At 52.1% G+C, this 67,163-nt stretch overlaps 4 protein-coding genes across 11 annotated transcripts; all 4 read left to right on the forward strand.

Moving 5' to 3' along the window:
* Positions 1-313: 313 nt before the first annotated feature.
* Positions 314-16,601, forward strand: RAB44 (RAB44, member RAS oncogene family). Of its 3 annotated transcripts, none has more exons than XM_032133383.1 (17): positions 314-606; positions 1,905-2,192; positions 2,288-2,402; positions 2,643-2,814; positions 3,087-3,230; positions 3,572-3,662; positions 3,778-3,873; positions 4,189-4,376; positions 4,744-4,792; positions 5,121-5,215; positions 5,684-6,813; positions 11,716-12,264; positions 12,747-12,828; positions 13,163-13,277; positions 13,952-14,053; positions 14,887-14,963; positions 15,410-16,601. In XM_032133383.1, exons 2-17 carry the CDS (start codon positions 1,983-1,985, stop codon positions 15,495-15,497), a joined length of 3,303 nt encoding a protein of 1,100 aa, XP_031989274.1. In that variant the 5' UTR covers positions 314-606; positions 1,905-1,982; the 3' UTR covers positions 15,498-16,601. The 3 variants fall into 3 exon arrangements, with proteins under 3 accessions (XP_031989274.1, XP_031989276.1, XP_031989273.1); XM_032133385.1 differs by having other exon boundaries at positions 316-606; positions 5,684-6,078; XM_032133382.1 differs by lacking the exons at positions 314-606; positions 1,905-2,192; positions 2,288-2,402; ... (6 more) ...; positions 5,121-5,215; positions 5,684-6,813 and having other exon boundaries at positions 9,159-12,264.
* Positions 16,602-19,989: 3,388 nt separating this feature from the next.
* Positions 19,990-44,929, forward strand: C24H6orf89 (chromosome 24 C6orf89 homolog). 3 transcript variants are annotated; one of them, XM_032133124.1, is made up of 8 exons: positions 19,990-20,037; positions 23,437-23,644; positions 25,009-25,174; positions 37,559-37,713; positions 38,030-38,151; positions 39,215-39,341; positions 40,057-40,180; positions 40,562-44,929. In XM_032133124.1, exons 2-8 carry the CDS (start codon positions 23,456-23,458, stop codon positions 40,645-40,647), a joined length of 969 nt encoding a protein of 322 aa, XP_031989015.1. In that variant the 5' UTR covers positions 19,990-20,037; positions 23,437-23,455; the 3' UTR covers positions 40,648-44,929. The 3 variants fall into 3 exon arrangements, with proteins under 3 accessions (XP_031989015.1, XP_031989017.1, XP_031989016.1); XM_032133126.1 differs by lacking the exon at positions 19,990-20,037 and adding an exon at positions 20,287-20,307; XM_032133125.1 differs by lacking the exon at positions 19,990-20,037 and adding an exon at positions 22,965-23,092.
* A 4,372-nt stretch (positions 44,930-49,301) lies between these two features.
* LOC116455427 (peptidase inhibitor 16-like) lies at positions 49,302-56,976 on the forward strand. 2 transcript variants are annotated; one of them, XR_004244383.1, is made up of 6 exons: positions 49,302-49,492; positions 50,746-50,958; positions 51,552-51,661; positions 51,936-52,024; positions 53,013-53,459; positions 56,965-56,976. XR_004244383.1 is itself a non-coding variant. In XM_032133319.1 (5 exons), exons 1-5 carry the CDS (start codon positions 49,340-49,342, stop codon positions 53,141-53,143), a joined length of 696 nt encoding a protein of 231 aa, XP_031989210.1. In that variant the 5' UTR covers positions 49,302-49,339; the 3' UTR covers positions 53,144-53,533. The 2 variants fall into 2 exon arrangements, 1 of the variants encoding a protein (XP_031989210.1); XM_032133319.1 differs by lacking the exon at positions 56,965-56,976 and having other exon boundaries at positions 53,013-53,533.
* A 1,249-nt stretch (positions 56,977-58,225) lies between these two features.
* Positions 58,226-66,293, forward strand: LOC116455426 (peptidase inhibitor 16-like). Of its 3 annotated transcripts, none has more exons than XM_032133316.1 (6): positions 58,226-58,464; positions 60,912-61,130; positions 61,393-61,502; positions 62,291-62,379; positions 62,773-64,575; positions 64,925-66,293. In XM_032133316.1, exons 1-6 carry the CDS (start codon positions 58,312-58,314, stop codon positions 65,062-65,064), a joined length of 2,514 nt encoding a protein of 837 aa, XP_031989207.1. In that variant the 5' UTR covers positions 58,226-58,311; the 3' UTR covers positions 65,065-66,293. The 3 variants fall into 3 exon arrangements, with proteins under 3 accessions (XP_031989207.1, XP_031989206.1, XP_031989209.1); XM_032133315.1 differs by having other exon boundaries at positions 58,231-58,464; positions 64,922-66,293; XM_032133318.1 differs by lacking the exon at positions 62,773-64,575 and having other exon boundaries at positions 58,236-58,464; positions 64,922-66,293.
* Positions 66,294-67,163: the final 870 nt, after the last annotated feature.

Below are 67,163 nucleotides of genomic sequence, written 5' to 3' on the forward strand. Positions count from 1 at the left end.
CCAGTGGGTTTGGTGCTGGGTTTAAAGCCAAGTTTATAATTCAGGCAGGAGCCTTAAAAAAAATCAGAGAGGAGCACAGGGGGACATCTCCAGATTCTGGGGCCAAAGAGCCTCCGCAGGGGGGATTTTCAGGTTGTTCTGTCTTTGGTAGGATGTTATAATCTGGGGTTATAAATAGTCTTGTGGTTTGGGTTATTTGGAGTCTCAAAACAACATTTGCTGTTTGTCTGCTGTTTTTCCCCCACCCCAAACACCCCCCAGCCCTGAACCATTGCAAACGAGGAAAGGACGGGGCCTCTGCTGCACTTCCCGATGGCACTGGCAGTGCCTTTGCAGAGCTGCCCTGGGATCTGGGGAGTTTGTGGGGACGGTGACCCTCTGGCTGGGTCCTTCCCACAGCCCACTTGCAACGCAGCAAACAGGAAATGTGTGAGCACCGGCAGTTGAGTGTCACCGAGAACGGAAAGCGCCTTGGGTAAGAGAGATGAGAGCCGGGGCACGGGGCCGCTCCAGCGCCCTCGGCGTGGGACCAGCGTCGCTCTGACCTGGGGAGCCCCTCGGCCTCGAGTGCCCCAACCCTGAGCATCCCTCTCGGCCGTGGGAAGGGTGAGTCCTGCTGCTCTGGGGACAGCTTGGGCATTACCTTAAGAAATAGAAAAGTGAGGGAAATGAGGGGTTTTTCTTGCTGTTGATGATCCAAGGGGGTTTTTCCTTGGGGGGGACTGTGGCTGGAAGCCCCTGTCTGATGGCTGGGAGCAGTGCAGGGTGTTGTGGAGGGAGGCAGGACTCTGGCAGCTGGTGATGCCATGGGGGCCCTGCTTTGCTGGGGGGCACAATTCCCATCCCATCCCATCCCATCCCATCCCATCCCATCCCATCCCCCCTACTTGTTCAGTGCCTCCCTCGTGCTGTGGGCTCAGCTCACCTGCCCTGAGGCTGGGACAGGTAACCAGGGGGTTCCCCATGCCTTAAACAACCTCCCTGCCCCCCAGAGCTCCCACTTGTGCTGTCTTAGAGGCTGGGACCACCAGACGGGTGTTTCTGGTCTTGTGGGACTCCAGCAACTCCACAAAACCCTCTTGCTTTAAGGAATTTGGGCTGGTTTTGGGGCCTGTTCCCACATTTCTGATGCACACTGGGATTTAGCAGGATCTGTTTCCCATGGCAAAAGGAAGGGGGCAGAGGGCTGGAGAAGCCAGGTCTCCCCGGGCTGGGAGGGGAGAGCTGGGCTCAGCCAGATCGAGCACAGCCCTGGCTCTGCGTCACCACTCCCCACGGCTGTGGTTTCCTTCCCTTGGAGTTTCAGCTTTGCCACGCAAAGAACAGCCCCTCTTGGGGATGGCACAGTGGCTGTGGGTGTCACGACCACCCAGCCAGGCCCCAGGTCAGGCCCCACAAGCCTGGGCGAGCAGCAGCGTGGTGGAAACCTCCTGAGGCCTCATGTCCTCTGCCCGGAGCTGACTCACAGCTGTGAAAACTGGGGGAGGAATTTTAAAAGCTGCTGCTGAGCTGTGAGAAGGGAGGTGGAAACCAGCACGTCTTTCTCAGACCTCCAGCACCGCCTTGGCTGGTCCTTTGCTGGTGTCACCTCCTGCTGTGTCACCTCCAGGGTGGCCCTTGCTGGTGCTGGTGCCCTGTGCATCCTCCACAGCCTGGGGAGAACATGGGGAGATTTGGGATGGGCTCTTGGCTGGTGGCAGCTGGGTGGCAGCTGGGCTGGGAGCCCCTGGGATGGCCAGGGGAGCAGCCTTTGCCGCTGCAGATCCAGGCTCCGTTCGCACCGTGCAATCGGAGATAAGGGTTGCCCTTCCTGTTGCCAAACCCTCCTCAGCAATCGGGTTTTAGGCCCTTGACAGCAGCAAAATGAATTTCCAACTTGGTCCCTCTCTGCTGTGTCCCACCAGGCCAGAGCAAAGGTCTCCAGTGAGGAGAGGGCCGAGGCTCAGCACCCACCGGTTCCCTGCCAGGCCGGAGCCGGGGCCATGTCCGAGCGCCGGGCAGCCACCAAGGGCCGGCGCTTGGGCTCCAGCCGGCGCAAGCAGCTGCGTGAGGGCTCTGGGGAGGCCCCAGCACCAGCACCTGGCCCAAGTGAGGAGCCACCGTGGGCATCTGAAATCGTGCAGAGGGTGCAGCAATTCCTCAGTGACAGGGACACGGAGCAGGCAGGAGTCATCACCCGCTCGGATGTGCAGGTGAGGATGGGGCTGTCACCTGGGGTCCAGCACTGCCTGGGTGACTGAACATGGTGTGATGGGTGGGTTTTTACCCTGGCTTGCTTTGGTTTTAGAAATTGCAGGAGGAAGGTTTCCCGTGCAGCAGGGAGGAGCTGGAGCTTGTGTTCGATGGGCTGGATGCCGCTGGCACCGGGCGCTTGGGCACAGAGGAGTTCCTGGCCGGGCTCCGTAAGTGCAGCCCGGGCTCATCCTGGGCACAGTCCTGGTGCTCTCCTGGGGGGTGTGAAATGCTGCCCTTGCTGTGTGGCACAGGATGAATCGTCCCCACGCCCAGGTCTCACCCTACGGCTCACCTGGTGCAGGGTCCTGTTGTGCCGCTTTGTTGAAGCCGTGGAGGGGGAAGTGTTGGGGTTTGAGCTTTGCTGTTGCCCCGGCTGGGCACTGAGGATTTGGGATATCTGTCAGCAGGGCAGTTCCTGAGCTCCCACAAAGCTGCCAGGGAGCACCGGCGGCGGAAGACAGCGTCCCGGAGGGTCCGGCTGGTCCTCCCCACCCCGGCACTGGAAGCGGGGGACAGCGAGGAGCGCAGACACTTCGCTGCCTTTATGGAGCAGCTGGGCACTGACAACGTCTCTGAAGAGTAAGTGCCCTGCTTGGCACCCATGGGTGTCCTGCAGGATGGGTAGAGGGGAAAAGGCTTGGGGCAGGAGATCCCCACACAGGCAGGGAGCCCAGAAATGCCTTGGTGGTGCCCTTGGCCCAAGCACAGGAGCAGGGAACAAGGTCACAGCGACCCCAATGCTCATCCGTCCCCACACACCTCAGAAAGTGTGAGTTGAATGACTCAGCTGGCCTGGATTTGGGGGTTCGGGGGGGGGGGGTGCTCACCCCAAAACTCCCCTCTCCCTGCAGACAGGAGATCTGGCAGCTCTGGGTGAAGCTCCGGCAGGATGAGCCCCAGCTCCTGGACAACCTGGAGGACTTCCTGGCCAAGATGAGGCACCGCATCCAAGAAGCCAGGAGCGAGAAGGAGGCTTTGGAGCTGACTCTGAACAAGTGAGTCACCCCAGGATAGTGCATAGAGATAGGACAGGAGGCATGGGGACAGGGATGGGCCCTGAAGGGCCACCCCAGCCGTGCAGAGGAACCTGGCTGCTTTCACCATATCCACCAGCGGCCGGAGCAGCGGTTTTGCTGATGTTTGGGGTCGGGCTCCCTCTACAGTCATGGATGGGATGGCAAAAGAGCCGGACTCGGACTGCCGGACACATCCGTGCTGGGTGCGGTGTGGCACACCCAGCCGCAGCCTGAGGCTCCCGCGGGCACTGCGGGGTCCCAGGGACCTGCACTCCCTGCAGCGGGGTCTCACCCCCGCCCCGGCCCTGCTGTCACCACAGGCGTGTGGCCGAGCACGACAAGGACGTGCAGCAGCTCTGCGAGGTCCTGGAGCAGCAGATCCAGCAGGAACAGCTGCGGCTGCAGCAGCAGGTGGGTCACTGCTGCTCCTCTCCCCTCGCTGTCCCTGCCGGGGGGACCCAGCACCCCAAACCCCCTCGGCAGCTTCTGATGGATGAGTGGGTGCCAATGTCTTGTGCCGTCCCAGAGCATGGCCCGGAGCCACCAGCACGGTGAGGAGCTGCGGCGAGTGCTGGATGCCAGCGAGAGGGAGGTGCAGCGCTTGGTCACGGCGCAGATGGAGGTGGGCTGGCCCCAACCCCCCCTTTGTGTGTTAGGGGTCTCTGGGCTGTGCTGTAACAACCCCACGGTGATGCACAGCTGATCCCGGTGTGTCCCTGCCAGCCCTGGCTGCAGGTTGTCACACAGGAGCCTCCACACCGCATTTGCCACCTCCATCCCACACTCCCCTCCATCCCCAGAGGACACGAGTTGAGTTTCCCACCCACCATCCTCGGGGGGGGGGGGCATAATTCAGCCCCGGGTCTAGAGGAGATGGTTTTTAATTAATTAATGGGGATTTGGGCGGGCTGTGAGCATCCTGGTTGCCATCCCACAGCTGGAGCGGCGCTGCCGCAGCCTCCACAGCTCCCAGCAAGCCACCAGCACGGAAAACCGGCAGCTGGAGGAGAGCAACCGGGCACTGGAGCATCACCTGCAGCACCTGCACCAGCAGCTGCAGCAGACCCAGGACCACCTGAGGACAATGAGGGCTACAGTGGTTTGGGAGCACACAGGGCAGCCCGGGTGAGTAGCTCAGTCACCATGTGTCGCTCACGTATCCCCATATTTGTCATTTCCTCCTGGATACGGAACGAGTCGGATGGGCCTCAGCCCCACGGTGCTTCAGTGCTATCCACAGTCCAGGTTCATCACGGTTTGGTGTGCAAAGCATCAGAGAAGAAGGCAGGACTATCAGCACCACGCACTGAATGTGTTCCTGGAGGGCAGTGCCAGAGAAATGGGGGTGTCCTTCACCCAGGAGGGCTCAATAGGACTGATCCAAGGGTTGTGGGTTTTGCTGACTATCACTACCCTGACAACCCTGGTGCAGGGGTGGATGTGGTGAAGAGGATGGAGTTCCTGTTCCGACCCTTGTGCTCTGTGTTTGCAGGGACAGAGTGGTGGCAGAGTTACCCATCGAGGTGCCAATGTCCCCACAGGTACTCCAGCAGGGTGTGTGGGGACAGGACAGGGGGGCAGTGTTCCAGGGCCTTGTGCTGTTCTGTTTGGAACTGCTGGGGAGCCCAAGGGCACAGGGTGCTCCTGCAGCACTGCCTCCCCTAAAAGCTTTCTCAAACGGGGTTGGTGCAGATATTTGGGAAGGGAGGGGGTTGCAGCACCTTACTTCTGGTACCCCCAAGATTTTGGGTGGGTACAGCTGGATTCCTCCAGCATTTCAGGGAATTTCAGAGAACTCCACAGCGTTTCGGGTGGATATTCTCCCTCACTGAGTGTTTCTCTCTCCTCTTCCCACCCTGTTTCCTGCAGCTGAGTCCTGGGAAGAGCGAGAAGTTCCGCTCCGAGATGCGGATCAGGCTGGGATCCCAGAGCGACGAAAGCAAAGCCAAGAGCACCCACAAAGTGTAAGGGGTCCTGCTGCTCCCGTGTGTGCCCTTGGTGTCTGTGAGCTGGGGCTGAGCCCCAGGCCCTCCCTCCACCCTCCCCAGGCAAACAATCATATTTCATCCTTTTAAGACTCCTCTCCCACCCACTCATCTCTCACCCTGGAGATCACATCTCTTATCCCAGCGCATCGCTCCCTTGGCTCAGGAACTTGCTGTACCTGGATGAGAGTTGTCTTTTCCTGTCTGATAATGCCAGTATGGGTACTGGGAAGAGGCCAGGATACGGCCCCGGGTCTGGCTGCCTGCGTGTGCATCCCCCTTTCCTGTGTGAACTCCAAGCGCACCCAGAGGGGAAATAAAATCCAGTTTGGAGAGGGGTGGGGTGAGGCTGTAGATCAGACACCCTCTGGGGCTGACTGGGGATGGGAGGGAGCTGGAGCCTCACCTGGGAGCTGGTTCATTGATCCCATTTTCTGCCCTTTCCAGGGTTTGGGAAATGCTGCCAGCAGAAATAAACCTTTCAGGAGCCCCAGGGAAAGCAAGTTCTGCAGAAGAGGACCCCTTCCCAGAATCTCTGAAAGAGGAAGCTTTCTCTGACCAAAGCTCTTTGCTAAGAGAGATGAATGATGCAATAGCAGCTCTGAGCAAACATCTGAAGGCACAGGCACCGGGTGCACCCCCTGCCCTGGCAGACGCTCCCTGTCACCCCTGGGACAACATTGAGCCCCAAACGGGGCCAGAGGCAGCCACAGCCCATGAAACAACCCCTGGGGTCCTGCAGGAGACCCTCCCTGGCCACAGCCATCACGAGCTGCTTGAAGGAGACCTGCAAGAGGGACCAGCCACAGCTGAGCTTCGTGCTCCGGATGTGACACAGGCTGGTGCGTCCACAGGAGCCGGGCACTGCATGGCTCAGGAGCCAGGGGCAGAGCAGGGAGAGAACCCAGAGGAGGCACAGAAGATGTTATTCCTGCAAGGAAAGGGTGCTGGTGTGGAGATGGTGCTAAATGTGGCTGAGCATCTGGGAGAGAGCACGAAGGCAGGAGAGCAGGTGCCGATGGAGGTGGAGGGAGCAGGGTGGCTGCAGGAAAAAACAGGTGGGAAAAAACCACAGCTCCTGGGAGAAGCTGAGGAAGTAGAGATAAGCCAAAGAGAAAATTTGGAGGCAGGTCTGGGGCCACCTGAGGCTGGGCAGGAAGGTGTGGCAGTGGGACAGTGCCTTGCCGTGGATGAGCTCCAGCCAGGCAGGACTCTGGGTCAATGTGTGCAGGCCCCAAGCATGGCGCTGCAGCAATGGGCTGACCCGGCATCAGGGCTCCCTGAGAAACTGGAAACTGAGCTGGGAGAGCACCTGGAGCCAGAGCCACCATCCTGGAGTGAGGCACAAGTGGAGGCAGCTCATGGGGATGGTGTCCCTGAGGTGGCAGTGGCTCCTGGCCTGGCAGCGCTGGATGAGGAGCGTGCCAGTCTGGAGGTGCAGCCCCAGGGAGAGACTGCGGATTCTGAAGTGCTGGAAGTGCTGCCAGCCCGAGCTGAGCATGCAGGGAGCAGCAGAGCTGGGAGCGAGGAAGAGGAGGTGGAGGAAGCAGGGCCCAGGGAGGCAGAGCAGCTGCAGGGTGAGTGTGCCAGGGGAGGTGCAGGGCAGGGAGGGAGTGTGGGCGCTCAGGAGCCACTGGCAGCGGCTGTGCTACCCACGCACAGCCAGGAAGGAGGAGTGGGAACAGATGTGAAACTGATGGAGGCCCAGAGCAGCACCAGCATGGAGCTGCTGGCAGAGGTGGAGGCAGATCTGCAGGTCTCGAATGAGGCTGGATCCCCAGGGGTACAGCAGGGAGCAGGTGTGGATCCAGGTGTGCCACTGGAGGACAAACCAGAGTTAGGGCTGGGAGAAGAAATGGGGGCTGCTGCAGTGCACAGGGAGGGTCCTTCCCCAGAACAAACACCTGTGGGCAGCCCAGACTTGTGTGGGCTGTTCCCAGTTAAGTCTCAGGCACTGGAACTGGTGGAGGCAGAGCTGCAGCTCTGCGGGGGTCTCAGCCCAAAAACCCCCCAGGGAGGGGAGGGTGGAAGAGCTACTGATCTCCAAGAGAATGAGGCACAAGAGGATGGGGCACAAGAGCAAGGTGAGCATGGGCTGCCACACGAGCCAGAGCCTCAACCCAGTGGGGTGACCTTGGGTCAGGGAGAGGGGGCTGGTGCAGGTCTACAACCAGGGGAAGAGGCTGAAAGCCTGGGCAGTGTTGAGCACCAGAGCAGTGGTGCCAATGTGCAGCTGGTTGCAGAGGGGGATGAGCTCAGACTGACCCTGGGAGGGAGCACAGAGGCAGATCTGCAGCTCCTGGGTGAGACTGAATCCTCAGGGACAGAGCAGGGAGGGAGATTGGATCCAGATGAGCAGCCCCTGGATCAGGAGGATAAAGCAGAGTTAGTGGAAGTGGAGGCAGAGGATGCCCAGGCAGATCTGCATCTGTCAGAGGGTCTCAGCTCAGGGGTCCCACAGGGAAGAGAAATTGGAACAGATGTTCGGATCGAGGAGGAGGAGGATGGGGCACAAGGACAGGGTGAGCATGGGCTACTACACGAGCCTGTGCTTGATCTGCAGGGATCAGGAGTTGAGCACAGTGAAGGAGCTGATGAAAACATGCAAGCACAGGAAGAGGCTGAAAGCGTGGACACTACTGAGGACCCGAGCCATGGTGCCAATGTGCAGCTGGTTGCAGAGAGGGATGAGCTCAGACTGACCCTGGGAGGGAGCACAGAGGCAGATCTGCAGCTCCTGGGTGAGGTTGGATCCCCAGGGACAGAGCAGGGAGGGAGACTGGATCCAGATGAGCAGCCCCTGGATCAGGAGGATAAAGCAGAGTTAGTGGAAGTGGAGGCAGAGGATGCCCAGGCAGATCTGCAGCTGTGGGGGGGACCCAGCTCAGGGGCTCCATGGGGAGGGGAGGGTGGAAGAGCTGTTCAGATTGAGGAGGATGAAGAAGAGGACGTGGCACAAGAGCAAGGTGAGCATGGGCTGCCACACGAGCCAGAGCCTCATCCCAGTGGGGTGACCTTGGGTCAGGGAGAGGGGGCTGGTGCAGGTCTACAACCAGGGGAAGAGGCTGAAAGCCTGGGCAGTGTTGAGCACCAGAGCAGTGGTGCCAATGTGCAGCTGGTTGCAGAGGGGGATGAGCTCAGACTGACCCTGGGAGGGAGCACAGAGGCAGATCTGCAGCTCCTGGGTGAGGCTGGATCCCCAGGGACAGAGCAGGGAGGGAGATTGGATCCAGATGAGCAGCCCCTGGATCAGGAGGATAAAGCAGGGTTAGTGGAAGTGGAAGCAGAGGATGCCCAGGCAGATCTGCATCTGTCAGAGGGTCTCAGCTCAGGAGTCCCACAGGGAGGAGAAATTGGAACAAATGTTTGGATCGAGGAGGAGGAGGATGGGGCACAAGGAAAGGGTGAGGGTGAGCTGCCACACGAGCCTGTGCTTGATCTGCAGGGATCAGGAGCTGAGCATAGTGAAGGAGCTGATGAAAACATGCAAGCACAGGAAGAGGCTGAAAGCCTGGACACTACTGAGGATCAGAGCCGTGGTGCCAATGTGCAGCTGATTGCAGAGGGGGATGAACTCAAATCAGCCTCAGGAGAAAGCACAGAGGCACAGTGGCAGGCCTTAAAGCAGACTGACTCCCTGGGAACAGAGCAGGGAGGGAGTGTGGATCCAGATGTGCAGCCCCTGGATCAGGCTGATAGAGAAGATGTTTTGGAAACGGAAGTAGAGGATGCCCAGTCAGATCTGCAGCTGTGTGGGGGACTCAGCTCAGGAGTTCCACGGGGAGGGGAGAGTAGAACAGCTGTTCAGATTGAGGAGGAGGAGGAGGAGGATGGGGCACAAGGACAGGGTGAGCATGGGCTGCCTCATGAGCCTGTGCTTGATCTGCAGGGATCAGGGGTCAGGCAGGGAGAGGGGGCTGATGAAAACATGCAAGCACAGGAAGAGGCTGAAAGCCTGGACACTACTGAGGACCAGAGCCGTGGTGCCAATGTGCAGCTGATTGCAGAGGGGGATGAACTCAAATCAGCCTCAGGAGAAAGCACAGAGGCACAGTGGCAGGCCTTAAAGCAGACTGACTCCCTGGGAACAGAGCAGGGAGGGAGTGTGGATCCAGATGTGCAGCCCCTGGATCAGGTGGATAAAGCAGAGTTAGTGGAAGTGGAGGCAGAGGACTCCTGCACAGACACTCAGCTGTGTGGGGGTCTCAGCCCAGAAAGCCCCCAGGGAGAGGGGGACCGTGCAGCTGTGCAGCTCAGGGATGGGGCTGCAGACTGGGGACAGGTACAGAGTGGGCGTGAGCTGGTGCAGGAGCTTGTGCCTCACCCCTCTGGAGTGACCATGAGACAGAGAAGGGGGACAGATGCAGGTGTGCAGCCAGTGGAGGAGGTGGTAATCCTGCCCACAGTGGGAGATCAGAGCAGTGGTGCCAATGTGCAGCTGGTTGCAGAGGGGGATGAGCTCAGACTGACCCTGGGAGGGAGCACAGAGGCAGATCTGCAGCTCCTGGGTGAGGTTGGATCCCCAGGAACAGAGCAGGGAGGGAGACTGGATCCAGATGAGCAGCCCCTGGATCAGGAGGATAAAGCAGAGTTAGTGGAAGTGGAGGCAGAGGATGCCCAGGCAGATCTGCAGCTGTGTGGGGGACTCAGCTCAGGAGTTCCACAGGGAGGAGAAATTGGAACAAATGTTCGGATCGAGGAGGAGGAGGATGGGGCACAAGGAAAGGGTGAGGATGGGCTGCCACACGAGCCTGTGCTTGATCTGCAGAGATCAGGAGTTGAGCACAGTGAAGGAGCTGATGAAAACATGCAAGCACAGGAAGAGGCTGAAAGCGTGGACACTACTGAGGATCAGAGCCGTGGTGCCAATGTGCAGCTGGTTGCAGAGGGGGATGAACTCAAATCAGCCTCAGGAGAAAGCACAGAGGCACAGTGGCAGGCCTTAAAGCAGACTGACTCCCTGGGAACAGAGCAGGGAGGGAGTGTGGATCCAGATGTGCAGCCCCTGGATCAGGTGGATAAAGCAGAGTTAGTGGAAGTGGAGGCAGAGGACCCCTGCACAGACACTCAGCTGTGTGGGGGTCTCAGCCCAGAAAGCCCCCAGGGAGAGGGGGACCGTGCAGCTGTGCAGCTCAGGGATGGGGCTGCAGACTGGGGACAGGTACAGAGTGGGCGTGAGCTGGTGCAGGAGCTTGTGCCTCACCCCTCTGGAGTGACCATGAGACAGAGAAGGGGGACAGATGCAGGTGTGCAGCCAGTGGAGGAGGTGGTAATCCTGCCCACAGTGGGAGATCAGAGCAGTGGTGCCAATGTGCAGCTGGTTGCAGAGGGGGATGAGCTCAGACTGACCCTGGGAGGGAGCACAGAGGCAGATCTGCAGCTCCTGGGTGAGGCTGAATCCCCAGGGACAGAGCAGGGAGGGAGACTGGATCCAGATGAGCAGCCCCTGGATCAGGAGGATAAAGCAGAGTTAGTGGAAGTGGAGGCAGAGGATGCCCAGGCAGATCTGCAGCTGTGTGGGGGACCCAGCTCAGGGGCTCCATGGGGAGGGGAGGGTGGAGGAGCTGTTCAGATTGAGGAGGATGAAGAAGAGGACGTGGCACAAGAGCAAGGTGAGCATGGGCTGCCACACGAGCCAGAGCCTCATCCCAGTGGGGTGACCTTGGGTCAGGGAGAGGGGGCTGGTGCAGGTCTACAACCAGGGGAAGAGGCTGAAAGCCTGGGCAGTGTTGAGCACCAGAGCAGTGGTGCCAATGTGCAGCTGGTTGCAGAAGCACAAGTGCAAAGAGAGCACGGTCTGCCACAGGAGTCTGCGCTTGATCCAGCAGGAGAACGAGGCAAACAGGGACGGGGGGCTGGTGCAGGAGTACAACCACAGGAGGCGGCTGAAAGCCTGGACACACTGGAGGCCCAGAGCACTGGTGCTGATGTGCAGCTGTTCACAGAACAGCACGAGTCCAAAGCAGGCTCAGGAGGGAGCACAGAGGCAGATCTGACACCTCTGAGTGTAGCTGGGATGTGGGAAGGGGAGCAGAGCTGGACTCCAGGTTTGGAGGCAGGTCTGGGTGCATCTCCCACTGCAAACCTGCAGGAAGGAGCTGCTGCTGCATATGTGCCCCCTCCAACTGAGCCTGCTTTGTGTCCTGAGCCTGTCACTGCTGCAGAGGGCCCTGCTCTCCAAGCAAAACCGGGAACATATGTTGGTCCTGAGGGGCAGATTCTGGAGTCACAGGAATTATTGCAGGGAGAGAGGGCTCCTGCAGAGGAGAAGCCTCTGGATGGAGCTCATGGTCTGGAAGTGGCACAGGGAGAGAGGCTGGAGGCAGGGGCGAGGAATGTAGTGAAAACTCAGGGTCTAGGACTAAACCAGGGCCACGATGACGCTGTGCCAGCATTGGCCTCCCTGTTCTCTGAGGTGCCGTTACAAATCAACACCCTAAAGCTGGAAACGATGATGCAGGAGGATGTTCTCATTCCAGATGTGTGGCGGCTTTGTGCTCCGGGACAGGCAACCCCAAGGGAGCTTCAGGAGCAGGTTTCAGCACAGGGACATGAGGGGAGGCTTCACACGGTGGCCCCGCGGCCGGAGGGGGAGACAGAACCCGCGATGGAACCGGAGCACAGAGCTGCCAGACCTGCCGAGCCTCCAAAGCAAGAGGTGTCACCAGCATCAACCCTGCACGTGACAGTGCCACCAGAAGATGCTGGGAGTGATCAGCTGGGGATGGTCCTCAGAGATAACTCACTGGGGCAAGGGCAGCTCTTAGGAGAACAGAGCAAAGACCTCAGTGTTGACCAACAAGAGGAGATGCAAGAGTTTGGTCAGAAAGTGAGCCAGGAAGGTGAGCCCAGCCTAGGGGCTGTGACTGCAGGTGGGGCAGGAGGCCCAAGGAGTTGTCCTAAAGCTCCCCTGGATCCAGACCACCTCTACAATGTGCTGTTCGTTGGGGACTCCCACGTGGGCAAAACATCGTTCCTGTACCGTTTGCACGCCGACACCTTCAACCCCCACCTCGCCGCCACAGTGGGTAGGTCTCCTCCAGCCCTTCTCCAAGCACTCGCTTGGATCACCACTGCAATTCCCTTTCCTCCACCTCACAAGCTGCTGGTGACTATCACATGCCTGTTACAGCTCATGCCAAGTGTGTTGTACAACCTCTCCCCAGGGGCCAACCAGAACCACCAACTCCCCACGCCTGGATGCTCATGGGCAGGAAATGCTGCTCCTCCTCGTCCTTCCTAGAGCACCAATGACAGCGGCCCAGTGCTTTCCCCTCTGCTTTGCCTTTCAGCTCCATTCTCCTCTCTTCACCAACCTGGTTTTATTCATCATGAGATGAGAGACCTTCCCAAAATCCAGCCATTGAACATCTAAAAGCTAGAGGTTCCCTTGGGACCAACCCCTGGAGCTGCTGCCTCAGACCACCCTGCCCCATGTGTCTTCTCCATCCATCTTCTGTCACAGGGCAGAACTCTACAGTATCAAAATATCCTCTTTTGTGTCTTCCAGGACTGGATTATCAGATCAAAAACCTCGTTGTGGATAACAAGCGCTTTGCTCTCCGCCTGTGGGACTCAGCTGGTCAGGAAAGGTGAGGTGCTGTGCTGCTTAAGGACATGACCTGGGGTTTTCTTTTTCCTGGTAGTTTAGGGGCAATGAATATTCTTGGCTTTGCTAAGCAAAGGTGGGGTTGCTCAAGGAGGGACTCTGTACAGTATGTGATCTGATAAAACATAATAAAGGAAGTAATTAAGATAAAACTGGCACTCAGGCTGTTCCTATGGTCCCTGCCATCAGGACAAGAGCCAAATCCGGGGTTTGCCTGTTTTGTAGACCCACATTCCCACCTTTTCCACTAGGATTTCACATCACTCCTAGGCAGAACCTCCTTAGACCATAGTAGTGACCATCTGAAATGCCCACAGGTACCACAGCATGACCAAGCAGTTCTTCCGGAAGGCGGACGGGGTGGTGCTGATGTACGACATCACCTCCGAGTACTCCTTCTCCGACGTGCGCTACTGGCTCAGCTGCATCCAGGTGGGTGAGGTCCCGAGCTCTTGGGATGATAGGAGTGGCCAAGCCCTTTGGAAAGGGTATTCCGCATTGCTTTGGTTATAAAATAATTTTTCTTGGAGGATTTAAGTCAGATACAGACAATTTTCACAAGTCTGCAGCGTTTCCCAGGGTAATTTGTTGGTAGCACTGGTCAGCTCTTAAACAATTAAAAACTAGTGAAGAGGAATGGAAAATGTTGGAAGTGATGGTGCTTTTACATCAAGAATAGTCCACTTTGAGTCCTGGGAAATGGGAGGTGATTCAAGGCTTATTAAAAACTTCTTGTCAGAGATTTCCAATTGACACAAAGTCAGTGTTTAAAAATGCTGAAGCAAAATAGCATCTTGCCTTTCTCAGTGCCTTTAAATCCCAGCCAGAGCATCTTCAGAGGGCTGCTGAAGTTGAGCACAAAGTGAATTCATTACAAGGGTAACTCATCCAGTTTTCTGCCCTGCTAATAGACATGGACAGATGATTTAAGAGGAAAAAAATAATTTCTTAAATGCTGTTGAACTTATTTAAGAATTTAAAGTTCTGTTATTAGTCCAAATCAATGGGTCAGTCGTGGCATTCCAGGATATGTGTAGACAGTATGGCCAGCTGGGATTCAAGGAAGATTTTGAAGCTGTCCTGTTCTTCCCCTCTTTATCACTCAGGAAGCAGCAGAGGATGGAGTTGCTGTTCTGCTTCTCGGGAACAAAACCGACTGTGCTGCCCAGAGACAGGTCCCTACGAAGGAGGGTGAATGCCTGGCCAAGGTAGGTGGTGAAGCACAGCCACCCATGCAAGGCAGGGACAGCTAAAGATGAACACCACCAGCCTGAGGAGCTGGAGAAAGGGGAAAGCCCTTAATTTACCCCTCATGCATAGGCAGCCAGCAAAGCGCTCTCTGAACCCACCTCTCACCCTTCCCTGCCTTGCTTTCCCTTTGCCACTTTAATTCTGCCCCAGCACCATCCCAGTAAATTGGTTTATGGAACTGGATTTGTAAATTAAAACATTTTCAGCTCTGCTTATCTTTGCTGTGAAGTGTTCAGTATGTTCCCAGCACCATCAAAACAATAAAACCACTGAGCACTATCCTGGTTTAAAGATACTGAAATGATCAAAGTTTAATTAATCTCTTCAAATATAGATGGCTAATAAAAGTTAGGTGAGGAGAATGAGAAGAATCTCACCTTTAATGACTTAATTTTAGACTTATGGGATTTGGGCCAGAATCCATGGGCCAGTTTTACAAATGGAGATGATGGATAGATGCTTATTATCCCAAACTGGTCACTGTCAGGCACAAAAGAGTTGGGAACATCTAGGTATGTCTCTCTCTGTGTTCACTCCCATAACCAGAGGGCATCACAAATTCTTCTGTCTGCAGTGTCAGCCTTTTCCTTGGTATTAAAAGTTAGTGTCGTAGCAACCAGAAAAACTGGATTTCACCCTCATGTTCCAGTAAATAAGTTATTGAGGTATTTGTTTCCTTGATTCCCTCCTGTTTTCCCTTGGCTGTGACTGTCCCATGGCTGTTTATTCCCACATTAAGCTATTCCAGTGCAAGAACATTACATTTCTATTCGGGGTCTGTGTCTTCCAGGAGCATCAGCTCATGTTTTACGAGTGCAGCGCTGCCTCAGGCCACAACGTCTTCGAGTCCATGGTCAGCTTCGTCAGGTGAGGCGTGTACTTGGATTTTCCAGCTGTCCTCAGTTTAATGGGCTCCCTCCCTGCTTTTTTAACTCCAAATACTGGGATGTCACTGTCACCAGAGACTCCATGCCCAAATGCCAGGGAAAACTCAGGGCAGCATGTGCGGGGATGAGCACTCAGCACTGGCCTAACTTGTCTCCTGAACAACCAGCATTGCAAGGAGATGAATGAAACCCTTTTTGGGATGCTGCTGATTTCTCCCTGGCTTGACTGAAACAAGTTCTGTCTGTGATTTGATTTAGGTCAGCATTTTTAGCAGCGTCCACAGCTCTTGGATCACGCGGAACTGGAAGGATCCTGACTCCTTTCAGCCGTGCTGAGCCTCTTGTACCAAGGCTTGTCAAGACACACAGCACAACAATACAAAATATGGGGGAAATACCCAGCTAATTTGCTTCCTTTTCTCCCAGGTTGCTCAAAGCTCGTGAAGATGAATTGAAAAATAAGGCAGAAGAAGTACCAAAGGCACCCCAGAAGAAAAAAGGCTGCTGCTGGTGATGGACAGACCCCCCACACTGATCTGAAACTGCAGCAACAGCCAGAAAAACATAAAAATAGCCCTTGGACACCTTCTCTCTCCCCGTGTGTCGTCCTTGCCTGATCTTCCTTGGATGCTGAGAGCAAAAGCTGCTGTGGGGAACTCCCTGCCATTCCCCCAGAGCACACCAGCCCTCCAAAATACTTCTTGGGGAACTTCACCCCTTTCTTTTGGAGACCAAAAACAGGCCAAGGAAAGAGTAGAAAAGGAACCCAGATGAGTCTGAGATGCTGGAAGGATATGGGAAGCAGCAGGGACTAAACCCAAGCCTTGGGATAGAAGAAATGAAAACCTGGAGCCATCCAAGTGTATAAAACAAGGGGGTTTAGTGCTGTTGGTGCTCTGGGCTGCGGGGACTTCTGCTCTGGCTTTGCAATCTGATTGGATTTGATCAGGAACAATGAGATATTCAGTGTATCCTAAATGCACTTAAGTCTCTCCAATTAGACAAGGTAAAGCTAATTTTTCCCTTCCCAGGTTTATCCTGCCAGTGAGCTGTGATGGGGCTTGACAGAAACTACTGAATATTTTTCTCAAAATAAATTCAAAAGCCCCAAGAGCACGTCCAGGATAATAAGAAGATAAATGCTTGCAAGAGGTTTTTTCATTGTGTTGTCCCCAAAGCAGAGTTCTTGACTATTGCAGCAAATCTGAGGCTGGGCAGAGAAGAACAAGCTGCTGCATCCTGCCCTTCTGCTCTTTGTGAAGTAACTGAATTGGTTTTAAATCCAGCCTGAAAATCTGAATAAGCACATGTCCCAATTTCAAGGGTTTTTAAAAAAATCTTTTTACAACTTGATTGAATCATACTTTTGCAGGAAAAAAAGGACATACAGACTAAATAAATCAGAATACAAGCGCTATATTTTAGTATTTTATATGTTCCATGTAAATTCCCAGCAGTTCAACAGGTGTATTTAAAGGCTGTGCTTATGTGCAGAGTTCGGGGAAATAATTCTGCCTAGTTGGATTTGCTTTTTGTTGCCGTTATTATTTATACGTAAATAATGGCAAAGCTTAATAGTAGACAGTTTGTGCTTTAGAAAAATAAAGTGACAACAGGAGTTGGGTTTCTAGTAACACTATATATTTTCATATATAATCATATATATTTTTATATATATCAGCTTCACCAGCCAGGGTCCAACTTTACAGCGACTCTGGAATATCTCAGTCTTTTAGGGATGATTTATTTCCCCTGAACACCCCAATTTATCACTCCACTACCTCTGTATCCTAAGTCTCCATCTCTCGTGTCTCCCCCCAGCCTACCTCAAGTCATTTTCCTTTGACCCCATCATTAAAACACTTTATTTTCTTAATTCAATATATTTAATGCTCCCATTCCCAGTCCATCCCCCTTTACCATATTTCTTTGTATAATATTTTTAGTGATGGAGCAGTTCCTCAGGAAAGATCTATGTGGCTCAGCTCAGAGCTGTGCCTGGGTTTGGTATTTGGGATATCTGGAATAGCTTTTTCTTACTGTTTGGGACCCTCTTTGCTATTTCTTCTTTTATTTTAAAATAATATAAATCCAAGTGTACTTTGCAAATTCGATCCATTATAGGAGAAGCACCATTTCAGCCTGATCAACCCATAAACTTCTTTTTACTGGGTCTGTTCCCCATGCAAAGCCACCCATCAGATCAGCTTTTCCCTTTGCCTAAATATGCTGGGATTGCACATGGAAGATGCTGCTTGGCCGAGTGGCAGCAGGGTTGTGCAAGAAAAGGTTTTATTTGATTCCAAAATGAAGAGTTGAGGCCGTGGAGGCTGAATTTTCCCATTAGATGGCAGCAGCTGCAGCAATTCCTCCCCACTGCAATATTGCTGCTGCAGGGAAGGACCAGGGAGCTCGAACAGGGCCCAAAGCAGGAGCTGAAAAACAAAAGGCTCCTCAGAACAGCAGGCAGAAAGAAATGTCTGTCTTCCCCTGGGAATCATCTCTAGAAAAAAGGATGGAGTTTGTGCCCAAAGCATGAGTTACTCCCCTCCAAACCTCCCCACCCAAACTTGGAAATTAATTTCTCATTGCCAGGCTGGGAGAAACACCAGGAAGGTAATAAATCACATTGGAAAACACGGGCTGCATGTTGCACTTGAAAGCATCTTTCACCTTTAATAATTCACATCCCAGCAAACATTCCCACTCTGGGATCAAAGGCACTGCTCCTTTGCAAGCCATTAAACGCCTGCACGAGTATTTGGAGGAGGATCAAGGCCTGGGATATTAATAGCAAGAGGGAAATGCATATTTGTTTGGACCACAGGATTTTTTTTTAAAATCAGGTGGTTTCCTTTTAAGCTGTTTGTAATTCCTCAAGGCGCTCTGCAAGAATTAGAGGAGCTGCCTCAGCCAAGCCAAGATTGGGAAGATCTCGGATACCAGCCCAAACTCAGCAGGCATTTACCACCATCCTGCTGGGATGAATCCACCTTGGAAGCTGAGAACCCACACGAGCTTCTGACAAGTTGGAACAAATCTTCAACCCAGCTTTCAGTGCCCCAGCCACAGGATTTGGGTCTTGTCCAGGAGCATCTCCCAGAATTTCACCCCATTGCCCTGGAAAGGCAGGGAAATCAGGATGAGGAGACAATCCCACTCCCTGGGCTGGGATTGACAGGGCAGGAAATCCAAAACTGAGAAGAGGAAGTCCTTTTTCTTGCAATGTTTAATTCAGCTGCAGAACTCAGAGCTGCAGGAAGTTGTTGAGGCCGAGAACTTAAATGAGGCTGAAATTTAAACAAGGTTGCTCTAAAGGGACCTAGATCTTGTGGTCCAGTGGAACAGAGGGAGTGGAATGAGATGATCTTTAAGGTCCTTCCAACTCAAACCATTCCAGCATTCTATGAAAATGGATCAGAGAGATATCAAAACCACCCATCACACCCACAATCAAGAGCTGACTGAAAATATGTTTCATTGCAATTAAGGACCGAAGCTCATGTCTGAGAGTAGGATGAGGCTGAGACCCCTTGCTCTTGCATTCTCCCAAGCTTTTCATGCCAGGGGATCTCCTCTTGCCCCATCTCCAGCCCTTTACTCCTCAAAGCCTTTCCCACAATTTTTTTGGGGGTGTTAACTGTGTGCTCAGTGCTTGTAACTTGACCTGTGGGAATGGGCATCCATGTCCCCCCTGGGGCTGGGGATAAGTGGGGTTCAAGGGGGCACTGTGTGGGTCTTCCAGGGGGTGCTGGAGGGTCTGGGGGGGGAGTGTGGGGTGGTACTGGGGACTAATGGGGTGCTGGGAGGTGGAGGGAGATGTTACGGATGCTGTGGGATGTGGCTGTGAAAGATTTTGGGGGCTCTGGGGGGTCTTGGGTGTGCTGTGGGCTCAGGAAGGTGCTGAGGGTTCATGCGGGTGCTGTGTGGGGTGTCTTAAGCTGCTGGTGGGGGCCTGGGGGCTGAGGTGTTTCCTGGGGGGGGTCCGTGAGTGATGTGGGATCAGGCAGGTGCTGGGGTGTGGGCTCAAGGTGTTCATGGGCTCAGATGAGTGCTGGGAAGAGTCTTAGGAGCCCTGAGATCTGACGATCCAGGGGAGGCTCAGGCTGGTCTGGGGGTTCAGGTGGGTGCTGGGGGGAGGTTGACGGTAATCATGGACTGAGATGGGTGCTGGAAAAGGTGGTCTCCATATTCTGGGCTGAAACGTGTGCAGGGAGTCTCAGTGGGATACTGGAGGTGCCAGTGGGGAGGGATGTGGGTGTTGGGGGTCTGTTGGGAGGCACTGGGGTGGTTGGGAGTCCTGAGGGATGTTTGGGGTACCGGGAGGCCCTTGGGCTGGCCTGGGTGTTGGGGGGGGTCCCGGGACAGTGTTGGGGGTCCCAGGGCAGTGTTGGGGTGTCCTGAGGAGTGCTTGGGGCAGCAGAGGGGTGGGTGTTGGTAGGGTCCCGGGGGGCGTTGAGGCCTCGGGCTGAGCAGGATGTTGGGAGTGCCGGGCGGTGTTGGAGGTCCCAGGCAGGGCCAGGCCGGGTGTCGAGTGTCCCGGGCAGTGTTGGGCTCCTCAGGCGGTGTTGGGGGTCCCGGGACAGTGTTGGGGATCCCGGAGCAGTGTTGGGCTCCCCAGGCGGTGTTGGGGATCCCGGGCGGTACTGTGGGCCGCGGGCGGTGTTGTGGGTGCTGGACAGTGTTCCCGGGGCGGTGTTTGGGGTCCCCGGGCAGTGTTCCCCGGGCGGTGTTGGGGGTCTCGGGCGGTGTTAGGGCTCCTCGGGAGGTGTTAGGGCTCCCCGGGCGGTGTTAGAGCTCCTCGGGAGCTGTTCCCGGGCGATGTGACGGTCCCAGCTCGGGCCGAGCCGTTGCGGAAGCCGGAAGCGGGGCCGGGCCCGCCCCGCCGCGGGAGGAGCCGCAGCCGGAGCCGCAGCCGGAGCCGGCGCCGGAGCGGGGCGGGCGGGGCCGCAGCCGGAGCGGGAGGAGCCGCAGCCGGAGCGGGAGGAGCCGCAGCCGGAGCGGGAGGAGCCGCAGCCGGAGCGGGAGGAGCCGCCGGGCGGGACGCGAGCGGGGTGAGGCCGCGGGCGGGGGTCGCGGGGGGCCCGGAGCGGGGCCGCTCGCTGGGGGCTCGGCCTGGGGGTGCTCCCCGGCCTATGGAGGCCGGGGTCGGGGTGGGGGTTGGGGGTGTCCTGCTGCAGTTTATTGATTTATTTTTAAGAATAACCTCCTGGCTGGGGCTCCTCTGCCTCAGAGGAACGCGGGCGAGGCCGTGGGGCTGTGGCCGGGTGAGGGTCCCTCCGGAGGGATTTCAGCGCAAGGCTGGGACCTGACCCCCGGGCAGGGTGAGGGAGGCGGCATTAAGGGTGTTAAAGCAGATGGGAATATATTTTTATATCTGTGCACATCATTATATGTTCACCAGCAAGGCGAAAGCTTTCCCTTTTAAAGACTCCTCCAGCAGCGTTTCTGTCTAAATATTTACCTTCTGAAGCCTTGGACTAACCACCCTGGGGTGTGTGGGCAGAACTGGGCACTTGGGTGCAAACCCTGCAGGCCAGGTGCCATCACTGTTTGTGGAGAGAGCTGCTGATTCCTCACAGTGTGGTGGAGTTCATTAAAAAACCAGAATAACAGATGGGTTCCTCGTTTAAAGGCCTCTCTCTAAGGGATTTGCAAGGGATGAGCCCTGCTCAGTGTGTGTGGTGGCAAAGAGGGTACAGTAGCCTGTTGTTATTGTTTTGTCGGTTGTATTGTAGGAATAGGAAGGAAAATAATGGGTTGTTATTTGTTTTTTAAGGCCTCATCTGTTCTCCCAACAGTGTAGGAGCATAATGTAATGCCTTATTTCCTAGCTGGAGGATTGAGTTACCCTTGAATTTGTCAAGGAGCTGGATTGGGTTTTTAGTGTCTGTGATTTACAAGGGTTGTCTACAAAGGTGTTTGCTCAGAGTGGAGTGTAAATAGAGACGGGTGGGAGCTGGGATATATCTCAGCTGTTGTATCTCAGTAGGATTCTTCTGCTGTTTGGAAAAGGGGAAACCACCGTGTTTGACAGCATTTCTGTGGGGATGTTCGTCATAAGTGGTTCCAGGCAGATCATGCAAGCAGGAGAAGCTTGCTGAATCTGCTGGAATTCTGCACGGGGCAGCTTCACAGGGGAAAGCTTTGGCACTTGGGGGCCAGAGAACACTAGATAATCTTTCAGACCACTTAGCACACCAGTTATAGTGTCCAGGCAACTAGAGTAACCAGAAAAGCTGGAGGGGGGGAAAAAAGGGCCTTTAATATCCTGCAGATGTGCTGGCTCTTGCTTGTTCTATGAATCAGGGTATTGCATGAATGAGTTAGGAAAGCCATGGCTTGTTTTTATCATCACGTGCATGGCAGGTGCTTTACAGATGAGAAGAAAAAGTCCTTGTCTTGGAGAGGTTAATATGAGATATTATTGATCCAACCTGCTTTGCTTGCCCATGGGGCTGCTCAGGTGGCAAGATCTGGGACAAATATTTGCATGGAATGCAAGGAATGTCGGTAGAAGAGGGGCAGGAGCTAATTAACCTGGCAATGTAGTGCAGCATGTTCTCCGTTGCACACTCGGGGTTGGGTTGTAATTTGGCATTTTTACCTTTCTGGTGTTTCCGTGGCTGTGGCTAGAAATTTGGCACTAATGTTAATATAACATCTGACATTAACTGCTGGAGTTGAATGCTTAGGCAGCTGCTGACCAAACATATCGGGGTTATTTTTCAGCCAGATAATTTTCCTGATCTGATGCTCCATGTGACCACGTAAACAAGTGTGCAAGGGCAGAACAGGGATCTTGCAGGAAGAGGAGCAGTTGCTGAAGCTGGTAGTCCTGTGAAGCATGGGGGTTTTTAAAATACACCCCAGTGTTGCATTAAAAAGAAGATATTAAAATTGCCATTGCTTGGGGTGTGACTTATAGGAGCCCGTGGTTTAGGGGGAGAGCTGTCGGCCAGTTCTTTACAGGCAGATCAGAGTCCAAAGCTGAACTTTATAATGTCTCTTGCTCAATCCATACATTACAGTTGTGGCTGATTTGTGCTGTGGGAGCAGCCAGAACAAATTACAGCTGAGCAAATCTGAGTTTAGGTGCCTTGTTACTCACGGCTGGTCAGGGTGTGCTCAGGTGAGCCAGCAGGTCTGTGCTGGGAGGTGTGTGCAGAGCCCTGTGAACAGTTAGAGTTCTCACAGTGCAGTGGCAGAATTGTGGAGCACAGTGGAGAATTGGGTGGATTCGTGAGCTGGTTCCTGGGGCCAGGAAACTGTAGAGCAAAATGGGGACGGGAGCCTGATTGCCATTTTCAGCTGCGATTATCTGATTATCCATCGTGCTTCATGTGTTTTTATGTGGTGGTCCTTGGGCTGTGCTCTCAGGGCAGAGCACTGCCAAACTCTCTCCCAGCTGGCCTGGTTTGATCAGGTTAGTGTTACCCAGCTCAGAAACAGAAGGCAAAGCAAACCTTTAGAGATTCTTTCCCCCAGGCAGTGCCAGTGTATTTCCCAGGCGAAATCTCTCTTTTACATGAGAGATACGTGATTCTCACATTGGCAGTTTGTACCTTGGCCAGCAATTTCTTTGCATCTTTTCTTGAGCCCGTCAGCTGCTCTCCTAGAGGCCTTTGTGGCAGAGCAGGAGTGGTAGAGGAAATTTTTTTTTTTTTTTTTTTTTTTTTGGCAACTTAATGTTGATCTCTCATGGGTGTGTTCTTATAAGTGAGAAATAATTTGCTGTCAAATGCCATTTTGTCACCCAGCACAATGCAGTTCTTGCTGGGATATTTAGGTCTGTGGCATCTCTGACCTGCAGGCAGACTTGGAGAGGAAGGTGGGGGCTTTGTTCCTTGCAGAGCAGCTGCTCTCGCGTTGCTGTTACTCAATAATCAGTTGGCCTGGACATTAGGTTGCGAAAATTTAAACACATTGTAAACTGCTGAACTTTGCCCCACACATTCTGCTTGTTTCTCTGTCCTGTCCCTATTGCTGACGGGGGATTTAATGAAAACAAATCTGGGTTAAAATAAGCGACTGAAATTACAGCGCGGGAGGGCTTAGCTGGGCTGCTGTGTGTGATGATCAGCTTTGTATTGTTGGCTTTTGTATTTGGTGAGCAATCGCTTTATGGGATGGATTCATTTGGAATAGATGAATAAATGGAGTTTCATTGATTTCTGGGAAGCTTTGTTCATTTACATAAGCTGCGAATCTCAGCCGGTTCTGCTCTTGTCAGGAAATTTCACGGCTTCTTTGAGTCGGCGGGAGATCCTGAACCAGCAGAGACTATTAGGAGTGCAGCTCAGTGTTGTGCTGTTGGCTGGGAACAGGTTTGCTCCAGAGGAGCCTTCCTTCTTTCCCGGGCACTGCCACATTCCTGGGATCGCTGTGCACACGCTGCTCTTGGGTTGTATGGCCGCAGTTGATTCCTGTTAACACACCCAACCTCTCCACAGGGATTTCTCCTCGGGGGCCATGGAGCTTTCAGCCAACGAGCTCAGCATCTATGACAAGCTCTCCGAGACCATTGATCTGGTGAGACAGACTGGCCACCAGTGTGGCATGTCAGAAAAAGCCATTGAGAAGTTTATCAAGCAACTCTTGGAAAGAAACGAACCCCAGAGGGGCCCTCCACGGTACCCTGTCTTAGTGGCTCTCTACAAGGTAAGATGACTTTTGTGCATGAACACAACATTTAAGGGTCAGGGTTCTCCTTTGCACCTGAGCTTTTTATTTCCCATTGCATTTTCTTGATGAATTTTCCAAAATCTTTGTTTAAAAAGCTGTGAAGTGTAGCTTCCTTCCTTCATGCCATGAGCTGCTTTGAGAACAGGAGATAGCTGACCAAGATTTGAAATTGCTCATGTGTGCTGTAGATTTACCATGTCAACACCTTCCTCTCCCATAAATTATTAAATAATGAGATTTGGATTGATTTTTCAGACTAAGATTCCTAGTGTTGGCATCCTGAGTGGAAATGTGGGAAGGAAAGACATTCTTGAAGTCCAGATTTGAGTAATGAAGTGAACATGGCTCTGTTTCTGACCCTGCCACAAACTTGTACATGTCTTTATTCTCCTTCTGGTCTATGAAATAAACCTATTATCATCATGCTTGATGGTAAAAAAATGTTTTAAAAGCCTTAACTAAAAGATTTTGTCAAAAGTTTCGCAAAGTGGGTGAAGGGATGCTATTATTAGGTAGGTTTGAGATCCCAGACTGGTTTGGGTTGGAAGAGATCTTAAAGATCATCTAGTTCCAAGTCCCTGCCATGGGCAGGGCACCTTCCACTAGACCAGATGTTTGCTACAAGTCTGAAAAGCTTCCCACTGACATAATGTTCAGTAATACTTTAGTGTCATCTTTACAAATCCATTGCAATGAGTTTTATTTGGAAAAAAATTCAAGCTCTCTTCCTCATGTCCTATAAAAAGCTGTAAAATGAGGCAGGAGAACAGGAAACTGCAAATTTGAACTTTCAGCTTCTGTTCTTGTTTTTGCTGTTGATTCAGTTTGACTTTGGCCGGGGGGAGAAATGCGTCATGTCATCTCTTTAAGGCTTATTTGGGATTCTGGTATGGAGGAGGGAGCTGGTGCCAACTCTGCCAAAGTGTTTCGAGGCTTGACGGATGTTTGCAAAAGCCACAGGGTTTTCCTTGTGTAAGAGGCATGGCAGGAGTGCAAGCTTTTATTTGATTAGGTAGGGAGGAAAAGGAACTATCTGTAGATAATCCTGATTGATCTCATGCTGGATTATTTGCAGTGCTAAAATACAGGAACAGAGTTGTTTGTGTGGCTTGGGTTTGAAGGCTGCTTAATTTCATCCTTGGACAGCCCTAATAATAAAACTGGGTGACAACTCTGCGTACATAAATAGCATCGCAGCTGAACGAGGAGACCCAGCAAAAGAGTGTTCATGTTGTGGTGCACAGCCACAGCCCTTTGATGGCAGCAGAAGGTGTGTCCCGCTCTGAGGACACCTCAGCTCCCTGCAGTGTGATTAATTCCATGCCTGTTTTCCCTCGCAGGGTCTGCTCACCCTGGGCTTGGTGTTGCTGACTGTTTACTTGGTGATCCAGCCCTACAACCCGCTGCCGCCCGAAGCGCCGCTCTCCAGAGCCCAGGCCTGGGGCTCCCTCGTTGGGCACATCCGGCTGCTGTCCCTGCCCATTGCCAAGAAGTACATGTTGGAGAGTAAGGAAATGATTTCCCTGCTGTAAATTAAGCCTAGCAAGAAATACCAACTTAAATACCAGCCACGCGAGTCACTTGAGCGTCTCCAGGGCACCACAAATGTGTTGCTGGCTTGGCATCATGGTTTTCTCTTTTCCTACCACTGTGCTTAAAAATAGTATCCTGAATTCTAGCTTCGCTGGGACTGAAGCATATTTTATCTCTAACTTGATAATTTTGTTCTTGCGTATTCTCTTTTCCTTGCTTTTAATGCCTTGGGTTTTTCTTCCACAAGAGTTCCATTTCCTCTAGAAGTCTTTGCACTTCTGAGAACCAGAACTGAGATGGCTCTGCTGGGGAAATGTCACCTTTGCTTATTTTTTCTGAGTAAGGCAAAACCAGTTCCTCAACCAAATCTTGATATCTGTGAGCAAAGTGTAAAAACCTCAACTTGTGGCCTGGTTTAAGGAAAATGAGTTTTTGCCTAGTGGCATATTGGGAAGGGCCTGGGGGATTGAGTGCTGCTGTGTTTATGTGGCATTAAGGGCAGTGTGTGTGTGAGGAAGTCAGATAAGGGCTCCCTGTGAGGTCATCCCATCATGGGAGAGAAACATCATGGATTTTCCTAGAATGGCATAATAGAAATGGAAAAGTTTGGCTATTTCTCATTCTTGGTCAATCATTTCCACTCACTTAGACTGGCAGGAGGGTGCAAGCCTGGGCTCTGCCTCTGCTCAAACACAAAGACTGTCAGTGATGATAAAGCTGTGAATTATTTTGAGCAGGGATATGGCACAATGTTGATGGTCTGGCAGGTCACTGTAAAAACAAACTTCTGTAGCTGTGCCCTCGTCAGGTTTATATTTAGCTTGGGCACCTCATTGTGTTGCAGTTGTCTCTGTTGGCTCTGACCTTCCTGTCAGAGCTAAAAAGGGCTCCCTGAAATGCCAGCACCATTTTGCATTCTCTCCCTCCCTCTTTTCCAGTGACGCTGGCATGGGATTTCTGTTGATTCCCGTTTGTATGGGTGGGACAGGGTATCTCCCATTGTTCCTCTTCTTCCTTATACATTGGGATCTCTCTGGGAGTAAAAAACAAAGGTGAGGAGATGGCTCTGATAAGCACTTGACATTAGGAGCCTGCTTATCTACTGCATTCCAGCTTTTTCCATGGGTGAACACCCCCCTGCTCCTGTATTGAGATGGAATCCAATGGGAATTTTAATGCTCATTTCACTTTTCACAAGGGCCAGGAGTGACAGGACAAGGGGGAATGGTCTAAATTTGAAGGAGTGCAGGTTGGATATTGGAAAGAAATTCTTCCCTGTGAGGGTGCTGAGGCCTTGGCACAAGTTGCCCAGAGCAGCTGTGGCTGCCCCATCCCTGGAAGTGTCCCAGGCCAGGCTGGACACGACTTGGAGCAACCTGGGGTAATGGAAGATGTCCCTGCCCATGGCAGAGGGTAAAGCAAGATTAATTTGAAGTTCCATTTAAGCTCAAACCAGTCTGGGATTCTATCATATTTGTTCAGATTTTGTCCAGAAGGTTGACGGGTTCTTCCTTCAGATACCACAGGGTCCCTTTGGATGAGAAGAGCCCAGGAAAGTTCCCTGGCACAGCAGGTTTGTAGGACAAGGGCTGCCTGAAACATGAGCATCTTCTTGTGAAGATAAATAAGAGCAGGAGCAGTTCTAGCCTACCTTTGGAAAAACCAGCTGAATGATGAGGAGATGGGGAAACATCCAGAGGAACAGGTGAAACGGGAAGGATGGATGGTAGAGGAAGGATGTGGAGTTATTTAAATGCACATAAAATCCCTCATGCCTCCCTTAGTCCTGTAATTCTTCAGAAGCAATGAGCAATAGGGTGGGCAGCAATCCAGTTCTGGGTAAACGAGGAGAGGGGGGAGGCAGTTCCTGCTTGCTTTCCACAGTATTAGGTTGTGGTGGAAGCCACAGCATGTCCCAATTAACAGATTGACTGGGGTTGGTTGGAGTGACTTTGATCCTGCCTCAGCAAAAGGAACTGGACAAGACCCTGCCTATTTGAATGGGAAAGTGCAGCACCCAGCCTGAACCTTGGCTGGGTTCCTGTGGGAATCCCTCATGTCCTGGCTTCCCAGCAGGCAGCTGCGGCCACTGACGCTGTCCCAGTGACACTGGTGTCACCATCACAGCTTGCTGCTGAGAGGACACTGGTGAAGCCATCCAGCAGAGATCTGGAAGAGGGAATTCCATGGTGTGGGGCTGAGTGCTCTCCCGAGCTCTTTCAGCCCTGCTCTGTGTGTTGTATTATTTTGCCCCTAATTTCGGCCTTGTGGTCTGCTGAAGGGAAGGGGTAAAGCTGCATCTTGTGTCCTGTTTGTTGATGAGAGTGTAAGTCCAGGAGGTCTTGCAGGCAAGTCTGGTGTTCTCTGATCACAGAATCCCGGGATAGTTCAGAAGTCCTTCGTCATGTTGAGGTGGAGCTCCTTGTGTTTTAGTTTGTGACCATTGCTCCTTGTCCTCTTGCTGGGCACCATGGAAAAGTCTGGCACATCCTCTTGGCATCCTTTGGAGATATTTATATGAGTTAATGAGATCCCTTCTGAGTGTCCTCTCTGAGAAGGGATGCTAGCGCTGTGCCTGAGCAGCAGAGAAAACCACTAATGAAGGGACTCGACGTAGAGACTCCTCTTCCTTTCCCTACGTAGGTCCTGGTAGATGAAAATTTTGAGGGGGCTGAGGATGGAGCTTGGAGCTTTCTGTGCTCGGGCACCAGTTCAAAGCCAGCTCGGGCTGTTCCTGTTGAAAGCCACCTGTTGTCAGCTGGAGGCTGCCGTGGCCCACCGGCAGTGCTGGCAGACGTTGCTGTGGCGTGGGCGCACGGGTGGTCCTGCTCCTTCCTCTGTGCCTGGGCAGGCAGGGCCAGCCTGGGCTGTGCTGTCCCTCCTGAGCTTTGGAGCAGCTTTCCTGTGTCCGGGGTTGAGGTTGGAGCCCGGTCCCCTGGGAGGTGTGTGGGCTGAGCAGCCAAGTTTGTGTTGCAGAACAAGGGCAGCTCAGTTGCTGGATTTCCCCCGAGAGCCAAGAGCTCCAGTCAGAGTGGTGGTGAGGCTTTGGGAGGAGCAGGGGTGCAGGATGTGCTCCCCTCACCCTCCTGCTCATGGTGACTTGCCCTCCATCCTTGTTCCTTCCACCTAAGAGCCATGCTGTGGGTGACAAGGGCTGCCTGTCTGTCAGTGGCTGTGGGTGGACCTTTGAGCTGCCGAGGTGAGGAGCAACATCCACAAAACTCTCTTGCATTGTTTACAGGATTGAGTCCAAAGTAAATTTCCTTTTTGCCTGTCTCTGTGCTCTCTTGCTTGCTGATTTTTTCCTCCGGATCAATTCCCATATTAAACCTTATGTTCCCACCCTTTGTTCCTTGATAGCTGACTCTTAGACCCTTGGTTTTGGCATCTGTGCCTCTCTTCCAGCTGTTTTCCCAGGGCAAGGTCCCTGTGGTTGGGGAAAAGGTCTGTGGAAATGTGGATTGCATTTGCTCTTCCTGAGCTGGTGTTTATGCAGAGCTTGTGAAAGCCCCGGTGCTGGGTCATGTTGGCTGCTCTGGGCCTGCAGCTCTTGGCACATCAGCCCTTCAATTATAACCCCAGAGAGGCAATGGGCTGTCAGACCTCTGGGTCTATCTGCTGTAAGGAACACAGTGTGTTTTGATGGGCACATGGTTTAACTCAAGGCTATCTAATGCTGTTCCAGGGAAAAAGTAAGACCTGTGCATTCTGGATTAATTTCTGACATAGGCTGGGATGGACAAGTAATTCCCTCTGTGTTTCAGTTCTCTGGTGTGAAATAGGGGTATGAGCCCTTCCCTCTCTCCTACATGCATTAGGAAGTAACATATGAGCTCTCAAAGTCTGCAGTAAAGCCAAATGAAAAGGGGTTTTCTATTCTTTTAACAGAAATTTTAAAACCACAGTGCTGGTCACTCTACCTGATTTTTCTTGCCTTCACAGTTGTGTCATCCCTATAGCTTTGTTTATATCTAAAAATGGCTTTTGTTGTAAGGTGGTTGGTAACTGCTCTCTGCCAGCCACACAATGATGTGATGAGCTGCGCATTAAGCTGCACTCACATTAACTCATGTGTCTGCCCATGGTTAGTTCACTCCTCGCAGCTCAAAAACCTCAGCAGAGCAGGTCTGTCAGTGGAGAACAGGCTGTGGCCCAGCAACGTGACAATTTGCACATTGTACTGGTAGCAGGGATTGTAATGACCTCAAGGAAAATCCAGCTTTGTTTACAATAATGACACTTGGTCCTGGCCACACGCATCCTGCACAGCCCAGAGTCAGCTGGGTCAGTAACTGCTCAGCACACCTGAAATCACACAAAAGCACACATGGATCTCAGTGCTGGAAAAGAGATCCTGTGCAAGTTACCCCCCAGCTTGGAGAAGAAGTGTTAAATACCCCTTTTTGCCTAGACCAGTAGGTCTAAAATCATGTTTACGGGTTTATATGTAATTATTGTGGAGAAAGGAGCCCAGCTGGAGGAGCAGTGTTTAGCAACACCTTGTAAATGGCCTGTCACTGTGTTACTAAAGCCTGCTGGGTGCCAGAGCTATTTGTGGGGATGGGTCACAGCAGGCTGGGTTACTGGGGGAGGACAGCAGCTGGTTACTGGGAGAGGGCAGCAGCCTCTGCCTCTTGGCTGGCCCACCTTGGGTTTAGCTGGAGGCTTGCCTTGGCACTTGGCCAGCTCCTGTCTCCTCTCCGATCTTAACCCTTTGCAGGCAAAACGCTTCTCCCTCTGCTTCTCTCACTCCAGCCTTGGAGTGTGTTTATCCTTGGCACAGCTCTGTGCAAAAGGGGAGCATCCAGCATGCCTGCCTTGCACGAGGACTTGCTGCTTCTTGAGAGCAGCGTGGGCACCCAGGCATTCATCCAGCCTTTCCCTGTGGCTGAGCACCCAGGCATTCATCCAGCCTTTCTCTGTGGCTGAGCACCCAGGCATTCATCCAGCCTTTCTCTGTGGCTGAGCACCCAGGCATTCATCCGGCCTTTCCCTGTGGCTGAGCACCCAGGCATTCATCCAGCCTTTCTCTGGCTGAGCATCCAGGTGTTCATCCAGCCTTTCCCCACTGGCTGAGCACCCAGGCATTCATCCAGCCTTTCTCTGTGGCTGAGCACCCAGGAATTCACCCAGCCTTTCTCTGGCTGAGCACCCAGGCATTCATCCAGCCTTTCTCTGGCTGAGCACCCAGGTGTTCATCCAGCCTTTCTCTGGCTGAGCACCCAGGTGTTCATCCAGCCTTTCCCCACTGGCTGAGCACCCAGGCATTCATCCAGCCTTTCCCCACTGGCTGAGCACCCAGGAATTCACCCAGCCTTTCTCTGGCTGAGCACCCAGGCATTCATCCAGCCTTTCTCTGTGGCTGAGCACCCAGGTGTTCATCCAGCCTTTCCCCACTGGCTGAGCACCCAGGTATTCATCCAGCCTTTCTCTGTGGCTGAGCACGCAGGTGTTCATCCAGCCTTTCCCTGTGGCTGAGCACCCAGGTGTTCATCCAGCCTTTCCCCATGGGCTTTGCAGCCCACACTGCGTCTGACCCATGGGGCTCGGGGATTCCTGAGCCCAAGGAGCATAGGCCTGCTCTGAATGAAGGGTTGCACAATGAGGCTGCTTGGGAGGTAAGGCAGGATCTGATTTCTAACTTGTTGCCTCTCCTCTTGCTCTCAAAGGATGTTACTTTTTTTTTCCCTAAGCAAAGTTGAGCTGGTTTTTGCTCTTGTTTTTGTGTGTGTTCTTGTGCACCCGCTTTGAGGGCTGGAGCATTTGGACGTGGTTGTGGGTCACAGCATGTGCAGGGCTCCCTCCCATCACTGCACAGCTGCCAGTTTATCTGATCTTTTGTGTGTGTAAGCAACCCTTTTATGATATAACCTGAGAGCAACCAGCAGACATGTGTTGGCTCGTTCAAAGGGGAAAAAAAACGGCTGACTTTGCAGGGCAGGGTGGTGCCAAGCTGTTCATGCTCTCTGTTCCTTTGGCCTTGGTTCAACCAGTGGACTGTTTATTTGGGTTTGCTGGCCGGAAACTAACCCCAAATCATTGTGGTGCTGTGGAGCATAACTCTTCTTTTTACTTCTATATTGTGATGCCTCCAAAATTTCTTGTTTCCTCATTTGTAGAGTGAGTGAATTGTTGCTTTGGACTCGCTTTCCTGGGAAGAGAGTTTGCCATAGGTGGCTTCTTGCAGAGGCATTTAGCAGCCTGGCAGAGCCCTCTGTGCACTAGTGACACAGACATGTCAAACCTTTTACAGGCTGAGGCCACCATCAGGCAGGGAACAGCAGCTGGGAGGGATTTGTTTCCAAAGCTGTTCCTCTGAGGCAGATTGCTCATGCAGTGCAAGCTGTCAGCTGGGGCAGGTAACCAGAGGTGCAGCTGGAGTGGACTTCGGATGCTTTCCTGACAGCTTGGTCCCTGCCTTCCATTTTTGAGACTGGTAGGTGCAGATTTCTCCTGGAAATAATGCTCTTTTACCCCAGTGGACTGTGAATTCCTCTTGGGCTCAGCGCAGCAGACTTGATTTCACAATGTCTGGTTGGATCAAAGTCATTTTCGTGCTTTGCTCGAGGTTGACTAATGATCCCTGGGCTGGTGGAGCAGCCGTTACCCGTTAGTGAGATGAATGAGTAGTTCTTCAAGCTGTTGACTTCTACCCAGAACAACAATAAAGGGGTTCTTGATGGGTTTTTTGTAGCTGTTATTTTGTTCCTAGCTGTTCCTAAAAATGCTGTGAACCAAACTGGGAGGTACTTTCTTCTCGTGGCATAAATATATTCAGTATACCCAGGGCTACAATAAAAGTTCAGTATGAGGGAGGGGTGAGGATCTTGTGCAGAACAGGGACACTCTTTGGAGTATGTATTTAAAACTCCACTGTGATGCAGTCCTTAATCAGGACTTGCAGGCTGTAATTAATAATTCTCATGTTTCCTGCCTGACTTACTTAAGAACCCATCAGTTTAGCCTGACTTTGACATGACATTATAAATGATCGAATTAATTTTTAGCGTAGTGAAGAATTTCAGCAAGATGGAGTTTGGGAAACATTGCTTGTGCAACAAAGTGCTCCAAATGCCTCTTCCAAACTGTGCCACCTGGTGACTACAGAGCTTGGAATTTCTACATCTGTAAAGTAAGAATGATGGGATTTACCTGTGTCATAGATTGTGCATCATGAATTGATGCCTAAATTGCTCCGAGTTTTTAAATACTGTTTTAGCTTTCTGTAAAATCTGGGAAAGGGAGTGTGGTGATAAGCATATAGTATATCCTGCTGCAATGGCATAGCACAAGTTACAAGCTGTTTACTCAGGGAGTATCTGTGAGTCTGCAGTGGTCCCAAGGCAGCACGTGGCTGGTCACAGGAGGAAGAGCAACCTGGCCTGAGCGTTCTTTGGCTGTTGAAGCAATAACAGTAGGTTATGAGCTGCAGCTTCACTCTAAGGTTAAGGGCTAGACCTTGCAAATCCCTGCCCTTAAAATAACAGAAAACAGCACTGTAACATCCAGCATCTGGAAGCTGGATATTTCCAAGTGTGGAGAGAGCTGCAGCCCTAATCCTTCTGTGGGTTGGTAGTGATTGGACATCAGAGCACTGGGGGATCTTCATCATAGAATCATGGAATGGTTTGGGTTGGAAGGGACCTTAAAATTCATCTTGCTTTACCCCCTGCCATGGGCAGGGACATCTTCCACTATCCCAGGGTGCTCCAAGCCCAGTCCAACCTGACCTTGAACACTTCCAGAGATCCAGGGGCAGCCACAGCTGCTCTGGGTACCCTGTGCCAGGGCCTCCCCACCCTCACAGGGAAGAATTCCTTCCCAATATCCCATCTAACCCTGTCCACTGGCAGTGGAAGCCATTCCCCCTCATCCTGGCATTTCATCCCTTGTCCCAGATCCCTCTCCAGTGCTCTTGGATCTTCTTTAGGCACTGGAAGGGACTCTTCAGGTCTCCCCGAAACCTTCCCCTCTCCAGATGAACACACCCAGCTCTCCCGGCTTGGTTCCAGAGCAGAGGGGCTCCAGCCCTTGGAACATTTCCATGGCTTCCTTGGGACTAACTCCAGCAGCTCCACGTCCTTCTTGTGTTGGGGTCCCAGAGTGGAGGCAGCTCTGCGGTGGGGTCTCACCTAAGCGGGGCAAAGGGGCAAAATGCCCTTTTAATGGAACACCCAGGTTTATACAATGGACCTACAAGAAAGGACAAAGAAATGTTTGGGGAATATTCAGTGCACAGCCATTCCTGGGAACCCTGAGTTCATCCGAGGCTTGCTGAAGTTGCTTGAATATTCCTGGACTGGCTCCTGGTGAAGTATGTGGGGAATAGTCTTATCCTCAGAAAGAGGAATCTGGGATTTGGAACCAGCCTTTGCAGGTTGTGGAGCTGCTCAGTACATTAACCAGTTCTCTGGGGAGCTTCCTTCCAGTTACTGTGGGTGATGGCAGCAACAGCCCCTACGGACACAACACCTGGGGGGACTGCTAAGTCCTGGGGGGTCTTCCCTGGGACCAGACTTCCCTGTGCAGACCTGGCTGGCACTTGCCTGCGGGAAATTGCTTCAGCCTTGCAGTCCTGAGTGCTGGGGAACAAACCAGCTTGGTGGGGAGCCAGCAAACTGCCTCAGCACCTGCAGTGCTGCAAGCAGGAGGTTTCGTGTTTTCAGCACTTTGCTAGGGTCAGAAGCAGCCCTTGGCTCTGTGTCCTGCAGGAACAAAAGTTGCCCCTGCTAGAGGCTTCCCTTTGAACCTGCTGCACTGGCAGATTGATCCTGCGTTCTCCATATGGTCCCTAAAGAGAGCAGGGCTTGCTGAGATCCTGCTCTCAGATCCATGTGGGCAAGTTTCCATAAGTTAATTTGCTTTGCTGCAATGGGCAGAAGCAGGGCCGGGTCTTCTCAGGAACCTCTGAGCTTCCAGTCTGATTATCCACACCCAGCATCTCTGGGGCTGTGCATGCACACCCCTCTCTAGTGCTGGGGGCAGCCAAAAATTTGGGAGATCCTCTATGAAAACATCCAAGAAGGGCAGGGCACTCATTTTAAATTGATGGTGACTTGAAAATTATTTTTCTGCATAGTGGAAAGTAGAGTCATAAACTCCTTGTAGCATTAATCATAGATGTGTTTTAAGGGAAGGTTGTTATCTCTTGGTCTGTGATGTGTTAGCAGCTGGAAGTCCCAGCCCTGGCTCTGCTAGGAGCTCTCCTGACACAGTGGAGAAGACAGCTCTTGTTCTGGAGAAATAATAACACATAAAAGGAAATATGAGGTGGTTATGGCCGATGGGGAACTGAAGTTCTGTTAAACAGACTGAAGGCTGCCTCTCGAAAAGGGGTGAGAAAGCGCAGAGAAGTTGGCCACACTTCTGTCGTGTAATGGATAGCTGGATGTGTCACTGCTACAGCTGCTCTCCTGCACTCCAGCTCCACAGGGATAATTGCCCACGCCCAGCACTTCAGCTTTTGGATGGGAGTGGATGGGACCATGGTGTGAGGGTTGTGCTGGGATGAAAAGAGCATCTTCCATTTGCATCCCCGAGCAGCCGTGTGAGTGCACAGACAGCGTGCTTGACTTCCACCGGAACAATCCCCAGGGTGTCTGGCAGGCAGGGTGATAATGTAAAAGGAATGCAGGGAGGGTAAGGAGAGAAAATCAGCATCCTGGGTAAAATCCTGCCCTGGTCCCCAGTGGCAGTTGGCTCCTCAGTGCACCACCTCTCCTCCCGCCCTCCCTGGGAAGGGCAGGCACTGCCCGTACTTGTCATGCCAGTCACACACATGCTGGTGCACAGACTAACACCCTCCACAATAAATCTAAAAGATTAATTACTAGGGGAAAAAAAAAATCCCACAACCCCACTTGCAGCATTTAAAATGCGTCTCAACCAGTGCTCTGCTCTGGTTATTCATGGAGAAAAGAAATCACCTCCTGAATCGAGCAATTGAGAATGCAAATATCACTGCCTGCCTCAAAAGAGGAATCAAGGCTCTGTACTGTCAAGCTGATTAGCATCCTATTCCGTGGGGTACTGCCCTGAGCCCATAGGGAAAATTTGGGGACAACTGTGCTTAATGCTTAGGGATGAGGTTTCTGAGTTTTGCCCAGAGAGAAATTACAGTCTTGCTACGCCCCGTCTGATGACACACCATAGAGATGTTTTCTTGTTCTCTTCGTGGCGACTGCCCTTTCTCTGGTGAGATCTTTCAGCCTTTTGTTTCCTGTCACTGACCAGCTGTTTTTTGTGAGTTGAGTTTTTTTGTTGTTGTAAAATTGAAGCTTTCTACAGGCAGTGGAACAAAGATTTTCTTTTTTCTCTTGTGAGCAGGGAGGGAAAGTACGTCGGGGCAGTTTCTCATGGGAGTGGAACTTCTGCTTGCAAGAAGGATTTTACACTTTGTTTTGCCTTTTTTCCCCTTTCCCTGAAAGCAGCGTAGATGCACCGTCCAGAAAGACTAGGAATTATATCCCGATCCCTTTCAGTCCATATCCCAGCATTAGGGTGGGAAATGCAGCATTTGGGAGTTGGAAATACTCAGCAAGAAAGAAGCAAAATGAATCCCAGTCTGCTCCTTGTTGTTAGGTCCCAATGAACGTAAATTGTCTGCAATGTTCCTCGTTTTGCCTGTTGCAGATGTCAGAGGAGAAAATAAAACAGGAGCTCTCCTATGAAGTGCTGTTCATCCCTTCTTACCCTTGTGCAGGAGCGTGAGCATGGCTGGAAATTGCGGTGGCAGGAACAGGCAGGTTGTGTGAGGTCTTTTTTCCCCTGAAAAGCTGCTGTGCATCCTTGTTTCCCAACTCGATTTTTCAGCCAGACTTCACTCTTCTTTCTCCCCTTTGCCACCCCCTTCGTTTCCTGAGTTTGCCTGCAGCAGTGTCCGGGAGGCTTTGGAGCTGTTTTGACGTGTGCTGGCAGGGTGGGCCTGTCGTGAGGACAGATCCCCGGATGTTTCATGTGAGATGTGTCCCAGGCCTTGGGTTTTTTCCTGACCCACCCTGACAGATCAGGGCTGGGATGGGTTTGCTGCCACTGCCAGAGTTAAGCCTCTTCCATTGGATTAAGGCTGCAGAACCAGGGCTGTCACTACCACAAAATCTGTGTTTGAAGTGGAATTTCCATGAACCTCTCCCAATTCTCACAACCTCCTGCTGTATCTCCAAATATAAAATTAGCGTGTGGGGTATTTAGGCTGGATATCAGAGAGGGGTTCTTCCCCCAGAGGGTGCTGGGCACTGCCCAGGCTCCCCAGGGAATGGTCCCGGCCCCGAGGCTACCAGAGCTCCAGAAGCGTTTGGACACCGCTCTCAGGCACAGGATGGGAGTTTGGGATGTCTCTGTGCAGGGCCAGGAGTTGGAATTTGATCTTTGTGTGGTTCTGTGATTCTGTAAATCAGAGCCATACCCTTTCAGTGTGGTGGCTGCTCTGCAGATCCTTTAGCATAGAAATACATGGGGTGTTCAGCATTGTCCTGCTCATTCCCTGCTGCAACAAGTCCCTTCTCTTAATGTTTCTTTGGTTTTTTTGGGAGAGTTATTAAGTTGGAGGAGGGAGGCTGGATATAGGCATCAAGTTGTGCTTTCATGTAAAAATTGAATTTTTGAAGATGTAAACATATGCAGTGTTCATTGTAGGCCAGTTCAGCTGATTGTGGTGTAACAACAATTTTTGGAATTTAAAGTGGATGTAGCTGTGGTCCAGGGGTTGCTCGTGCTGGGACTTTTCTCCCCATTTCATCTTCAAGAAAGATGGGATGAATGAAAACAGCAGCAGCGTGTCTTGGTGAAATCCCACATTCCCCAGCATCCTCTGCACATCAGAGACTGGGCAACCATTGCCTGGGACAACGTATTTCTAAATTAACACAGTGGTAAAGAGGAGGGTGGTGATTTCAGGTATGTCCTAGCAGGGTTCATGACACCAGTGCTGACCTTGTGGAAATTACTCTTTCCAGCCTGGATCTTTTTTGGTTTACTGGGTGTTACCTCCTTGATAACACTTTTGGGTTGCTCTTTTGCTTATGGACTTGTTTCAGTTTAATTATACTACATATGACGGTTGCCATCCTTCTGTTGCTCATGGAAGGGTAGCTGAGCCTATGTGCCTCATGTACAGAGAAATGGAATTTCCATAAACTCTCCCATTTCTCACAACCTTCAGCTGTATCTCAAAAATGTGCTGGAAACATTCTCTCCAGTTCCCTGCCTGGTGAAGCTGCTTCTTTTGAGTTACAGCCATCAGAAACTATAAGAAATCTCAGTGTTTCACATTAGGGATAATGAGTTTATCACTGAATTTGTCTCCTTTCCATTCCATTTTTGGTCTTACTGAGCAGGTTTCCCTTGTTTCTTCCCCAGAATGCCAGGACTGGTGGGCAGCAGGTTGCAGACAGAACGCTTCCGCACTTCCCGCGAACTGCACAGTCTGTTCTGCTGTGAAAAGCCTTCAGATAGTGACAGACTTCAGAGAACTATCAGAAAAGCTCCAGAGGCATCAGCCTTTTCTAATCAAGGTAATGCAGGGATTTGTGAAGCTGGGTGATGAGTCCAGACTCTTGAACAGCACGAGCCCATAACCCCTGCCCAGTATTTTCACCCATGAACTCAAACTGCTCGTTCAGAACGTGTGTCTAAGAGGACATTTCACCCCGGTGTGAAGATGTGAGAGGAGAGAGCTCCCTGCATTGTTCCTCTGAGTAGTGATCTTTGTATTTGGACATTTAGCAATCTACGTGGCTGTTACTCTTGGATGTTTTCTAGTGGGAGGGAAGTGGGAGCAGGGTGCAACCCTGGGGGCACAGCTTTTATCTTTGTTTCATGTTCTTTAAGACAGGGCAGCATCTCTCCTATGAAGAACTGAAGCATTTTCAGTCCCAGGATCCAGAACTGGCAGAGGTTATAATAGAAGAAAATTCAGCTGAATTGTGGAGCTGCCCATTTTTCTTTCCCTGGTGAGTCAGACAAAACATGTGATGGATGGACACATCCTTTCTGCAGGGGTGCTCAGGCTCTGCCTGTGTGAACCACCAGTGCCTGCAAGTTGCACTTCAGCTGGAGGGAAGGAGAACAGGAGTGGGTTACAGGCTGCTTCTGTTTGCTGGCACTGATTTGTTTGAGGACAAGACTTCTGCACTAAAAAATGGAGAGCTGTGGCTTGGTCTCCAGGTATTGCTCCCCTTACAAGATAAAATTATCACAGTGACTGCCTGGTCCTGTTCTTCAGGCTGTAAACCATCTGGGCTGTGATCTGATCACCTGAGGTAACTGGTTCACATTTCTATCGCCTCTCTCTGCTCAGTGGAAATCCTCCACCACTGGTGCTGACTGAGAAGAGATGCCATGACTTCTGCAGACACTGAGAAGTAATGGAAAGTCAAGGAATCCTGCAATTTGTGTTTGGTCTTGTGCAGAAAATATGGCCAGCACTAATCGTGCCCCTGTTAACCAAAAGCAGTTTGCCAAAGCCTTTAAGTGTGAACAAGACATGTGAACAACTCAGAGCTCTCTAAGGTCTCAACTGGTAGAGGGATGGTCAGGGTACTGAAGAATTAATTATGTCAGGCCCCTAGACAGGGATGTAAAAATACCAAGTCCCACCTGGACTTTTCCAGTTACATTTCCTGGTCTAGAGAACAGCCTTGGATCCCCCTGCCTCGCCATGTGGTTTCAGTTATGGCTGTGTCCGATGCCACCTCTCTGCGTCTTTTGTAATGAATGGATCTGGTCAATGACTTGGATGATTTTAAGCGAAAAGGGGAGGGAAATTAAGTTTAGATATCCATCAGGATATGTTTGTTCCCTCTTTACATGGTCCTGGTGCAGGAGCCCAGAGGAAAGCAGGAAGGAGCACACGTTAACAGGCTGAGGTTGAATTTTGCTCCTGCCTCCCAGGGCTAGTCTGTCATGCTGTTTATCAAGCATGAACGTTTGGGAAGAATTTTATCTGGAAAGTAGCTTTTAAATGCAAACATTATCATTGTATGGTAATTCTTTAATATGGGTTGGTTTGTTTAGGAACAAGCCTGTGAATAAATCTCGGATTCTGCAGGAATTTTTCCCCCCTTCCTCTTTGCTGTCCTTCCCCAAGACAGTGTCCCTAGAGAGCTGCTTCCTCATCCGGCATCCAGATTTGGGGAATAAGGTGAGAAATTCATTCCAGAGACCTTTTCCTGTCTATGAGCTGTCTCCCAGCAGCTCTGAGTTTTTGTGGGATTTGCAGGGTATTTTTAGCTGATACAATCCTGAAAAGGAGCATTTGGGGTTGTATCAGTTCTGTTCCCCCCTATGGAAAGTGGCGTCTCAAGGTGTCTGTGCCTCCCAGCAGTTGTGTCTAGTTTGGGGAGGGAGATACCCTGTGCCCACCTCCCTTGGCAGCTGGAGACGTCACAGAATCAGAGGATAAATCCCAGAATAGTTTGGGTTGGAAGGGACTTTAAAGATCATCTCATTCCATCACCCCTTGCCTGCTTCATTCATGTGTCTGGCCTTGCTCTATAGCTGGGTGAGGTCTTTTTGTGCGTAGTTGGGCAGAATTCATTTAAGAGTTGCATTTTAGGAGTTCCTGGCAGTGAGTCTCACTCATTCTGAGACACTTCAGGCTTCTGGCCTGATCTTCTCCTCTATGTTTTCCTGAGTTTTGAGGATGTGCAGGGCCTGCCTTGCCTTGGAGGAGAGGAGAACCCTTGCATGCAGCTGACCTCAGCTGTGATTCTGTGATCTGCTGGTAACTGGGGGAGCAGCAAACGTGTTGTTTGCTCTGTCTCACCTGCCTGCAGGGCAGTGACTTGTCCCTACTTCAGGCAGACAGAGCCAAGGAAAGCTGGCCAGGCTTTTGAAATCCTCTCCTCCCATCCTAGAGCTACAGCCTGCACAGCCTCTTTGCTGTTGGAAGTGGGCAGCTCACCCTGACTGTTGCGCCTCTGGACACGTGCAGAGGACACTGTGAGATGTTCAAGGTGGAGCTGGAAGCGGGGGATTTGGGTAAGTACCAGAGTGGGGTGTGCAGGGACTGGGAGAGCCCTTGGAATCAGGAGACTGCTTCCAGCTGGGTCTTTTCTGTCTGACACCTAGGATGGTGCTTTGTGCCATTGTCACCTCCAGACTGGTGTGTGCCTGCTTGTCACAGTACAGGGAGTGATCCTTTTGGACTGGGAGTTTGTGGCCTGGAACACCAACACTGGGATACCAGGAGATGCTCAAAGCTGAGCAGTGTGGGTACACAATGGGTATTACAAACCCAGTGCCCACTGAGGGAAGTGTCTTTCCAAAGAGCTCCAGCATGACCACATCCCTTCGTGGGAAATGGGAGCACTCATTAAGGGTGGACTCATCTAACAGAGCCTCTCCATTGCCTCTTCCCAGGTTATGCCAGTGCAGACCACTGGACAATGAGCTTCATGGCCAGAGGGACAGAGCCAGCGGTGATTTGTGATGGAGCTGCCAGCTAAGGATGGTGGGGTGGGAAAACAGAGCTGTTCCCAGGAGAAGAAGACTTTCAGCTTTGAAGCCAAGGCAACATCTTGAGAGGAGTGAGCCGGGGCAACTGGGGCAGGCAGCTTTGCCACCCTGCATGTTTACAGTGTTGAAAAATGACTATTTTCCTGACCCTTGAGGTAATTCTTTGCCTTTCCTCAAATGTATTTTGGGAGAAGCTCAAGCTATTTATGACCCTCCCTGTCCCCTCAGGTAAGCCCTGGGTTTGCAGCAAAGGGTTTTCTTTCCAGGAGCAGCAGATGGATTTCTCAGGATGAGATTCACCTTGTGTTCTTTGTGGATTATGGCACTTCTGAAACTTCCTGGGGGGTTTGGGAGTGGATGGGGTATGTGACATTTCTGTGTACATTCCTCCTGAGGAGGAAGCTTTGAGCCTGTGTAGTCAGGCCAGTTCTATAAAGGGAATGAATTGGTGATGTGTCCCAGCTCTCCCTCACGTCCGCAGCTGTGTGAGCCCTGCAGAGCTGATCTGCTCCTGCTCCTGGGCCAGGGAGAGCCTTGAGCCTGAGGGCAGAAACTCTCACTCACTGCATCCTTCTTGTACCAAAAGAATCCCTTCAGACCTCTCAGTGTTGTGATCACCCTTCTGCAGCTCTCTATCAGCAGGTTGTGAGTGAGTCAAATGATAATTGTGCTTTTCTTCACCTCTACTTCCTTTCCTGCAAAAACACCGACGACACACGTCAGTGGTGCTGGCAGTGCAGGAATTCTGGCTGGAGCTGGGGCTGGGAGCAGAGCGGCTCTGTCCAGCTTTCACCTCAGCCACCAAGGGAGCCCAGCCTGTGGTACCTCTGGGAGCACCTGAAGCTCCCTCTTCCCTGGCATATTTTTGCATTGACTCCTTCCAGATCTGGAACTCTGTCTTCAGAATGAACGTTGGTTTTTCCTGGGTCCTTTCCAAGCTGCCTTTGCGTGTTTCCTGCTGCTGGAGCAGTGCTGTCTCCAGTGCCCTGAGAGAGGCTCAGGTTCGGTGTTTGCAGGCTGCGGATGCTCCGGTCCCTTCCAAGTCTGATCCTTTGGGTCTGATCCCGCTGCTGAAGATCACTTACAGATGTGTCTGGCTGAACTCATAGGCCAGGGCTGGAGTTCAGGACATACTCTCACACTTGTTAATATGGAGTTGGGAGGGGTTTTGGTTGTTAGTGAGTTAACTCTGTTCTCAGGAGCAAGAGCCTTTTTCTCTGTAAATATTTTAGGTACGTGTAAAATGACAGATTGGGAAAATGTCTGTCCAGCCTTTGTTTTTGAGGAGAATGGGAGCAAACATCGTGTTAATGTGATTAGGGGCTGACAAAAGCTGCCAAGTGGGATGACCACGTCTGGCTCCTGTACAAGGATAAGGCAGCGGACAGTTCCTGCTCCAAAGAATTTAGTCTGAGGCCTTGACACTACAATCATTTCTATGCATATCCCTTGTTTTTCTCCTGTCAAAACAATGAGAACAAGCCCAGCACCTGTGTCAGTCTGTGCATGGCCCTTGGTGCTGGACACACACCAGATCTAGTAGAACCAAAGGGGGAGAGTCTGGCTCTCTCAGGATAGAAAAGGACTAATATAATTTGTTACAAAATATTAAAGGGAATTGGACTAATAAAACTTCCATTAGTATTCTCACTACTTGGGGTGTATTTCACACTCATGACACTACGTGGAGTCTTGTACATGCCAAGACACACACACACACCACCCCTCTCCCTCCTCTTAAAGCCTGGGTCTTAGTTAATGGAAATTTGGGAGTTCAGTGATGGCAGAATTAGGGTCTCATTAGTGGCAGTTGCTATTTACACTTTGGCAGCTTCTCAAATCAAATTCAAAGGCTGACAAGGCTGCTTCACCTCTTACTGGTTTTGTATCTGACCCATTTTTTAAAGCATTTGCTCAGAGATGCTGCTGGAGCCATTCTTGCTGAGATTGCGGCGGTTCGGTGACACTGTCACTGCTAAGTGTCCTTGACTGTAACTTGTAAAAGAGCTGTGGAGACAATTCCCAAGTGTCTGTGAAATGCCTGGATTTTGAGAGTCACACTTAAGCTATTGTGGCTGTCTGGCTCTTTCGGGAAGAAGCAGAGAAAATGGATCTATTTACAGTTGCTGTTTGGACTGGGGGGAGGAGGGGGAGGAAAGGGCAGGTTTGTGCCTGTTTAGCAGAAGTGTTCTCACGTAGTGCTTCTCCCTTCCTCAAAGAGTTGCAGCTGGTTGGACAGGAGCTGGTGAGCCTGGCCTGTTTGCAGAGCAGCCTTCCAAGTGCACTTTATGGGCTCTGCATAAGTTTCCAGCTCTGTCTCAGCGATACATTGCATATATCCCAGCCTCGCTCCCTTTGGAGTTTACATCATTTGTTTTTAAGCTCTCTGGTATATTTTCTCTTCCTTTTCCAAAAGCTGTAAGGAATTAGCTGCTAAACTAAAACAGGAGGGCAGTTCTCCTGCTGATAAAGAGCCGATTTTGGCCGGAGTGCGGAGCCCTGGTCTGCAGCACAGCTTCCAGAGCAGCTCCTGTCTCCAGCTGCCAGAGGAGTGGTGCTCACACCTTCCACATCCCAGGGTGGGTGAGGAGCCACAGTGGGAAACCTGGAGGTGAGGCCACAGTGGCAAAACTAGCATGGCCAAAGGGAGGTTTTGATACCTTACCTGCAATTAAGCCCAGGTCATCTTCCACATGCAGAGCTCCAGCTTCACAGAGTCCCTGGAAAGGCTGCAGGACTTCCCTAGAGAATCTGCCGAGGTGGACCTGGGGGGAATGGGGCTGTTCGTGCAGTTATTGAGGTATCATAGTGACAGCCATGATCAGATGAGTCACGGAGGGGGTGTCCCACTGTGGTTTCCCTCACTTCCCCTTTGGCACTCTCTGTGCTGGTTTGGACAATCTCCCACTCCCACCCTGCCCTGCTCACACAGGTTCCCGGTCAACACATTTTAAAGTTCCTTTGTGTGCTTCAGAGCTTGTTGCCTGTGAGCTGGGAGATGGAGTCCTCCCCACCCCACATCCCAAAGGCTGCAAAGCTGCTCTGAAATCACACCAGAAATCGGTACTACCCACGAGCAGGCAGACGTGAGGAGGGGTCACCTCTGCACTTGCCAGGCTGGAAGGACGGGCTGTCCCCGTCAGCTGGGCGGGAGGATCGTGGTTTAAAGCTGCTCCCCAAAGCAGGGGTCGCTGACCGGTGCTGTCAGTCAGTCCTGAACTCAGGGTAACTGAAAGGAGGAGAAAGGATTATTATGATTTACTTCAGTACCAGGAAATCAGCAGCCCCCACGGGAGCCAAGCTGACAGTTTCTATTGATTTTTTTTTTTGCTTTCTTTGTTCCTTTTCTTCTTTTCCCTGCCCACTGTTATTGCACACATTGATTCCCCCGAGGGGTCCCTTTGCAAGGCCCTGGAGAGCTTTGAGTCAGATTTCCCGTGAGTCTCTAGACTTCAGCTTCTCCCACCATGTTTTTGCAATGTTCTGGAGGAGAAGCTGCTTTGTCTGGGCTGGATCAAAGCACCTCCCTTCCCTCATGGCCTCCCAGCTCCAGCAGCAGCAGCAGGAGGAGGTGAGGAGCAGGAGAGCACCTCATGGTAGAGATGTGAGCTCTGTAAACACCAGTGTCCCTGAAAGGGGATCCTCCTGCCTTGAAACCCTCTCGTTCATCACAGTGATGCTGCTCCAGGAGGGAAGTTTCCACACACCCCAATCCCAATCGTGGCCCCCAAGAGAACTGAACACTTCCTGGGGTGAGGCCGTTTCAGTGGGTGCACAAAGCTTTTGCTTCCTGCAAACCAAACTTTCTCCTCTCGGTAAATTTTATAGGTAGAACTCGATATCTTCCTCTTCAGGAACCTCCTCCTTGTAAAGAGCAGATTTAGTGTCCTGCTGAGTTAGACAAGAGAGATGCTGGACTTCCCTTTGCTTTGGAGATTCAAACAAATGGCAGGTGATTTATTTTTAGCATTATCTCTTTGTCTTGGGGAGGGGAGCCACATTCTAAAGGCTCAGGGGTGCTGGGAAGTAAAGCTATATATGCATAAAGACTGTTTCAATGCTGAACACTAAATTCAGTGGTGGATTAAAAAAAAAAAGAATGTAAATATGCACTTAATGCAGAATTTTATGGATGGTCCTAATTTAATATATTGCAAACTTTGTAAATACTTGGGAAAAGCCTGTAAAGTGTGTAAATAAATGAGATTTGTATGTAAGAAGAATAAAAAAGTTTTTACTTTTTGCAATTAAATACAAGTGTTAATGACCCTTTTCCCTTTTCCTGATTTTTATTTTCATGTTGCATGTCAGCTATTTGAGGGGTTAATTAACCTTTCTTAGGGCAATTTTTCTAAGGGAAGTGTAATTTTAAAAAGAAAAGTCAGAACACTTTTGTTAGAAAAATGTCATAAGAAACAGTTTGTGAAAAAGGAGAACTTTGGAGAATGTTCTGTGGGTTTTAGCCTGGTTCTCTGAACAAAGTTGATGCAACAGCTCTGCCTGTCCCTCCTTTCTTTTCTTCCCAGTAACAATCTCCATCTTTCCTTCACAATTCAGTTGATTTCAGCCAAACTTTGAGGCGTGGAAGACGATAAACTCCTCCAGAACTCATAAATCCGGGCGAGTAGGGAAAAGAGAGAGATCCCGTTTCTCCCACACCAGTGCAGGAGCCTTGTTAGACACCGGCCAGCCCCGCTGGAGCCCCTCGAGATGTGAGTCAGTAGAGCCCAGGCTTGGTCACTTCTGTGCTGCAGAGTGGGGCCTCTCTGGAGCCACCAGCCTGGAGCAGACCCTGTCAGGTGTCGGTGTGTGGCTCCTGTCCCCGTGCAGAGGCCGCTGCTCCCCGGGGTGTGGGGATGGGCTGTTCCTTGAGCAGAAGGAAAGCTGCATTGCACACAGCCTGTCCCTGCAGAGCTGATGGTTGGGTTATTCCAGCCACAGACTCTCAGCTCCCCTGTCTGGGGCAATTTCAGCTCTGTTCTCTGTTCTTCCTCTCCTGCTCCCCCCTCTCCTGATGGCTCAGGGAAGAGGCATCAACCCTCTGCTTTCTCCCGTTCCCAGCAGGCTGGGGGAGCCTGGGGGGCTGTTCCTCAGCTGCCAAATGCTGTCCCCCCCCCCACAGACATGGGGGTGGCCGAGAAGGGCTCTGACTCTGTCTGAGGAGTTCCCGTGCTGCAAACTGCTCTCAGCGATTGCATCTTGCTGCCTTTGTTTCTAATGCAGCTGCATTCCAGGGATAGAGGAGGACCTGTGTGAAAACAGGGCTTTGCTGGTTGCTGTGGGATTATTTTTAAAAATTGTGGGAAAGTATGGGAAACACTGTGGTGGGTATTTACTACAGGGCACCTGCAAGGAGGAAGAAGTTGATGAGGTTTCCTATGGGCAGTTGGATGTAGCCTTATGGTCACAGGCCCTGGTTCTCCTGGGGGACTTCAATCACCCTGGTATTTGTTGGAGAGACAGCACAGCCCAGCACACACAGTCCAGGAAGCTCCTACAGATCATTGAAAATAACTTTTTGATACAAGTGGTGGAGGAGCCAAAGAGGAGAAGGGTGTTGCCGGACCTTGTATTACCAAACCAGGAGGGACTGGTTGAAGATGGGAAGGTTGGGGAAAGCCTTGGCTGTAGCGACCCATGTCATGGTGAAACTCAGGATCCTGCATGGGGAAGCAAAGCAGTAGCAGAACTAGAATCCTGTTTTTCCAGAGATCCAATTCAACCTCTCCAAAGACCTACTTAGAGGAATCCCATGGAATAGGGCTCTAGAAGGGAAGGGGGCCCAAGAAAGTTGGTCAATATTCAAGACCAGTGTATCCCCATGATCAAGAAATCAACCAAAGGGGGCAAGAGACCTGCACGGAAGAGCAGGGAGGTTCTAGCAATTCTCAAATGGAAGAAAGAAATTTATGGGATGTGGAAAAAGGGACAGGCACATGAGAGGTGTATGGGAACATCTGTGGGGTATGCAGGGATGCAACAAGGAAGGCCACGGTCCGCTTGGAATTGAGTCTGGCAAGGGATATCAAGAACAACAAGAAAGGCTTCTCCAACTACATCAGCAGCAAAAGGAAGATTAGGGAAAATGTGGGGCTGCTGCTGAATCCAGTGGGTGTCCTGGGCACAGAAGACACAGAGAAGGTGAAATTACTGAATGCCTTCTTTGCCTCCGTCTTTACTGCTGAGGGCAGCCCTCAGGAATCCCAGGCCTTGGAGGTAAGAGATGAAGGATGGAGAAAGAAAAACTTCCCCTTGGTCACTGAGAGTTGAGAGAGAGATCAACCAGGCAGACTTAACACCCATAAATCCCTGGTGGGATGCACCCACAGGTGCTGAGGGAGCTGGCAGAGGTTGTTGCTAAGCCACTCTCCATCATCTTTAAAAATCCTGGAGAACGAGAGAGGTGCCCAGTGACTGGAGAAAAGCCAATGTTAACTCCTGTCTTCAGAAAGGGCAAATAGGAGGATCTGGGAAACTCCTGGCCAGTCAGCCTCACCTCCATCCCTGGAAATGTGATGGAACAGCTCGTTCTGGAGGTCATCACCAAGCACCTAAAAGTAAAGGTCATTGGGAGTGGTCAGCATGGATTCAGCAAGAGGAAATCCTGCCTGACCAATCTGATGCCTTCTGTGATTACACAGCAGGATGGGTTGGTGAGGGGAGAGCAGTGGGTGGTGTCTGCCTTGACTTCAGCAAGGTGTTTGACACTGTTTCCCATATTATCCCATAGATAAGCTCAGGAAATGTGGATTGGATGAATGGACAGTGAGATGGATCAAGAACTGGCTCGATGGCAGAGCTCAGAGGATTATGAGCAGAGCAGAATCCAGCTGGAGGCCTGTAGTCTGTGGCATTCCCCAGGGATCAGTACTGGATCCAGTCTTACCCAACTTGTTTATCAACAACCTGGATGAAGGGATAGAATGGACCCTGAGCAGGTTTGGTGGTGATACAGAACTGAGGGAGTGGTTGATCCACCTGAAGGCTGAGCTGCCATTCAAAGGGACCTGGACAGGCTGCAGAGTTGGATGGAGAGAAACCTAATGAGGTTCAACAGGGGCAAGTGCAGGTCCTGCATGGGGGAGGGATAACCCCAGGTGCCAGCACAGGCTGGGGGTGACCTACTGGAGAGCAGCTCTGCAGAGAAGGACCGGGGTGTCCATGAGTTATCATGAGCCAGCAGTGTGCCCTGGGGCCAGGAGGGACAATGGGATCCTGGGGGGCATCAGGAAGATTGTAGTCAGCAGGTCAGAGAGGTGATCCTTACCCTCTACTCTGCCCTTGGGAGGCCACATCTGTGTTCAGTTCTGGTCTCCAGGTTCCAGAAGGACAGGAGTTATTGGAGAGGGTCCAGTCCCATAAAGATTAGGGATTGGAGCATCTCCTTGATGAGGAGAGATTGCTGGAGCTGGTTAGTTTGGAGAAGACAGAGAGGGGATTGCATCAATCCATATAAATATCTCCAGGGTGGGTCAGAAGATGGTGTCAGACTCTTTTCAGTGGTACCCAGCAACAGGACAAGGAGCAACGGCCATAAACTCAAGAAGTTCTACCTCAAGACAAGAAAAAACTTCGTTCCATGGAGGTTGGCAGAGCAGCGGAACAGCTGCCCAGGGAATTGTGGACTCTCTCACTCTGGACACATTCCAAAACCACCAGGATGTGTTCCTGTGTCGCCTGTTCCAGGTGATCTTGCCTTGGCAGAGAGGTTGGCCTGGGTGATTTCCAGAGGGCCCTTCCAACTCCAGCTATTCCAGGATTCTGTGATTTTGAGAAAAGGGGTGGGAGGTAGAAGAGGGGACCCATAACTGAGGGCTTAGGGAGAAAAAGAGGGCGGTGCTGCGATTCTCACGTGTAGCTTAAAAAAAAACTTCTTGCATGCCGTGGCAAGAAACTATAATACCACAAACTGTTTGTCTCTTTAATCCATTTTAAGTACATGGGGGGATGGAGAATCAACGTGTGGCCTGTGAAGATTGTGAAGAGTGCCTATGCCAGGCTATATAGAAGCAGTGAGAAGCTTTTAGAGACTTGTGGCGAAGAAAGGCTTTATGTGCAGGCGAAAATAACTTATCCTTAAAAAGATTAATAACCCCATGTGATGGCCCATGTTTTGCAGTGTGAAGGAACGGTGAGATTTTTCATGGGAGAGATGCTTAATACCACAGCAGATTGTTTGTTTCCGGGTGGGTCTGCTGTTGGTGGCAGTTTGGGAACCACGTGCAACTGAAGGAAAACCCTTTTTTCCTTAAGCATAAGAGAGAGACTTTTCAAGAACTGGAACACTGACTAACATCCCATGTTCTGTTATCCCTTGTGCGAGTTGGGTAAAAGGAGAGAAGTGCTGGAAAGGGAAGGGGGGTGGGGATTTGCTTTAATTTCTTGTTGTTTTCTCTTTACTTTTAATTCTATTAGTAATAAAACTCTTTCATTGTACTGCAACTGTTTAAGGTTTGTGCCTGCTTTGCTTTCTCCTAATTCTTATCTCACAGAAGGAAAATAAGTAATGAATACTTTGAACCAAAACCACTACACACGGGTATGCCCCCCTGTGGCTCCAAAACTCTAATAAGTACATTTCCTGCCCAGTTTTCAAACTGTTGGGTGTTCCTGGCTCTTGGGAGGTGCTTTAAATCTGACTGCCAGAGCCGTGAGCTGCTGAGAGCAGAAGCTGCCTGCACGATGCTGAGCTCAGGTCTTTGTCCCGTTCTCCTGGTGCTCTCAGTGCTGCAGCTGAGCTGGTCCCTGAGTGATGAAGAAAAGAAGATAATCTTGGATGAGCATAATAAATATCGCTCTGAGGTCGATCCCCCTGCCAGGGCTATGATGAAGATGGTAAGTGGCTTTTATTGCAGGGGAATATTGGGGTGTTTGTGTGGTGCAAGGCTCGATCTTAATGCGAGGAGGGATCAGGGTGCTCCTTAGGGGAGACAGAGCAATTCTCGTGTAGGGTTACAAGTAGGTGTCAACAGAGGGGTTTCCTAAACTGCCTCTAAAGAGAAGAGTTTCCTTTACCTTTGGAGTTGTCTTTGATCATTTCTGGAAGTTCCAAAGTGTGATGTGAGTCGCCCGATGCTCTTCATGAGAGTGATGCAGCTCTCACTCCCATGAGTGCCTGCTGGAGCTCCCTCTGATGAGAGGAAGGACTGCTGAGACCCTGCCATGAGCAGGTGCCATGAGCTGGAGACTTTGCCATGGCCATTGCCAAGAGCTGGTGGGGGAATCCTGCTGTGTGGGACATCACACAGTGCTCTGTATTTGCATCAACATCAAATATGCCAGTCAGGTCTGTCAGTTATTTGGGCCCATCATGCTCCTTGACTCCTCCCCATGCCTTGTGCAAAGCTGCCTTGGACATGAGGATCCCCTGTTTTGCTTGGGGAAATTGAGTCAGGTCCCACATCACACGTGGCTGCAGTGGGAGCAAAGCCGGGCTCTAGAGCTGGTGCTGCTTTTTGTCTTGTTCAGACTCTTGATTTGATTAAAAAGTTGGCTATCAAGTTTCATCTTGCACCACATGTTATTTTTCCTCACTGTTTACAAATCATGGGGAGGAGAAGGACAGCTGTTTATCCTGGAAAGTTGGAGTCCTTTCCTCCTTGGGTCACAGTGTGCTTGGAGGACACCTCTCTGCCTGGCCCAGAAATTACCCAGGCTGAGTAAAACCTTTGTGGGCTGGTAAATGGGAGCTTAACAACCAAACTAAGCCAAAAGCTAAATTCAAGGAGAGGAGGCCTGACCAGTGACTGCAGACTCAAAGGGGACAGAGCCAGAACCCTCAGCACTGTGATGGTTTCTCCATGCTAAGCTGAGGATGTTCTGTGATGGCGTTAGGTGAGCTCCAGGAGAGGCTGTGAGTCCTGGTGGTGCCCTGACCTTCTCCTGTTTGACCCATAAACCAAGGCTTAGTTTGTGCTGGGACTGACCGTGGAGCTCCCCTCTCCTGAGAACTGTGTTAGGTAGGGATTTGAATTTCTTCATAGATGGGGAAACTGTGGCCAGAGAGCGCAGGGGTCCTTGGTAAGTGCCTTGTTCCTGTTGGAGAGCCCAGTGTCCCTCTCTGTGTGCTGACACCAAGCTCCTTTCAGACCTGGGACCCGGACCTGGAGGTCAATGCTCGAGCCTTTGCAAAGCAGTGCATCTGGGGCAAGAACGGTGAACAGAAGGGGAAAAACTTCTTTGCTACAGCTTCAACCCTGGACGTAAAATTGGCCATTGAACAATGGGATGGGGAGAGGGAATTCTACAGCTTCACAACTCACGAGTGTGACAATGGGCAGACGTGTGACAACCACACCCAGGTACCGGCTGCTGGGGTGGAGGGGCTGTTGGGAAAGGAGCTGTACCAGTGCCCCAGCTCCTCCCAAAATCTTTGCAAAAGGACGGGGAACCAGGTGGGATTCACAGTGATAGAGGCAGACCTGGGCATGGTGTCAGCCATGAGCGGCCTTTTGGAGAAGCCCTTTTTAGAGACAAGCTCTGCAGCCCTTTTTTTGGCTGCTTAGCAGAGCTCAGTGCCAGCTTGTCTTGGGTAGACAGATGAGGTCTGAGTGTTTCTTCACAGCTTGGGTGGGAGCAAGGAGAAGAGATGGTGGTGGTAAGTATATGGGTGGATGGAGGGATGGATGGAGGGTTCCAGGACCAAAGCAGAGCTGGTGGTGCTCTGCCTGGGTAGACGATAGGTAGGAAAGCTGTGGCACTGGAATATATGACCTTTTGAAGGTGGTTCGGACAGGGGCAAGGGGCAAGATCCTGAATGCCAAAGCAACATGGGGATGTGGGATCAGGGGTGTACACTCTGTGGGATGAGGAGGGCATTGGAGCAGCCTTTAAGGGCAGGGGACAGGTTGCCTTCACCCAATCCCCTCACCTCCACTCCTGGTCTTTGCCTTAGATGGTCTGGGCAGACACAACTCGCACTGGCTGTGGGAAAAGTTTTTGTGAGAAGGTCGATGGAATCGAAACAGAGAACGTGCACCTGCTTGTTTGCAGCTATTTCCCCCCGTAAGTTCCAGGCCCCAATGCCCATCCCCTGCTCTGCTCTGAGGGAGGTGAGGGATCTGCTCCATGCAGTTGTCTGCTCTGGCTTTAGCAGCCTTGGGGTCAGGCTGGTGAGTAAATGGCCCTGACAGGCTGTGGCAGGAGACCAAGACCTGTTTTCTGCATTAATCCTGAGTTTTGCCTTGGCTGGGATAGCCCAGCTGAATCAGCCCCCTCTCTGGGATGGGTGTTCCCCCTATCCTCACGCCTTCTTTATCTTGGCATTTTCTACTTCCAGGGGTAACATGAAAGGCAAAAAGCCCTACATGGAAGGACCCCCATGTACAATGTGTCCCATGGGCACAGTCTGTGTGAACAACCTGTGTGGTGAGTGAGCGGAGCCGCGCGTGGCCCTGCACGGGCTGTTGGGCCTCAGACCCCAGGCTGGGTCTGAGCTCTGAGGCCTTCTGGAGCTGTCAGGAAGCCCTTGAACTGCACTGCCAGGGCTGGACCATGAGACATCAGGAGCAATTCCTGCTCCTAAGAGAGGTCAGCTGCCTCAAGATGAGGAGGACTGGACAAAAGCCTTGCACCCCATTAGGCAGGGTTTTTGCCCCTTGTGGGGCAGGAGGTTGCGTGAGGGACATGAGATGTCTCCAGGTTGGGAACCCCAGAGTGGGGGATGGCCCAGAGTGACCTGAGAGGAGCTGGCTGCTGTTTCAGCCCCTCACTGGTTTCTGCTGGTCCTGCTCAGTGCAGGGGTCTGCTGAGGTGAGCCAGCCCTAACCCACAGCACTTTCCATCTCTGCATCTCTTTCATCCACCCCAACCACAACCCTGCCAAAACTCACAGCCACAGCCAAACCAGAACCCACAGTACCAGTACACACCAGAGCCAAACCAGAACCCACAGCATCAGAGGCCACCATAACCACAGCCAAGCCAAAACCCGCAACCACACACCCAAACACAGCCAAGCCCAAACCCCCAACACTCTTCACCCATCACAAGAGCCAAACCAAGACCTGCCATCACACTCCCAGTAACAACCCCAGCCAGGCCAAAACCCACAACACCAAAACTCACCACAACTCTGGCCAAGCCAACACCCACCACAACTCTGGCTAAGCCAACATCTGCTGCTACAACACCAACACCTGCCACAACAGCAAAGACACAATCGAAAACCGCCACAACCACAAAGCCAGAACCAGAAAGACCTGATCCTACTGAGGCAACTGGGATCACTCTTTCCTTTGAGCCCACAATAGACCCAGATTATAAAGGGTCTAAAGGCAGGCAATGGAGAGCCTCTTAGCTCCTTCACTCAAGAGGATCTTCTCCTCTAACTTCACGTTTTCTTCTTTTCCATCAGTATCAGCCCTGGACACAGAAAACCAACAGAAGACAAGTGTGGATCCACCCAAAGCTGGAGCTCCCAGTACCTGCTTGGGGCTTTCGCTCTTCCTTGTCCCCAGTGCCATCCTGGTGGGCCTTCTGCTCTGAAGGGTCTTCCTCAGCTGTCCCTGCACCCCTCACCAAGGCTTTGGTCAGCGCTGGTTGTTCCACAACCCTGGTAGGCTCAGGAGACTCCTTGGACAATTCACACGCTCCCTCCTTACGCTGCCTTCTCTGCTGCAGCCCCGGCGAGCCAAGGGCAGCCAGCAGGCCCGGAGGAACTTGGTCCCCTTCCCGAGGAGACCCGAGGGCAGGAGGGTGTTTGCCATAATGCTGGTGACCTTGGACGCTTCTCCTTTTTCCTGGCTTCCGTTGCATTTCCAGGCTGGAAGTGTTGAGCTCTCCCACCCACCCACCCGCTCGTGTGACCCCAGGGACAGCGGGGTGACTTGGGGACAATGAGACATGGTGGTTGGCTTTGGTGTTTGTAGATGAGACATGGTGGTTGAGTTTGGTGTTGGTCAGGATGAGTTTCTAGCAGAAATGCTCTTTTCCTTCCCAGTGTGTTTCTTTCAGTTTTGGACACATTTTACCTCTTTCCTTCTTGTCCAAAAAGAGTGGTTTTTTTGAGGATTTCTGTTTCCTCCTGGTTCTGGTGTAGCTCTGGCCAGTACTACCCAGCTCTTCTCCCCTCTCCTCCTCACACTCTGCAGCCCTTGCCTCCTCCCTCTCTCCTGCTCTCTGGCACACATCCCCTTCCTCAGTTCCTCCAATGCCATGGATTTATTTTACGCGTGTGTCTGCACCTGTGTGCACGCACAGAAGAGAAGAGCTGAGAGCAGCCACCAGCTCCTTCATGTAGCTTTTCCCTGCATGGCTTCATTCTTTGCATAATTTCAGTGTATTTGAATTTAGATACAGATCCTGCTTGACATGTAACTTGTGTGTGGTCAGGGAGAACAAATCCCCATGTGTGTCGATACAATCTGCGCTCCAGAAATACAAGTGACGCTGTTAGAGGTCACTGGTGTCTCTGCTGCCTGGCAGCACCAGCTGTCCTGCAGGAACCCAGCTGCCTGCGGGGTGTTCTGGGGTCACGGGCCCGTCCAGCCCAACCAGGCAGTGACCAGCAGATGGCACTGGGAGAGGCACCGCTGAGAACTGGGCAGCTCAACTCGCCCCGCACACCCTGCCCGGAGTTCAGAGCTTTATTTAATCGCCAGCTTCAGATGTAGTTAAGAATCAGATTAAAAATAACCTCGTGCCCAGGTGCTGTGGCTGCTGAACGCTCTGGGAGCAGCTGAGCTCCTGCTGCTGAGCTGCTTTTGGGAGAGAAATCCATCCCTGGGTTAAGGGGGGATAAAAATACAGCCCGAGAGGCTGCTCCTCACCCGTGTGAGGGGAGAGGGGTCAGACCTGGAAGAGCATTTCAGGACCTCATCTGGTTTTGCATCTGGGTGAAGGACAACGTAACACTCCCTAGAAATTCCCAGGAAACACTGCAAAGAGCAGAAAAACATTTCTCCTCCCAGCAAGATCAGGGCATTCAGGCAGACCCTGATTTTTTGCAGTGCTGGATCCCCCACCCTGCTGAGAGCCAGCGGTGCTGCCGGTTAACAGCCACCAACATGATTCCAGGATTGAAGTGTTTTATCACTGGTGTGGGGCTATGAACCTTGTGAAAACTCTTTGAGTTTTGTTTTCCTGAAGGTTTTGACTTGTGGAGACCGGCTGTTGTGCAAGGACCTATTTATAGAGTTCCTTGCAGCAGAAAACTGCAACCCAGAAGGAAATCCGCTTTCCTCTTGCCCTGCTCCCAGGACAGCGGGGCTGAGCCTGCCCACACAGGCATTTGGCAGGGGTTTGGCTTAATCCTAAATTTGGGGGTTTAGGCAAGGGCAGGGTTTGGTGTGGTGCACCGGGGAGGACACAAAACATTCAAGGGAGACCTTTGCAGCATTTCCACTCCACTGCTGGGCTTGGCAGGAAGGGCGCTCTGGCACTGCCGTGACCCTGGCAAAGATTCTGCCAGGTCCTTACAGCCGTGTGGCTCCGTGTGGTGAGAGGAGGAGAAGCATTAACCTTCAGCTGGGGTGACTTGGGTTGAATGGTGAGATCTGTGGTGTTAATGAGGCCTGGCTTCTTTATGAACCTCACCTGCTTGCTTCCCTCCATCCCTGGGGTCTGTTTCCAGCAGGCAGAGGGAGGTGTTTGCTGCTGGTTGAGTGAGAGGAGGTTCCTTTGCTTCAGCTCCTCAATCTCCTGGGAATGCAGTGGGTCAGAAAGGATGGGGTGAGCACATACACCCTCCTGGGGGATTTGCTTCTGGGGGATTTGCATTTGGGGTTATGCTGCTGGCAGGTCCATCCAGCTTCCAAGTATTCCCTCAAGAGTGTTTGGGCTGAAAGTGCTCTCCTTGCACAATGTCCTGTGGGGGCCTGGGAGGACCCACCTTTCTTGATCTTGCTTCCTGGCTGCTTTTTACTAAAAGAAGGTGTTGTCCATCCCTGCCATTGCAACCAGCTGCAAAACTAAAACATGAGGGCAGTTCTGGTGGTAAGGAATCGATTTTGGCCAAATCTGCCATGCCCCAGTGTGCAGCACGGCTTCCAGAGCAACTCCTGTCTCCTGCTGCCAGAGGGGAGTGGTGCTCCCACCTTCTGCATCGTCAGGGTGGGAATCCTGGAGGTGAGGCCGCAATGGCAAAACTCAGATGACCAAGGGGAGGTTTTGATACCTTGGCCAAAGTGCTGCAAGTGAGCCCTTGTCGTTTTCCTCATCGAGAGCTCCAGTTTCACAGATCCCTGGAAAGGCTGCAGGAGGCTGGGACTTCCCTAGAAAGCCTGGTGGTCCTAGTGGCCTGCTGAGGTGGAACTGGGGGGAAGGGGATTGTTCCTGCAGCTATGAAGCATCCTGGTCACAGACAGGGTGTCCCACCATGGCCTCCCTCACCTCAGCTCCCCTTGGCACTTGCTGTACTGGTTTGGAAAATTCCCCACTCTCACCCTGCCCAGCTCAGACGGATTCCCAGTCAACACTTGTGTCCCAGCATTTTAAAATCATAGAATGGATGAATGAATAGTGTGGAAGACGATAAACTCCTCCAGAACTCATAAATCCGGGCGAGTAGGGAAAAGAGAGAGATCCCGTTACTCCCACACCAGTGCAGGAGCCTTGTTAGACACCGGCCAGCCCCGCTGGAGCCCCTCGAGATGTGAGTCAGTAGAGCCCAGGCTTGGTCACTTCTGTGCTGCAGAGTGGGGCCTCTCTGGAGCCACCAGCCTGGAGCAGACCCTGTCAGGTGTCGGTGTGTGGCTCCTGTCCCCGTGCAGAGGCCGCTGCTCCCCGGGGTGTGGGGATGGGCTGTTCCTTGAGCAGAAGGAAAGCTGCATTCCACACACACTTACCTAATGCCGGCTGGACACGAGTGTCTCAGCTCCAGGGTGGGGCTTGGACCTTGCACTGCTAATCTTGATGCTTCAGACATTGGCTCCAGAATGAGCCGTCAGAGCAGGTTGGGAGTTGAGAAATGGCCCTTGCACCCCTTTGGAAGCCGCCCTGCACTTGCCGAAGGCATCAGCTCTTACGTTTCCCCATGAGCCACATGTCCTGGTGATGACTCCTCCAGAGCTGTTTGCTCTTCCCCACAAGCTCTGTGTATCCCATTTTCCATCATCCTTGTTGCCACGCTATCTCCTGCAGGGCGCAGCCAGGGTGCTGTAGTGCCAGGGGCTATGTGGAGCTTGGCCCTGCATCTCCACATCACGTTTGAAGAGACCAGCACCTGCACTGGTCTAGTGAAAGGTGTCCCTGCTCATGGTAGAGAGGTTGGAATGAGATGAACTCTCAGGTTCCTCCCAACCCAAACCATTCTGTGGCTCTATGATTCTCAGCACTGCCTTGTTCCTGGTAAGCCAGGCCACGGTGAGCTGGCCAGCAGGAGCTGCAGCCCGTGTTGATATTTTCTAGATGTTTCCCCAGGTCTCCAGAGATGCAACAGCAAATGTGTTGAGGTGTCTCCATCATGAGACAGATCTGCCTTAGCAATACATGGGAATCTCTGGTTTGACCGGCCGAGTTGAAGAGAAGACCTGGTGAGATCTTGGCCTCAGACCCCACTTGCAGAAATTTTTGGACAATTGAGGGTATGGCTGACCCCAGAGCTGGTGAAGGACAAGGTAATACAAAAGTAAGAGATCTGGGGAGCAGTAGGAGAGCTGTTGAGGTGAGAGAGGTGATCCGTGTGGTCTAAAACAAGAGGAAAACCAGCAAAGCGTTGCCTGGGGAGTGGGGAGAGGAGGGGGAGGCAGAGCCGGCAGCGTGTGATTAACTTGGCTCTGCTCTCCAGAGCTGCCCACCCGCTGATGCTCTCTAACACGCTGTGATCCCAGCGGAGCTCCTGGAGCGGGGCCGGGCGGTTGCACAATCGCAGATGGGGAGCCGAGGCTGCAGCAGTGCGGGGGGCTCGGCCAGAGCCGCTCCGGCTGCGGGACACGGGTGCTGAGCCCTCCGGGTGACTGCGGGGACGGAGCACAGCCTGTCCCTGCAGAGCCGATGGTCGGGTTATTCCAGCCACAGACTCTCAGCTCCCCTGTCTGGGGCAATTTCAGCTCTGTTCTCTGTTCTTCCTCTCCTGCTCCCCCCTCTCCTGATGGCTCAGGGAAGAGGCATCAACCCTCTGCTTTCTCCCGTTCCCAGCAGGCTGGGGGAGCCCGGGGGGCTGTTCCTCAGCTGCCAAATGCTGTCCCCCCCCCACAGACATGGGGGTGGCCGAGAAGGGCTCTGACTCTGTCTGAGGAGTTCCCGTGCTGCAAACTGCTCTCAGCGATTGCATCTTGCTGCTTTTGTTTCTAACGCAGCTGCGTTCCAGGGACAGGGGAAGACCCGTGTGAAAACAGGGCTTTGCTGGTTGCTGCGGGATTATTGTTACAGTTTAGGAGAAATGGGACAGGAGGTAGGAGAGAGGACCCGTAACTGAGGGCTCAGGGGATGGCTGAGGTTTGGAGCAGCAGAGGTTTGGATGAAGAATGCCAATCCAAGGATTAGGATTCAGGCACGGGGTCTGTCCCAGGGAGAGAACCCTGCATGTTCGTTGGCACTGCTGCCTCTCCATCGAGGCTGATATGTGAGATGGGTGTGTTCTGCATGGCTCCAAAACTCTAATAAATACATTTCCTCCCCAATCTTCAAGCTGTTGGGTGTTCCTGGCTTTTGGGAGGTGCTTTAAATCTGACTGCCAGAGCCGTGGGCTGCTGAGAGCAGAAGCTGCCTGCACGATGCTGAGCTCAGGTCTTTGTCCCGTTCTCCTGGTGCTCTCAGTGCTGCAGCTGAGCTGGTCCCTGAGTGATGAAGAAAAGAAGATAATCTTGGATGAGCATAATAAATATCGCTCTGAGGTCGATCCCCCTGCCAGGGCTATGATGAAGATGGTAAGTGGCTTTTATTGCAGGGGAATATTGGGGTGTTTGTGTGGTGCAAGGCTCGATCTTAATGCGAGGAGGGATCAGGGTGCTCCTTAGGGGAGACAGAGCAATTCTCGTGTAGGGTTACAAGTAGGTGTCAACAGAGGGGTTTCCTAAACTGCCTCTAAAGAGAAGAGTTTCCTTTACCTTTGGAGTTGTCTTTGATCATTTCTGGAAGTTCCAAAGTGTGATGTGAGTCGCCCGATGCTCTTCATGAGAGTGATGCAGCTCTCACTCCCATGAGTGCCTGCTGGAGCTCCCTCTGATGAGAGGAAGGACTGCTGAGACCCTGCCATGAGCAGGTGCCATGAGCTGGAGACTTTGCCATGGCCATTGCCAAGAGCTGGTGGGGGAATCCTGCTGTGTGGGACATCACACAGTGCTCTGTATTTGCCTTTTCAGGTGAGAGTACTTTTATCTATTGGAGGGAATGTCAAATGTCAGTCAAGGTCTTTCAGTTATTTGGGCTCATCACACTCCTAATCCTCGCCATGACTTGGTGTCTTGAAGATGCAGGATCCCCTGTTTTGCTTGGGGAAATCAGTGAGATCTGAAGTAGGAACAACAACAAGCTTAGTGCTGGTGCTGCTTTTTGTCTTGTTCAGACTCTTGATTTGATTAGAACTTGGCTGTCAAGTTTTATCTTGCACCACGTGATTTTTCCTTACTGTTTGCAAATCACACAGAGAAAAATAATTGTTTATCATGGAGAGTTGGAGTGCTTTCCTCTTTGGGTCGAAGTGTGCTTGGAGGACACCTCCCTGCCTGGCCCAGAAATTGCCCAGGCTGAGTAAAACCTTTGTGGGCTGGTAAATGGGTGCTTAACAATTAAAAAAAGCCAGAAGTTAAATTCAGGGAGAGGAGGCCTGACCAGTGACTGCAGACTCAAAGGGGACAGAGCCAGAACCCTCAGCACTGTGATCCCATTGAACCCAGCAGGCACAGCAAACTCAGAGTATCAGGGCTTTGGAGCCAAAGTCTTAGAGAAAGCCTGAGGGAAACGATCTCTCAGGATCCTTAAGTCAGTGCAATTCCAAACCTGTGAGGGCTGCTCGCAGCTGAGTCTTTGATTGCAGCCCCTGTGCTTTGAGATGCTCCCTCTGCAGCTTCTGCTTCTGCTTAAACACACGGGACCCACTCATGGTCTGGAGCCAAAGGCTTTTTCATTTTGAAACCCAGCAAATGTTTAGCTCACAGCAGCCCTGACGATTCTTCAGTAGAGGTTTTCCATGAGAACACCGTCCTCGCCTCCCTCCTGGGACCTTTGCTTGGGCTGTCTTTGCTTCTGGCTTCACCTGCTGCCATGGCACTGTGCCTGGCTGAGGTCACCCCATGCTTCCTTTTGGGACATGGGGTTGGTTGCTTTGGAAATATTTAGTTGAAGGGGGAGATCTGTAGTCTAAAGCCACTTTTCTTTACTAATGAGGCAAATCTGCAGCTGTGAGTCCCCCATTTATGGAGCCCAGCTCCATGCCAGAGGGAGAGGGCTGTGTGGTCCCCAAAGTGGGTGTCCAGCCATCACTGTCAGTGTGGCTTGGGGCCGTGGTGGGAGATGAACCAACACTCTGTGTCCCATCCAGGTGTTTTCTCCCCCCAGTGTCTTAGGGCCCGTCCTCATCCCCTCAACACCCCAATGGTGACGTGCCCTCCTGTATGTCACCTTTTGGATCCAGCCCTGGCTCTGTCCAGGAAGATCCCCCCTCAGGATCCCCTGTTTGCAGGGCTGCCTTCCAGCAGCCAAGCTGCTCTCTCCATCAAGGATGGTCCAAACAGCTGCAGTGTAGGATTCCCCGTATGCATCCCTGTGAGAGAAACTCTCCCCCTCCTCCTCCTCCTCCTCCTCCTCCTTGTTCTCCTGCTGCACATCCCTGTGGCCAGGGGCTCAGCTGGTGGCGGGGCCGCTGCCGCTCCAGAGGGGCTCCTGGCCAGCAGCCATGTCTCGGATCCAGGCAAACAGATGATGTTTCCCAGGAGCGTGTGCTCCCAGACTTTGTACAGCTGCCAGGAGAGATGTGTCCCATTCCCCTCCCATCCCCACCCTGGGCGAGGAGGGATGGCCCCAGGCCCCTCTGGTGTGACCCAGGGTGGGTTTCCTTCCTTCCTCCACTCAACTTCATGGTTTCTCCATGCTGAGCTGAGGATGTTCTGTGATGGCGTTAGGTGAGCTCCAGGAGAGGCTGTGAGTCCTGGTGGTGCCCTGACCTTCTCCTGTTTGACCCATAAACCAAGGCTTAGTTTGTGCTGGGACTGACCATGGAGCTCCCCTCTCCCGAGGACTGTGTTAGGTAGGGATTTGAATTTCTTCATAGATGGGGAAACTGTGGCCCGAGAGCGCAGGGGTCCTTGGTAAGTGCCTTGTTCCTGTTGGAGAGCCCAGTGTCCCTCTCTGTGTGCTGACATCGAGCTCCTTTCAGACCTGGGACAAGGAGCTGGAGGCCCTTGCTCAATCCTACGCAGAGAAGTGCATCTGGGACCACAACAAGGAGAGGGGCCGACGGGGAGAAAACCTCTTTGCTATGGCCCCAACCCTGGAACTAGAATTTGCTGTGGAAGACTGGAATGGGGAGAAGAAATTCTACAACTTGACAACATCCACGTGTGTCCCCGGGCAGATGTGTGGCCACTACACCCAGGTACCAGCTGCTGGGGTGGAGGGGTGGCTGCTCAGCAGAGCTGGGTGCCAGATTTTCTTAGACAGAGAGACGAAGTCTGAGTGTTTCTTCACAGCTTGGGTGGGAGCAGACACGGTGGTGGATCCTTGAATGCCAAAGCAACATGGGGATGTGGGACTGGGGACACGCTCTGTGGGATGAGGACGTCTTCAGAGCAGCCTTTAAGGCCAAGGGACAGGTTGCCTTCACCCAATCCCCTCACCTCCACCCTGCTTTGCCTTAGGTGGTTTGGTCAAGCACGTATCAGATCGGCTGCGGGGCACATTTTTGTGAGAAGATCAATGGAATTGAAACAGAGAACATGCACCTGCTTGTTTGCAACTATTATCCCCCGTAAGTCCCAGGCCCTGCATGGATTGGTGCATCTCAGTGGGGTTTCTGTGCTGGAAATGCCCTGGCTTCAGTCCTTATGTCACAGCAGGGTTTGTCCTTGGTCAGAAATAGAAGTTCCAAATAATGCTTCTCTTATCTTGGGTTGGTCCCAGAGTAAGGAAGGGTTGTCTGGAGTTCCCAGCCCGTTACTGTGAATGCTGAGGGCTGGTTCAGCTTCTGGCACACACCAGGGAGGGACCTTCTTCCCCAAGAGCTGCTCAAGGCTGAAGTGGCAGTAGCTGAGGGTACAAACAACTCCCTGCCCTGGGCCTTGTTCTTCTGTGCTGGCAACAGCCGTCACTTGGGGTGGAGAAGCCCTTTTGCAGCAGCAGGAAGGGTTAGACATGGGAGGAGAGCTGAGTACTCCCTTACCAGCCCTGGGACCAGCCTTGGCACCACTTGTTTGGAGCTGCTGAGAGCACCAAGAGTGGCTGGTGGCTGCAGACCTTCCTGGGGGTCTGGAGCGGAAGGGAAACAGAATTTTCTGTCCCAATGCCCATCCCCTGCTCTGCTCTGAGGGAGGTGAGGGATCTGCTCCATGCAGTTGTCTGCTCTGGCTTTAGCAGCCTTGGGGTCAGGCTGGTGAGTAAATGGCCCTGACAGGCTGTGGCAGGAGACCAAGACCTGTTTTCTGCATTAATCCTGAGTTTTGCCTTGGCTGGGATAGCCCAGCTGAATCAGCCCCCTCTCTGGGATGGGTGTTCCCCCTATCCTCACGCCTTCTTTATCTTGGCATTTTCTACTTCCAGGGGTAACATGAAAAGCAAAAAGCCCTACATGGAAGGACCCCCATGTACAATGTGTCCCACGGGCACAGTCTGTGTGAACAACCTGTGTGGTGAGTGAGCGGAGCCGCGCGTGGCCCTGCACGGGCTGTTGGGCCTCAGACCCCAGGCTGGGTCTGAGCTCTGAGGCCTTCTGGAGCTGTCAGGAAGCCCTTGAACTGCACTTCCAGGGCTGGACCATGAGACAGGACAACTGCCTTAAGATAAGGAGGGGCTTGCACCCCATTAGGCAGGGGTTTTGCCCCTTGTGGGGCAGGAGGTTGCGTGAGGGACATGAGATGTCTCCAGGTTGGGAACCCCAGAGTGGGGGATGGCCCAGAGTGACCTGAGAGGAGCTGGCTGCTGTTTCAGCCCCTCACTGGTTTCTGCTGGTCCTGCTCAGTGCAGGGATCCATTGAGGTCAGCTGACCCAGCCCTAACCCACGGCACTTTTCATCTCTTACCAGAACTCGTTGTAGAAGAGACCACTCCGGCCTCTGTGACAACAAAGGCAAGGCCATCCACCCCAGCCACAGCCAAACCAGAGCCCACAGCCAAACCAGAACCCACAACACCCGTCCACACCACAGCTGAACCAGAACACACACCAGTCCACACCACAGCTGAACCAGAACCCACACCAGTGTCCACCACAGCTGAACCAGAACACACACCAGTCCACACCACAGCTGAACCAGAACACACACCAGTATCCACCACAGCTAAGCAAGAACACACACCAGTCCACACGACAGCTGAACCAGAACACACACCAGTCCACACCACAGCTGAACCAGAACCCACACCAATGTCCCCCACAGCCAAACCAGCACCTACAACACCAGTCCACACCACAGCAAAACCTGAACCCACACCAGTGTCCACCACAGCCAAACAACCCACAAAACCAGTGTCTACCACCACAGCCAAGCCAAAACCCACAACCACACTTCCAACCACAACCACAGCCAAGCCATCACCCACAGCCACACTCCCAACCACAACCAAGCCCAAACCCCCAACACAGGCACCCATCAGCACAGCCAAGCCAAAACCTGCCACCACACTCCCAACAACAACCCTAGCCAGGCCAAAACCCACAACACCAGCAGCCACCACAGCCATGGCCAAGCCAAAACCCACCATGCCAGCAGCCACCAGCACTGCAGCCAAACCAAAGCCCACCACAGCTGCAGCCAAGCTAACACCCACCACACCAAAACCCACTCTAACAACCACTACCACTAAACCAACAACCACCACTACCCCCAAGATGACACCCAATACCCTGAAACCCAATACAACCACTACCACCAAACCAACACCCACCACACCAAACCTCACCACAACTACCGCCAAACCAACACCCACCACACCCACAACCACCACTTCCACCAAACCAACACCCACCACACCAAACCCCACCACAACCACAATTACCCCCAGGCCAACACCCACCACACCAAACCCCACCACAACCACAACTACCCCCAGGCCAACACCCACCACACCAAACCCCATCACAACCACAACTACCACCAAACCAACACCCACCACACCAAACCCCACCACAACCACCACTACCACCAAACCAACACCCACCACACCAAACCCCACCACAACCACCACTACCACCAAGCCAAAACCAACCACAATTATGGCCAAGCCAACACCCACCACACCAAAACCCACTCCAACCATGGCTAAGCAAAAACCTGCTACAGCCACAGCCAAGCCAACACCCACCACACCATCATCTACCACCACTACAGCCAAGCCAACACGTGCTGCTACAACACCAACACCTGCCACAACAGCAAAGACACAACCGAAAACTGCCACAACCACAAAGCCAGAACCAGAAAGACCTGATCCTACTGAGGCAACTGGGATCACTCTTTCCTTTGAGCCCACATTAGACCCAGATTATAAAGTATCTCCAGAGGTAGACACTGGAGAGCCTCTTAGCTCCTTCACTACAGAAGATCCAACCTTACTAGAAAGCTTGGGCACAGCCTTCAGCCCCAGATCAGTCCCAGAAACAAAGAAAGGTGTCAAAGAGGATGGGAAAGAGAAATCAGCATTTTCCAGTCCATCTCCATCCCTCAGCCAAGTTGTTCCAGAGATTAAGTTAGGTTTCAATAGAGCTGAGCTCATAACCCCCTCCAAGTCAGTGGTCCTCAGCCCTGAAGAGCCCACGTTCTTGCGCTTAACATCATCCTCCAAAGACAAAAAAGGGCCGAGCCCCCATTTCCAGACCTCCCTCTCAGGTAAGGCAAACGTGCAGTTTGTCCTGGCATGGACACTTGGACATTCAGGGATCCCCAAGCAGCATGGAGAGGGCTTGGGAGGAGCAGTGTCAGACTGGTCCTTTGGATCCTCCTCTTGTATGTGGCACCAAGCCTTTTCCTCACTCTTTGCTCTAACCCTGAGGGGCTGGTTGGATGTCTTGTCCCTGAAGCATGGTCCCATTCACAGCCTGCCCCCACTAACGCACAGCTTCCCTGGACCAGAGCTCTGCTGCCTCAGGGCACATCATGGCACACCTGCATGAGTGGGAGTTTCTCTTCTGCCAGATCTTCCTCTCTAACTCTACATTTTCCTCTCTTCTTCCAGCAGGTGCCCTGGACACAGAAGAACTGGAGACAAACTCGGACCAGACAAGTGTGGATCCACCCAAAGCTGGAGCTCCCAGTACCTGCTTGGGGCTTTCGCTCTTCCTCGTCCCCAGTGCCATCCTGGTGGGCCTTCTGCTCTGAAGGGTCTTCCTCAGCTGTCCCTGCACCCCTCACCAAGGCTTTGGTCAGCGCTGGTTGTTCCACAACCCTGGTAGGCTCAGGAGACTCCTTGGACAATTCACACGCTCCCTCCTTACGCTGCCTTCTCTGCTGCAGCCCCGGCGAGCCAAGGGCAGCCGGCAGGCCCGGAGGAACTTGGTCCCCTTCCCGAGGAGACCCGAGGGCAGGAGGGTGTTTACCATAATGCTGGTGACCTTGGACGCTTCTCCTTTTTCCTGGCTTCCGTTGCATTTCCAGGCTGGAAGTGTTGAGCTCTCCCACCCACCCACCCGCTCGTGTGACCCCAGGGACAGCGGGGTGACTTGGGGACAATGAGACATGGTGGTTGGCTTTGGTGTTTGTAGATGAGACATGGGGGCTGAGTTTGGTGGTTTTTTCCAGCAGAAATGCTCTTTTCCCTCCCAGTGTGTCCATCTCAATTTTGGACAAGTTTTACCTCTTTCCCTTCTTGTCCAAAAAGAGTGGCTGTTTTGATTTCTGTTTCTGGAGGATTTCTGTTTCCTCCTGGTTCTGGTGTAGCTCTGGCCAGTACTACCCAGCTCTTCTCCCCTCTCCTCCTCACACTCTGCAGCCCTTGCCTCCTCCCTCTCTCCTGCTCTCTGGCACACATCCCCTTCCTCAGTTCCTCCAATGCCATGGATTTATTTTACGCGTGTGCCTGCACCTGTGTGCACGCACAGAAGAGAAGAGCTGAGAGCAGCCACCAGCTCCTTCATGTAGCTTTTCCCTGCATGGCTTCATTCTTTGCATAATTTCAGTGTATTTGAATTTAGATACAGATCCTGCTTGACATGTAACTTGTGTGTGTGTGGTCAGGGAGAACAAATCCCCATGTGTGTCGATACAATCTGAGCTCCAGAGATACAAGTGACACTGTTAGAGGTTATTGGTGGCTCCTGGGCACATCGCAGGACTGCTGGCATTGTCTGGGACACTGTGTTTTGTTACCCCACGGCTCTCCTCCCTTCACCTGAGGATTCCCAGGCAGGTGTGTTAAATATGTGACAAGCTTTGCAGACTGGTGGAAGGAAGATAACAGGGAGATACAGCCCCTTCTCTGGTCATTGCAACCTTTCATTTCTTACAGATGAGGTGGAGGATGACCTGAAGGCCATTATTCACATCCTCCACTGCTGCTCTGTCCTGTGCATCCCCAGAGCATGCACTGAATAAATCCAGTTGTGAAAGTCTGTACAGTGTCTCACTGGGGGTCTGGACACCGGGAAGCCACTTATTCTACCTGTAAAATGCTCTTAATTGTGTGCTTACATAGAATTGCTAAAAGACAACATGACTTCTGTGGGTCCTGAAGGGTTTTTTGGCTTTCCAAAAGCATCCCTGTGCTGCTTTCTGTAAGGGTATAACTAAATGTTTTTAAACCTGTGTAAAAGCAGCAGGAGGAGGGGACTGAGGATGATGTAGGGAATTTTTCTTGAGCATCCAGCTGAGTGTAAAGCAAAAATGTGTCCCCACCAGGAATTTTTGGGCAAAGAAAGCAAGAGAAAAAGAGTTGAGAGCAAAAAAAGAAATAAAAACTAGGGCTGGAGCCCTTCTGGTTCCCTGTTTTAGGAAGCCCAGCACAAGCCTCTCACACCCTAAACGCACACAATTTCATCTTTGCAGCACAGAAAAAAGTTAAATACAAGTGTATGTCCCCAGATTCTGTGTTTTTGCAGCATTTTCACCTCAGAACATCCATCCAGGAGCAGCATGAGGGGAAAGGGCCTGGCGAGGCAGAATCTCAGCGCTGGAGTGACGCTCGTATCTGACTTTGCCTTTTGCTTTTCCCCATCCTCCTGCCCCTGCTTTTGCCAGCAAAGCTGCCCTGCAGCTCCCCACTTCCCTTCTCCCGAAACGCTGCTGCAGGAGCCCGGCAGCACCAGCTGTCCTGCAGGAACCCAGCTGCCTGCGGGGTGTTCTGGGGTCACGGGCCCGTCCAGCCCAACCAGGCAGTGACCAGCAGATGGCACTGGGAGAGGCACCGCTGAGAACTGGGCAGCTCAACTCGCCCCGCACACCCTGCCCGGAGTTCAGAGCTTTATTTAATCGCCAGCTTCAGA

This window comes from Corvus moneduloides, chromosome 24 (genome assembly GCF_009650955.1).
Source record: "Corvus moneduloides isolate bCorMon1 chromosome 24, bCorMon1.pri, whole genome shotgun sequence".
Classification (NCBI taxonomy): Eukaryota; Metazoa; Chordata; class Aves; order Passeriformes; family Corvidae; genus Corvus; species Corvus moneduloides.

Excerpts from the sequence above, each read along its gene's own strand:
- C24H6orf89 (XM_032133124.1), top strand. The coding sequence starts at position 23,456 with ATGGAGCTTTCAGCCAACGAGCTCAGCATCTATGACAAGCTCTCCGAG. Across the intron at positions 23,645-25,008 it reads TCTTAGTGGCTCTCTACAAG|GGTCTGCTCACCCTGGGCTT; the intron begins GTAAGATGACTT and ends TTTCCCTCGCAG. Across the intron at positions 38,152-39,214 it reads TGCCCATTTTTCTTTCCCTG|GAACAAGCCTGTGAATAAAT; the intron begins GTGAGTCAGACA and ends TGGTTTGTTTAG.
- RAB44 (XM_032133382.1), top strand. The coding sequence starts at position 9,165 with ATGCAAGCACAGGAAGAGGCTGAAAGCCTGGACACTACTGAGGACCAG. Across the intron at positions 12,829-13,162 it reads GACTCAGCTGGTCAGGAAAG|GTACCACAGCATGACCAAGC; the intron begins GTGAGGTGCTGT and ends AAATGCCCACAG. Across the intron at positions 14,964-15,409 it reads TCCATGGTCAGCTTCGTCAG|GTTGCTCAAAGCTCGTGAAG; the intron begins GTGAGGCGTGTA and ends CTTTTCTCCCAG.
- LOC116455426 (XM_032133315.1), top strand. The coding sequence starts at position 58,312 with ATGCTGAGCTCAGGTCTTTGTCCCGTTCTCCTGGTGCTCTCAGTGCTG. Across the intron at positions 61,131-61,392 it reads TGTGTGGCCACTACACCCAG|GTGGTTTGGTCAAGCACGTA; the intron begins GTACCAGCTGCT and ends GCTTTGCCTTAG. Across the intron at positions 61,503-62,290 it reads GTTTGCAACTATTATCCCCC|GGGTAACATGAAAAGCAAAA; the intron begins GTAAGTCCCAGG and ends TTCTACTTCCAG.
- LOC116455427 (XM_032133319.1), top strand. The coding sequence starts at position 49,340 with ATGCTGAGCTCAGGTCTTTGTCCCGTTCTCCTGGTGCTCTCAGTGCTG. Across the intron at positions 51,662-51,935 it reads GTTTGCAGCTATTTCCCCCC|GGGTAACATGAAAGGCAAAA; the intron begins GTAAGTTCCAGG and ends TTCTACTTCCAG. Across the intron at positions 52,025-53,012 it reads CTGTGTGAACAACCTGTGTG|TATCAGCCCTGGACACAGAA; the intron begins GTGAGTGAGCGG and ends CTTTTCCATCAG.